The sequence below is a fragment of the Phoca vitulina genome, unplaced genomic scaffold (assembly GCF_004348235.1).
Source record: "Phoca vitulina isolate PV1807 unplaced genomic scaffold, GSC_HSeal_1.0 scaffold75, whole genome shotgun sequence".
Lineage (NCBI taxonomy): Eukaryota > Metazoa > Chordata > Mammalia > Carnivora > Phocidae > Phoca > Phoca vitulina.
Genome location: NW_022589778.1, coordinates 6,445,511 through 6,517,180, shown reverse-complemented (window position 1 = coordinate 6,517,180; position 71,670 = coordinate 6,445,511). Strand labels below are relative to the sequence as shown.

The 71,670-nt window shown below is 44.0% G+C and overlaps 1 protein-coding gene across 2 annotated transcripts; it reads left to right on the top strand.

Annotated features, from left to right (window-relative positions):
- Positions 1-22,865: 22,865 nt before the first annotated feature.
- On the top strand, positions 22,866-67,240 carry MTAP (methylthioadenosine phosphorylase). Of its 2 annotated transcripts, none has more exons than XM_032393670.1 (8): positions 22,866-23,030; positions 34,460-34,546; positions 36,229-36,287; positions 39,960-40,127; positions 54,116-54,218; positions 58,481-58,720; positions 63,217-63,339; positions 65,739-67,240. In XM_032393670.1, the coding sequence occupies exons 1-8, from the start codon at positions 22,998-23,000 to the stop codon at positions 65,775-65,777; spliced, it is 852 nt and encodes a 283-aa protein (XP_032249561.1). In that variant the 5' UTR covers positions 22,866-22,997; the 3' UTR covers positions 65,778-67,240. The 2 variants fall into 2 exon arrangements, with proteins under 2 accessions (XP_032249561.1, XP_032249562.1); XM_032393671.1 differs by lacking the exon at positions 22,866-23,030 and adding an exon at positions 39,651-39,798 and having other exon boundaries at positions 34,462-34,546; positions 65,739-66,146.
- The last annotated feature ends 4,430 nt before the right edge of the window (positions 67,241-71,670 follow it).

The window sequence follows — 71,670 nt, the reverse complement described above, 5'->3', positions numbered from 1 at the left end:
GTCAGTTTTAGTGATGATTTATGCCTTTCATTCATTCATTGAACAAATATTTCTTGAGCATCTCCCAGATCCTAGGCTCTGTTTCTAAGCACTGGGGATGCCACTTTGAATAAGACAGGTAAGATTTTTCCCCTCGGGAGGCTTATATTCTAGCCAGAGAAACAACTAATAAAAAAGTAAACATAAATATTTGAGTTCAGGTAGTGATGAGTAATATGGAGGAAATAAAGGAAAGTAAGGGAAGGGAAGACAAGGAGGCCTGGATATTTCTTCTCACAGAAGGTACTCCTTCTGTGAAATGAGGAAATGAGCGGTATGAAGGTAGAGGGGAGCAGCATTCTCTGCAAAATGAACACGAGTACAAAGACCTGGAAGAGCAAGCTTAGTGCATTCCAGAAAGCAAAGCCAGCCTGCTTGACTTCAGCAGACCAGGCAAGGGGAGGTGGTAACGAGGTCAGGAAGGTGATTCGGGAGCTAGGTCGCAGAGGGCCTGGTAAGACCTGGTAAGGATTTACCATGCTCAGAGTGTAATAGCAAGCACAGGAGAGGTGTAAGTGGACTTATTGAACTATATTTATATTTTGAAAACATAATCTGCAGCTTCGTGGAGAACCAATTGGAAAAAAGCAGGAGCAAAAATAGGAAGACAAGTTAGGAATTTAATTAATGCCACAGCCAGATGTCATACTCACTTGGAGCAAAATTATAGGAGGTGGATGTGGTGAGAATTGTCAGATTCAAGGTATGTTTTGCAGGTGCCGCTGACAAGACTTGGCTGAAGAGAAGGCAAGTTTAAGAAAATAAAGGATGACACCTAGACATTGTTTTTAAAGACTTATTTCTTCATTTCAGAGAGAGAGTGTGTGTGGAGAGGGGCAGAGGAGAGAGAGAGAATCTCAAGCAGACTCCCCACTGAGCGTGGAGCCTGCCGCGGGGCTCGAGCTCACCACCCTGAGATCATGACCCGAGCAGAAACCAGGCGTCGGAACCTCCACCGACTGAACCACCCGGGCGCCCCAGGGTGCCACCTAGACATTTGACTGTGTGCCTCAGGCAATGGTGATGCCATTTACTGAGAAAGAGCATCTGTGTCAAGGGCAGATTGGAGAAGAAAAAATTGAATAATTTTGGTTTTAACAGGTTTTGCTTTTTAAGCATACAAGTGGAACTATCCAGTAGGTAGTGAGATATTCAAGCCTGAAGCTTAGGGGGAAGGAGGGAGAGGGAGTCTCATGAGCAGGACATGCTACTTCAAGCCAGGTGCTTGGATGAGCTCAGCCAGGGAGTGACGACAGCCTGTGAGGAGGGCAAGAGCGGAGCTGGCGGCTGGACCACTCCAACGTTGCCGGCTCTGGAGGCTGGGCAGCAGGAAAAAAGGTGGCACAGGAGGACGGCCGGGAGAATGTTTCCGAGGGGATGATGTGTGTGCCCGATCTGCTGGGAAGTTGCATGACACGAAGATGAAAAATTGCTGATGGTTGCCAGAGGGGAGGGGGTGGGGGGTGGCCGAAGTGGGTGAAGGGGAGAGGGAGCTACAGCCTTCCGGTTATGGAATGAACACATCCCGGGAATAATAGGCACAGCACAGGGAGGAGAGTCAATGGTATCGGAATGGCCTTGTGTGGTGACGGAGGGGAGCGACGCCTTGCGAGCACAGCCTAACTATAGAGACGTTGAATCACTGTGTTGTCCACCTGAAACTGATGTACCATTGTGGGTGACCTATACTCGAATTTAAAAATTTATTCAAAAGAAGAAGAAAAAATTTTTTAAAGATTTTATGTATTTATTTGAGAGAATGAGAGGGAACACAGGCAGGGGGAGTGGGAGAGGGAGAAGCAGGCTTCCAGTGGAGCAGGGACCCCGATCCGGAGCTCGATCCCAGGACCTCGGGATCATGTCCTGAGCTGAAGGCAGACGCTTAACGACTGAGCCACCCGGGCGCCCCAGAAGAAGAAAATTGACCACTGCTTTTGGCAATATGGAGATTGCTGGTGATTTTCGCAGAGCGATTCCAGGGAAGTAGGGAGGATCCTGCCGAGCACGACCCGTGAGGCGTGAGGCCGAGAAGCGGAAGGGCAGGGAATGGGCTCAGAGTGGAGAGACGGTCCTTAGAAGAGCAGAAGCTGCTCCTCCTTTGCACCGACGGGAAGACAGGACATGAGGGCGCGGCGCAAGGAGGCTGGTGGACTTGGTAAAGGGGAAAGGAAGCAGTTCTCCTCCGCTTGCTGTTATTTCCTTAGCGATAAGCTGAGGGCCAGGGCTGGGAGGGAGTGCCGGAGGTTTGAAAAGAGAGAAAGTATACGGCAGTCGTCTGACCACGTGGGCAGGAAACGGAACAGAGGATTCTAGCAGAGTCGTCCTACAGTTCCGAGAACCCACTTGGGCTTTGTGGCAATGCATGCAAGGCAAATGTCTTTTTCTCCCGTCCCATCCATTTGGCTGCTTGGATGCAAATGTGGGGAAGACGGAGTTGCATATCGCTAGGGTTTGCATTTTGTCAGGGAAGTAAGTGGAGGTGGTCTCCAGGCAAAAGAGTTGAGGGTGCATCCAAGGACGTTGTGGTGACAGTCTGTGGCATCTAAGCTGGGTGTGGCAGTAAGTCAAGAGGGGAGAGTTGGACCGGGGAGAGGTCATGGCGTGGATCCCTGAATTACTGGAATGGTGTTATTTTTAGGTGAGGAAGAGATGCTGTGGATATCACAAAGTGGGGTGATGGAAAACCAGATTTTGGAGGCTGCTGATAATAATAAGATCTAGGATATAACTGTGGGAGCAGGTGAGTGTGGGAGGGAGGTGGGTGGAGAGGAGGTATTGGAGGGAGGTTAAGGAACTGGAATTGATCTCCTAAGAAAGGGGTTCTGAATCCTGCCTGCGCATTCAGATCAACCTGAGAATTGAAAAAGAAAAAAAAACCAAAAAAGCAAAACAAAACAAAACAAAACAAAACAAAAAAAACCCTAATGCCTGAATCCTATCTTGACCAATTAAATCCATATTTCTGGGGCTTGGGGAGGACCTGAGCACAGGTAATCTTTAAAAACATCCTCAGGTGATTCAAATATGCAAGTAAATTTGAGGACCAACCATCTATACGGACGCTGAAGTCACCCAAAATGATGTCTGAAGCAGTAATGGACGGAAACGCAGTAAGCCGGTTGCTAAAATCTGCTAGGCATGAAGCAGAATGACTGGGTGGGGAAGAAATGAAAACCATCTAATATCACCTCCAGAGAGCCGGAGTCCCTGAAAGAGAAGCGGTGATGAGAAACAAGGAGAATACCTATTTCCCATTCCCACCTCCAGGACCTGGAAATATGGGGCATGGAAGCAAACACAGCCATGATTTGAAAGGGCTGCAGGTGGGCAAGATGCAGGGGGATGATCCAGGTCTTAGAGCAAGAAGGCAAAGGTATCCAAAGAAGAGTGTGGAAAGAGGATTCACAGAAGGGTTTGAAGGGAAGACAGATTTTATTATTCAAGCCCTGAGCTCCAAAGGCCACATTGGAAAGGACAGCAGTTTGGGAAGGAACGGGAGAGTGACTCAGATAAAGGACTATCCAGAAATGTATGGATGAGAGTCCCTGTGTTGATCTGAGAGGCTTGCACTTGTGGTGACTAAGACCAGTGAGGGTGTGAGACATGATCATTAGTCCCACGGCCTCTTAGGGAAAGGGGGAAATTAATTCTAAGTACAGCTTCCTTCCTGGCCTAGGGTGCTTAGGTAGTAGGTGATGAAGAAGCAGGTGGAGGAACCGGGTGGGTGGGCTAATGGGAGGGGAGTCTGTGTGTCTCTAAAGCCCTTTCCTGTTGGACTGGGGACAGTGTCAAAGAGGGTAGGAGAATAGTCCTGCAAAGAGTAAAGTATGGGCCTCCCTTAAAATCTTGGACACAAACAGTTAATGCTTTGAATCTCAGGACTTGAACTATATTGCCATTATCTGTTTATGTGCCTGTCTACAAGTAGGCTTTCAATTGTCTCAGCAAAATCTTTTTCTTATTTATCTTTTTACCCCCAGCACCCTAGCTTAGTGCCTGGTACAGAGGAGGTGCTTAATAAATGTTTGATGTACTGAAATGAAACACTTAAAAAGCCAAAGACAAGGTCTTTCTGTGTCTACAGTGAAGTAACCAAGTGAGACACAATATTTTGCTAGAATTTCTAGACCGTAACGTTACCAGGCTGGACCTATTGCTAAGTACACTTAGATTTCTAACCACAACCAGCACTTTTATTTTTTACTCATTAAAAGAATTAAATTAAAATAGTTTCTGCCAGGAATTGGTGCCATAATATATGTGTTTAAGTATTACATTAAGAAATCAATATTTCTAGCTTGCACTAAGTACATTAAGCAGCCTTTAATTCAGGAGCATGAACAGTGTGTGCACTTAAGATTAATTTCATGAAAAGAAAAGATAAATTAGATCAGGCAAGCCAAGGAGACAGTGAGACCTCAACATGGTCTTCAGTACTAAACTCTTTGCTCTATTCTGGACATAGATTTCTCCCTTTGTTTGGAGTTTGTTGTTTGGAATCAGGACAATCCAACACAAAATGAAAGCAAAGAGGCTCTCTACTAAAGAATCAGCTATCTGTTTTCAGCCTCTTGTAGAATCCTGCTGTAGTTCTCTCTTATTTATAATACCTTATCTCAAAAACACAAATAACACCTGTTTAATATGGTAGCTTGCTAGAATGTTATTTTTCTAAAAATCTTTCTTATGCTGCATATCAAAATAAACCCCAAAGTCAAGAATATATGTGTGAGGATAAAAAAGAAGAAAAATGAAGAACAAGATAATTCTGGGGTGCCTGGGTGGTTCAGTCAGTTAAGCATCTGACTTTGGCTCAGGTCATGATCTCAGGGTCCTGGGATCGAGCCCTGAGTCGGTCTCCCGGCTCAGCAGGGAGTCTGCTTCTCCCTCTCTCTCTGGCCCTCCCCGCTGCTTTTATTCTCTCTCTCTCACTCTCTCTCTCAAGTGAATAAATAAAATTTTTTTAAAAATAAAGATAATTCTATCTTGATGCAACCCAGATGCAATAAAAAAGATTCAAAGGAAAATATTCAAATATACAAAAATTTATATAAAATCACAAATATGTAAATCACAAAACAATAATTGAAAGGAAAAATATTTTCATCAAATGTGAAGAATGATTAATATCCATATTCAAGTGTATAAGAAAAATAATCCTAATAATTAAGTATTCAGAGGATACAGGCAATGACTTCACACAGAAGGAGATATAAATTATAAAGAAAATTAACAAAAAATAACAATCAAAATATTAGCTTAATCCTATCAAATGAGCCAAACTGGATTAATAGTAATCCATACTCTAGTGAAGATGTGATACAATAGACTAGTCTCTGCTACAACTTGATTCAGGGAGAGTTAATAGAGCTGGTTCTCTGCCCTCTGCTCTCTAGAACAATCAGCTCCACTCTCCATGCTGGGGTAAAGATGATATGCATGTGTTCTCATTTACTTGGTGAACACTGCACTCAATTACAGGTGAGTGCTCCACGCTGGAGAAAGAACAGCAATTAAATCATAGAAAATCATGTTTCCTGTGTGGATAAATGCAGAGAAGCAGGCTAGAAAAAAGGCCTTATAACAATTGGGTATTTTTTTCATTTATCATAAATAAAATCCTGCAGGAAATTCTGCCTTGAACATTCTTGCCAATGTCATAGCATTCTCTCTCTCTCTCTCTTTTTTAAGATTTTATTTATTTATTTGGGAGAGAGTGAGAGAGAGCATGAGCAGGGGGGAAGGGGAGAGGGAGAGGGAAAAGCAGATTCCCCGCCGAGCAGAGAGCCTGATGTAGGGCTCAATCCCAGGACCCTGGGATCATGACCTGAGCCGAAGGCAGATGCTTAACTGACTGAGCCACCCAGGCGCCCATAGCATTCTCTTTTTACTTTCACTCAATAACCAAAGATAAATCTGAGTGCCATCCTGCATAAGTACAGGTTAGATTCCTTCTTAGTGGCGTAATCCACTGATTTCTCTTGCAGGATGTGATGAATTTTCAGCAGACCCAAAAGATGGATTCATCACTCCAAACTAGTCCTGTTCTCTAGCTCATTCCTATGAATCAATATTATTATTATTTTTTACTTTTAATATATTAAGGTTTAAATATTTCAGGGATTTTTCCTACCAGTCCTGAGCAATGATGAAAGAGATCTGAGACAGAAGAAGAAGGAAAAAATGAAGACATAAAGATTAATTTTCAGCTAAAATAAGCCCCATAGGATTACCTTTGGGTTAGAAATTGCTTTTATTCTCTGGGAGTGCTCGCAACTCTTCAGACTTGGCTGATTTTTTTTCCCTGAGATTCTCATCTCGGTGACCTGGATAGTGTACAAAATGTCCAGCACGTTGTTCAGTAAGTGGGAGGAAATCATTGATTTATCCTCCCTGTTTTACCAACTACCAAGCAAATCCATTTAGAGGTGAGACTCCAGAAATGCCTTCTGAATGAGTGACCAGCATTTAGACAGTGTGGCCTCTGGGACAGAATGATGTTGGCAGCCAGAGTCGAAGCTTTGCTGATGTTCTCAACTTTGCATAAGTCATTTCAACTGTCAGTTTTGCTTTCTCTTAGTGGCCAGATGAGGAAGAGAACAGTGATTAAAATCTACTCCTAGACGTATTTATAAACCATTTTAAGATTCTCCTAATGGGATTTTTTTTTTTTTTTTTTTTTTTTGCCTACAAAGGGTGAAACACTTAATTACATTAACTATCTTTAATGCTATACTGAGGGGGAAACTTTTATGTATATGTATTTAAAGAGGCACTGCTATATTGAGGGAGAAAATGTATATATAATATACATGACATATATTATTTGATGCCAGTTGAGACTTCCCTTAAAAAAAATAGTGTCTTAAATTTAGTTTTTAAAAAGTAAGTCTGTTTAGAAAGGGCATAAAGATTCATTGAGGTGGAACATGTTTTGTAAGTAAAGTATGATTTGGTGTAAAATTTGTAACTTAATTTGAACAAAGGTATAGGAAGGATTTCATAGCTCTCAATTTTAACAACCTAAAGTACATTTTCTTTAGTCAGTGTGTTTGGATTTCCTTAAAGTGATCATGAAATGAAATGAATGAGCATCTGCTACCTGGCATAGGAATGAAAATTGACTTCCTTCAAGCTACGGGAGTTTTGCTAGGATTTAATTTCTATGTAAAGTGGGAGGTTAGAATGTATTTGCCTCTAGTTGGTCCTGTTTGGCTGTAAGATCCTTTTAGTATCTCTTTTCTAGGAATTATTCCTAGGGCATTCTCACAGAAAATTTTGGGGGAAAAATACAGTCTCATTTCCTTCTTTCCAAAGACCTGCTTGTTTGAGCCTCCCCCCCAAATCAGAGTTCATTGCTGCTGCTTCTCGGTGGGAAGCTGCTTACTCTGCCCACCCCCCACCCCACCCCCAGTACACTCATGTGCTTCTGCTCTGAATTACAGTTATTTATTTGCAGACTGATTTCTTCCACCAGGTTATAAGCTCCTTGAGGGCCAAAATTGGTGTCTTATTCATTCAAGTGTACCCTTCCTCCAAGTACTTACAATAGCAAGAGACTCCCTAAAAGCAGAGTAGAATTGCCGACAGCTTCCCACAGAGCAGGCTTCCTACATTTGTTCAGCGATATTAGATGTAACTCAGAGGTTGCAACTTGGTTTCAGAGATAAGCATAGCTCCGTAGCACAGTGTGCTTTCTCTCTCCAGCCCCTGATGCCCAGACCAGCCTGCGTCCTGGAGTGATAGTCGGTTTTCCGTCTTATCCATCTGTTTCCTCAGCACCTCAAGCAGTGCCTGGTAGATCATTATCACCTTTAACGCACGTAGTTCTTACTGCATTCCTAGTGCTTTACAAGTGTTAACTTGAACTCTCACCCCAATCCGCTATTATCCTCCTCATTCTACAGATGAGGAAATTGAAGCAGAGAATGTGAGAACATTCAACACCAAAATAGTGTAGGGTCAGAGGCCACACTTCCAGACCATATTTCCTCCCACAGGGAGCAGTGTTATTCTTTGGAAACAAAATGAAATCTAAGGGTCATTTCCTGGTAGTTGACCATTCTTCAGGATTTCTAATCCCTTTCGATGTATCTTTCAGTTACTAACCAAATAGAAGAGCTCAGAGCCTGTTTTGCCAAGAAGGCCAAACTTTATTAAAATCGTGGTGTTCGAAGAATCTAAACCCACCTCGCTTTCTGAATCCATTTTCCCTCGATTCAGCCTTGGTGAAAAACAGAGTGCAGCCTGACCCAGTGATAACCCCATTAGGGAGTTTCTTTCGTGCAAACAGCAATTTAAGCAAATATGCCCTTCTGTTTTTTCTAGTGCCCTTTGTTATTGCAGTAAAATCCAAATTGGGCTCCGTGTGGGAAATCAAAGAGCCGAAGACAAGGGGACTTTTCATTGCATGCAGAAGTGCAACAGAATGCTTTTTATTCCCATCCAAGCAATTATCATTTCTTTGCATGTCTAAGGAATGGAAGATCTAAAAAGCAACCAAGTGCTAGAGCTGTGTCTGCTCCTTCACCGGATGGAAGTCTCCCGTCCTGTGTGCAGAGTCGGGGTAACTGCTGTCCCTCTCCAAGCCAGTTCAAGTACTCCAACTACAGACGTTGTTCCTACTTTCAACCTGATTATTAAAAGCCAACTAAAGTAGTTAAATGTTTAAAAAAAGGTGAAGACCCGATAAAATGTAAAAGCCTCTGAGTACTCTGTTGACACTTAAATAATGTAGCCAGGGACGACGCAGGAAGTCATTTTGTGCTATTAATCAGTAATCTGGAAGCATTGTGTAGGTGTGTAAGTGTCTTTCCCTTGGCTAACATCTGTGAATTGATCATTGAAGAATCTGATAAAGGAACATTCTAAAAGTACACAGTGAAATCCAAATGATTACCATCAATTACAGCTCACCTTTTGTAAGACTCAAACTTGACATTTTAAAACGTTTTTGTTATCGCCTTGCTTCAAAATGAACAATGTCCCTGTGGTTAAAATTCTACCTTTCTTTCATCAAGACATTTGAGACCTAGAAGATTTCATCCTCTACTTCATACTGATTTTACTTCTATAGTTTTTAAAATAAAGAATTCCTGCCCCACTTAGCACAGAGTTGGCTTGAGATTCTTTCTCCCTCCCCCTCTGCTCCTCTCCCTGCTCTCTCTCTCTCTCTGTCAAATACATACATACATACATACATACACACACACATACATACATAAAGTCTTAAAAAAATTTCATGCCCTCTAAAAGCTTTATTTTTTCCTCAAAATCTTGTTCTGTAATCCTGACCGTGAGAAGTACTGCCATCTTCTGGCCATTGGTATATAACACAGTATGAACGGTTTGGGGTCCTTGAAGAAAAGACTGTGAAAAAGCACGTGCATTGTTAGAAGCAACCCAAGTAGAGTCCACTTGTCACTTTAGAATTGACCTTTAAATTATAGCACCTCTGTGTGTATGTGTGTCTTTCTCATAGAAAATCAATATGACAAACGTTAGACAATATTGACTGGCAAAGTTAAAAAAAAAAAAACTGTTTTGCTGCCCCCTGCTGTCCAGAGCCAGCATTTCTGAGCTTTCATTCTTGCTAAAACTAAAAGCGTAATTAATGTGTGTGTTCTTCTATTTATTTATTCATACGGTCGTTCACTCGGTTATTCGTTCAGTGAATGACTAGAAGCCGTACTCTGCACCTATGCACCATGCTGTGGGCAAGACGACTGGGACACAAACCTGACCAATGAAACAATGAAAGAAAAGCGAAGAATTTCAAGGCAAATGACATGAAAATCTGTTTTAAAGTGTCCCTAGATCTAATCCATAAATTCAATGGTATCAAATCTGTGATGCCTGTCTTAATAATAGTCTGAGGAAGAGAGGGAAAGGGAAGGGTAGGGGGTGGGAGAGGGAGGGGGCGAAGAGAGCGGGCAGGCACGGTGCCCTGAGCATGGTATGACCCAGTCAGGGCAACACCCAGGGAACAACCAGTTGCTCCTTTTTTTACTTTAAGTCCATTAAAACCATAAAAGTTTTCAATAAAAAGCTGGATGAGGGACGCCTGGGTGGCTCAGTCAGTTAAGCCTCTGCCTTCTGCTCGGGTCATGGTCCCAGGGTCCTGGGATAGAGCCCCGCATCGGGCTCCCTGCTCAGTGGGGAGCCTGCTGCTCCCTCTCCCACTCCCCCTGCTTGTGTTCCCTCTCTTCGCTGTGTCTCTCTCTGTCAAATAAATAAATAAAATCCTTTAAAAAATAAAAATAATTTTTTTAAAAAGCTAGACGAATTTACCAAGAGCCTGTTCCTTTTGGAGCAAGATTTGTGTCTAATGTTTTAATTTAATTTTGGCTGTTACAGTCAGATAGTCTAGAATAAAATATTGCATCTCGTATAAGATCTGTGGGGAGGCCTATGGAATTCTCAGCAACACCACGTTTCCTTTCACTTACCTGCACTCCATTTGGCCAAAAAGAGATATTTTCAGTTTGATCGGGAGCTACGTCAGTGATGGCCAATAAACCATAACCTACTCTTCAATTCGGCCACTCGGAACATATGGTGATACCATAGAGGTGCCATATCTCTGTGAAATACTATCCTTTGGCTTGAAACTTGGCGCCTACCTCCCCCTTACCTCCTCCTTCCCCACTTTGCCTAGCTACCTCGGGGTTGTCTTTCAGGATCCCCCCATCACCTCCTCTGGATAGTTTGTCCTGATTCTTCCTGAGCTACCAGTCTGATTAAGAACCCCTGTCTTCCACTTTCCCTCAGCACTTTATAAATACATTTTCCACTGCACTCTGTGAAATGATTGTTTAATCATTACTAAGCTCCTCTAGAGCCTCACCCTCCTTCTGGATGGCCCTTTCCGACTCTTTGCCTTTATTGAAACCTAGTCAACCATTTCCCTCCACGACTCTCTCCAGGGGAAGCCAAATGTTCTAGTGTTCCCCATATATCATGGGACTGCTGGTTCCTCACAGCCAACTCCAGATTGGCTTGCTTCCTGATGTCTATAAAACTAGTACTATTGTGAGGTCTCTGACCAGCTTTGGGGCTTTCCCTTGCCAGCTCTTCCCAGCAACTGGATCCTGGCTCCCCGCCTTCCCCTTTCCCCAAGTTCTGCCACAGTCCCGGTAGATGCAGAATGGTCTCAGACAATGCACACAAAAAGCGCCTTCTGTCCTATCTGATGACTTGATTCAGTTGTTCAATTTTTGGATCTTGCCATAACCTAGGGCTACAATTCTAAAACCTTGAGCTTCAATATCTCCCTTCAGGACCTGCCCTCCTTCCATCTCTCACACCCCTTCATTCTACCACCACTGAGCTGAGCCTCCAGTTCCTCTACCATCACCCAGCTCCTTCTTGGCCTCTGCTCTGTGTAAGGCTGGACTCCCATGGTTGATAATATAAACTCACCCCCCAATACCCTCCATTCCTTGAGACCCCATCAAGTCAGACAATAGGGGCCTACCAGGGGAAATTATATGCCCCTGTAGATTGGTACCATTTCATATTTATGGTCCCTAATCTGACATGGTCCCACAACCATGCCAAAAGTATGCCATCTCTCTTCAAAGCCATTTTGTAACCCTATCTCTTACTTTGTTGAGAATATTAGGATATCAGGAGGGATCTCCTGTAGGCTCACAACACCTTCTCTTAAATTTATCTAGAGCCCCCTGTCTTACCTCCTTTTTCCAGACCCATATCTCCTTCTTCTGATACAGGGCCATGCTCCCCATCAGTACTTCTGATCCCATCCCTCTGGGATACTCCGGGACCCTGCCTCATTAGGCATCCCTCTCATTCCTATCTTCCATTTTTCCTTCTTTTCCTTCTGTGTGAACTTCTTCCCCTCTGCTTACAAACATATTCAAAACTCTCTCATCATGAAAGGAAAGGGGAAGAAAACCAACATTGACTTCTTATCCTCTTATGTTTCAATGTTTCTCCTTTTTCATCCAAACTTCATGAAGGGAGGTATCTGTTGTCTCCTTTCCTCACTTCCAGACCATTCCTTATTCTCTTCAATATGGTCAGTTTCTGCTCTTGGTGGAATAATCAATGGGAGGCTTTTGTCTTTATGTTTAATATTTTGGAGTCAGATGGTCGAGAGCTTTGTATGTATAAAGAAGTGTTTATTTGGTTTTAAAGTTAATATTCAATTTATTAGGGCCACACAATCAAAAACAAGTCTTAAGTATTTCTTAAACATTTATGTTCTATTTACAAATTTTTATTCTACTTCTATATCGGGTACAGTGAGAAATATCATCTTTGCTTTTTCACTGATGATTGTATTAACTATTATTGGTTAACATTTCCATAATGAACAGAATAATTTTCCTCATTTCTCTTTTACAATTATATTCAATTGAATATTTTAAACATTTTTCAAAAATTTTACATCTTTCATTTCATGTTGAAGCATTTCACATTCCTGACAGGACACATTTATAACACCTATAAGCAAAGCATTTCCAAAAACTCAAATATTTTTTAATGGAATTATTTATATACTTATAGAATTACCTATATTACTCAGAAATATAGCAAATCAATTTTTTTGTTTGGGGGGGTTACCCACAGCTTACTGTCGTCAGGCCAGAAGGGAATGCAAAGATTTCAATAGCAGCAGCTGCTTTTACATTCAGATATTTCCCAACTTTGTCTGTGCATCCCATCAGAGAAATTATTACTTTTGCACCATGAGTAGTTGCAAGGACCATTGAGCTCTCTCTAATTTATAACCAGCAATCACAAGGGCTCATAACGGCATTTTGTAAGTTTGTCCAAGGAAGAAAGTTGATCATGGCTAATTCTACTTGAGATTGTTTCTTGGGAAATTCGGTTATCTGATAAATGTTGTCAAAAATAGTATAGTCACGGGGCGCCTGGGTGGCTCCGTCAGTTAAGCCTCTGACTTTGGCTCAGGTCATGATCTCAGGGTCCTCATCGAGCCCTGTGTCAGGCTCTGCACTCAGCACAGGGGTCTGCTTGAAATTTTCTCTCTCCCTCTCTCTCTGCCCCTCCCTGTGCTTGTGCTATGTATGTATGTCACTTTATAGAAAAATTAAGAAACATCAGAGAACTTTCAGGTTTTTCAAGTAGGTACGAAATAAAATTTCACCATTTTAAGAAGACACGCTAAGGAATTTGTTCAAAGTTGAAAATCCTAGCCCCATCATCATATACATATTACATATATATACATATATAGGTATATGCATCACATACATATATGTATATACATCACACATATACATGTATGCACATATATATCATCATATATAAATATATGTACATCTTATCATGTCCCAATGTCTCATCCTTGTGGAAAATGGAAAATAACCTGACATTCCTTAATCCTGAGTTTTCTTCTTTATAAAATGGAAACAATAATTTCTACCGTATAGATTTTTTTTAGGAGATTAAACTGGTAAATGTAATTGACATGTAACTAATATAATTGACATGGTAGATGTTATTTCAGTAATGTCTTTTTAGATAGTTTTCTTGCTAGTTCAAGTTAGAAAGTATAGCTGATTATTTCCGTGGAATTAGAATGTAAAATTGGGGTTTAGAAGGAAAGTATTTATTTTTATTTTTTTTATTTTTTTTTTTTTTTTTTTTTAGATTTTTTTATTTTTTATTTTTTGAGAGAGAGAGAATGAGAGTGGGGAGGGTCAGAGGGAGAAGCAGACTCCCTGCCGAGCAGGGAGCCCGATGCGGGACTCGATCCAGGGACTCCAGGATCATGACCTGAGCCGAAGGCAGTTGCTTAACCAACTGAGCCACCCAGGCGCCCGAGAAGGAAAGTATTTATATATGTATCTATCTGTTTAATGTGTTTTAAGTTCAGAATATGGATCAAGTCAAAATGCTGAAATATGAAATATGAATGGCTCAAACTTACGAGGAGTTAAATAAATACAAATTAACCACAAAATGGATTTTATATTTATAAGTATATAATGCTTATTATTGGTGAATGTGTAGGAAACAATTTCACTTTCTTCCCAGCTGTGTAAGGTGGCAGTAGCTTTCTGTAAGATAATTTGATTCTATGAAGTGCTTGCAAAAATGCCCACTCCTTTTGATTCCCCAGCCCCACTTCTAGAAATTCATCCTCAGGAAAAAAATTATATTTAAACAAATATTTATATAAAATAGAAATAACATGAACATCCAACTAAAGGAAATATTGATTGATTAAATGGCTACACAAAATATCTTACACAATCTGATATTGTGTAAAAATTTATAGTGAAGTTAACTTTGTCTGTAAGCTTAAAAATCAATTGTACATTAAATTAGAATTATAAGGATAATCTGTGAAAGTCTATGCATTTGGTACTTTATAAAGTTTAAATAAAAAACAGAGATTACCCTAAACTTAACATGAAGGTATTAATACTATGTTTACTTTATTTCATCCAAAACATTACCCAGGTTGCAAGGCACTTACTTAGGGAAATCATAAAATTTATTTTCTAAACTGGGACACTTTCGAGAGGGAAAATGGTAATAATAACAAGAATTAAAATGTACTGAATGGGAGAAGATATTTGCAAATGACAATACAGATAAAGGGCTGGTATCCAAGAGCTATAAAAACTTCTTAAACTCAACACCCAAAAAACAATCAAGTCAAAAAGTGGGCAGAAGATATGAAAAGACACTTCTCTGAAGAAGACATACAAATGGCTAACAGACACATGAAAAAATGTTCATCATCATTAGCCATCAGGGAAATTCAAATCAAAACCACATTGAGATACCACCTTACACCAGTTAGAAGGGCAAAATTGACAGGGCAAGAAACAACAAATGTTGGAGAGGTTGTGGACAAAGGAGAACCCTCTTACACTGTTGGTGGGAATGCAAGTTGGTACAGCCACTTTGGAAAACAGCGTGGAGGTTCCTCAAAAAATTAAAAATAGAGCTACCCTATGACTTAGCAATTGCACTCCTGGGTATTTACCCCAAAGACACAGATGTAGTGAAAAGAAGGGCCATATGCACCCCAATGTTCATAGCAGCAATGTCCACAATAGCCAAACTGTGGAAAGAGCCGAGATGCCCTTCAACAGATGAATGGATAAAGAAGATGTGGTCCATATATACAATGGAATATTACTCAGCCATCAGAAAGGATGAATACCCAACTTTTACATCAACATGGATGGGACTGGAGGAGATTATGCTAAGTGAAATAAGTCAAGCAGAGAAAGTCAATTATCATATGGTTTCACTTATTTGTGGAACATAAGGAATAGCATGGAGGACATTAAGAGAAGGAAGGCAAAAATGAGGGGGGGTGGAATTGGAGGGAGAGATGAACCATGAGAGACTATGGACTCTGAGAAACAAACAGGGTTTTAGAGGGGAGGGGGGTGGGGGGATGGGTTAGCCCGGTGATGGGTATTAAGGAAGGCATATACTGCATGGAGCACTGGGTGTTATACGAAAACAATGGATCGTGGATCACCACATCAAAAACTAATGATGTATTGTATGGTGACTAACATAACATAATAAAATTTTTAAAAAAAGAATTAAAAGGTATTAATTGATTTATATCGAGATAAACTAGGATTGTCCCAAGCAAATCAGGTCACCCCGTACTTCTCCAAGTATAGAGAGTAGTTTACAATTTGGTGAGCAGAACTTGCTGCATCATGTGTTCATGACCACATACGGCTATACAGGTCAGAGAGTTCAGACCAGGTCATAGGACCTGAATGTTACCTGCTTTCTAAATGGTTCTAGCAGTGCTACAGGTAGACCTCCAAGGTCTTTTTACAATTGCTGCATCAATCAGGGCCTTCAAGTTTATATGCTTCGTAGTGATTTTGCAATTTATACCTCTCAGGTTTTGGGGGTTTTTTAATATATATATTTTGTTATTTGACAGAGAGGGACACAGCGAGAGAGGGAGCACAAGCAGGGGGAGTGGGAGAGGGAGAAGCAGGCTCCCCGCGGAGCAGGGAGTCCGATGCGGGGCTCCATCCCAGGACCCTGGGATCATGACCTGAGCCGAAGGCAGACGCTTAACGACTGAGCCACCCAGGCGCCCCATGCTCTGTGCTTCCATGGGACCAAGCAGGCAGTCTCAAACCTCATCCGTACCACACTGTCTCAAAAGCTCTGACACCTCTCACCAGACTGGAGTTCCTTAAGGGCTGAGAGTGTCTAAGTCACATATCTTTCTATCTTCAAAACTTAGCTAAAAACTAGCACATGGTGGGAATGTAATGTAGTAATCAACAGTTCAGACTTTGCTGTTATGACAGATTTAGGACTGAATCCCAGTTACCCCAGTTATATAAATTTGAGAAGACTTCACGACTGTAGGGATAATAACTCCCAACCCTGTGCTCTCTCAAGCATCACATTCCATCCAGAGTTTAATTATCTTAGTTTGCTTTAATCTCGTACAATCCGCAGGCCCCCAGGAGAGGTGACATTTTAAACTGCTATTGGACATTTACAACTTAACAGGAATAATAGATTTGATTGACTTTTTGATGGGGCAGGGAAGACCTGAAAGCCCGAAACAATCAAGGAAGCTTTTGATAGAGGCAGATCAGCAAAGGACACCTGGGTGACTCAGTCTGTTAAGCGGCTGCCTTCGCCTGGGTCATGATCGCAGGCTCCTGGGATCGAGTCCCACATCGGGCTCCTTGCTCAGCAGGGAGCCTGCGTCTCCCTCTCTCTCCCTCTGCTTGTGCTCTGTCAAATAAATAAAATCTTAAAAAAAAAAAAAGAGGGGGGGCGCCTGGGTGGCTCAGTCGTTAAGTGTCTGCCTTCGGCTCAGGTCATGATCCCAGGGTCCTGGGATCGAGTCCCACATCAGGTTCCCTGCCCGGCAGGGGGCCTGTTTCTCTCTCTCCCACTGCCCTTGCTTGTGTTCCTGCTCTCGCTATCTCTGTCTCTGTCAAATAAATAAATAAAATCTTTAAAAAAAAAAAAAAAAAGAGGGGTCAGGGTAAGCCAATGTCTCTTAATCTCCTCATCTGTGAAATGGAGATTAGAACAGCATGTGAGGATTAAATGAAGAACAGATAGTTTTCAATAAATATTAACCATTTTATTGTTGCTGTTGAAGACACTCAGAAGACAAAAATGACCCCACTCCCAATTTATTTTTAAGACTTTACTTTTTAAAAAAAGACTTTATTAAAACAATGGATCGTGGATCACCACATCAAAAACCAATGATGTATTGTATGGTGACTAACATAACATAATAAAACAAAGAAAAAAAAAAGACTTTATTTCCAGACAATACATGGATTTAGCAGTGAAAGGAAGAAATGCTATTAGAGTTATTTCCTATAATTTAATTTTTCTCTGCTGCCCATAGGTGCGCTTTAAGTTCTAAAAGCAGAATGAAGAGCAGAAACCACTCCAACCTATGAGTCTCTCATTGCCTTAGTTTGGGCTGCTATAACAAAAATACTACAGACTGGGTGGCTTAAGCAAACATTTCTCGCAGTTACGGAGGCTGGGAGGTCCAAGGCAAAGGTACTGACAAATTCCGTGCCTGTTGAGGGCTTGCTTCCTGGTTTATAGATGGCTGTCCTCCCATTGTGTCCTCACACACAGAAGGGGTTGGGGAGATCTCTGGGGACTCTTCTATAAAAGCACTAGTCCCTTGGGCAGCCTTGGTGGCTCAGTCTGTTAAGCTTCCAACGCAGGTCATGATCTCATGGGTTGTGAGATGGAGCCCCAAGTCGTGAGGCTCCATGCTCAGCAGGGTGTCTGCTTGAAGAGTCTCTCCCTCTGCCCCTCCCCCCCCAGTCGCACACTCTTTCTCTCTAAAATAAATAAATAAATCTTTAAAAAAATTAAAAATTAAAAAAAAAAGCACTAATCCCATTCATGAGGGCTTCACCCTCATGACCTAATCACTTCCCAAAGACCTCACCTCCTAAAACCATCAGCACTGGGGGTTAGGATTTCAACATACAAATTTTGGAAGGACGCAAACATTCACTGCATAATACTTGTCATAGTTCCAATTGTGACATACCGAACAGAACAGATTATGGTGCAACTGTAATATTAAAATATATCTGAGCACTTACAACTTCCTGCTCCTTTTCTATACACAGCACAGAAAGGCCCACATCTCTTTAGAACAAGATCGAACATCCTCTCCCCCACCAAGGGAGGTGTGCCGGGTTTAGCGCTTCATCTTGTAGTCTGCTTATCCTATTACAGAAATAATAATATCTGCCTCACAGGATGTGAGATTCCCAGGATTCTGGGATTCCAGGATAGACGGTCATTCTGTTAACCAGAATATGTTCTTGATGACCATTATCCTAAGGAGAGTGGAAAACCAGACACGATTTTTCTTCCATAAATCCAAATTATATGCAACTTGAGTCATCTTCCGTAGGGTCTCCAGAAATGAAGGGAGAGATACAATTTGAAGTGAACACTGAAGAAGAGATAAGATGACTTGGAATGGAAGCTATTTCTAGCCATTTCTGGGGTCAAATGGACTTGGAATAGCAGGGAGAGATGGAGAGAACTGGATGAGTAGAACTTGACTGGATTGCAACAAGACAGTTCAATAGCGGGGAATCGCCAGCTATCTGGAGCCCACCGAATTAAAAATAGACCGTTGGAATTGACCTTGCTTGTCTCATTTCAAAGCATGTGGTTCTTCCTTCAGCCAGAAATACAGACGCCAAGTTCTATTTATTGTTGGATGCTCTACTTTTTTTTTTTTTTTAAAGATTTTATTTATTTGAGAGAGAGAGAGAGAGAAAGCACATGAGAGGGGGGAGGGTCAGAGGGAGAAGCAGACTCCCTGCCAAGCAGGGAGCCCGATGTGGGACTCGATCCCCGGACTCCGGGATCATGACCTGAGCCGAAGGCAGTCGCTTAACCAACTGAGCCACCCAGGTGCCCCTGGACGCTCTACTTTTATTAAAGGTCATTATTAAGGATCGCCACCTACAATATGTTACAAATATTTTTTAAGGAGTTTAACTTCTAATTCCTTCTACAAAGTTCCCTGCAATAAATGCATTACAAATGTTAGCTTTAAATAATATTTTCTTCTCTTGTGACGTATTACTATGCTTCTTTACTCTGACAACAGGAGCATGAAGCACTTTTATTTTTTCTTAAAATTTTAGTCTAAGTAATAATTACTGACCTATAAGTATAAGGAATTTAGAAAGGTCAAATTAATTAAGCTTTCTGTGACAAAATAAACCCCAGTCTCTAGTACTAAAATGTTCATGTTTAAAGGGTATTATTGCCTACACTATATGGTGTCAGAGAGACTATACATAACTGTATTTTTAAAAAACTAATAAAATAATTTAATTCATCCAGTTATTTCCCACAACCAGGAGTGTTAAAGAACTTGAATTACAGATAAATATTTTATTTACATACCAAATATTAATTTTTTTTTTTTTTTTACACAAAACATTACCTGAAGGCTGGCTTGGTACATACTTGCCTATCTTTTACTTCTTATCCTAATAAACACCAGCCACTATTCCCCATGGCAGGAGAAAGAGAAGTTAATTATTTTGAATACTGCCTATGGAAAAATTTCTCTGAACACAGTTTTGTTAATGTTTGTTGTGTCTATTTGGGATTAATTTTTTTTCAGTGGCCACACTGTGTACAATGATGACATTAAGGTTTCTGAATCTGAATCTACCAATTCAGACATCTCTGGGAGTCTCTGTGTCTTCATCATGGGCTTGCCTCGCTAGAAATCTGAAGGGGCAACAATTGTTAAAAATGTATTATTACTACTATTAATTTTCTTACTGTCCTCTGAAGATATTTTGTTGACAATGTTCTGCTACCTCCAGAGTGGTTTCCCTAGCTTCCAATGCCAGCCTGGAATCCACTGATAAAAGTAGTGGCCAAAATATCCCTACCCATAGTATCTATGATACAGGAATACTGTAAAAAGATCTAAGGCACAAGAAATTGGGGCTCTGCAAGGACACTCTCAGGTTATTTAGAATTGTTATGTTGGCCCAAATTTCTAAAAGGTGGTGGGGAATTATGTGAGTTCCTTCAGCCATCACAATTTGACAGCTTTCACATGCCCACCTGAGGAGTCTCCATCCAGCACCGACACACTGGGCAGAAGCAAAGGGATGTGACCATTCACTGGGGAAGCCGATACGGTTGACTGAGATGATACACTTCACGCATTTGTGTGAAATTTCCTCTTGGATATTTGATGAACCCGGAATGCTTTGAAGTCTTAAATAATAGCATGTCGTATAGTCATATTTAAAGACACAAATTATTGGAGGTTCTCCCCCTACAAAGGGACCCGGGACAGTGAAGAACCATTGCTCAAGACTTGGTATGGACGGCTATGGGCAACACTATCTCAGTACATTGTTGGCTAGGAGCTGGAAGCTGGGGAGGTGTGTATGAGGGATTACCTGGAAAAGGAAGAAGCGATTGAAGTATCTGTATAGTGTCATAATCAGAATTGTTGTAAGGTGGCCTGGGTACTCCTTTAGAATTATCTTAGAAAAACAAGGATACAGGTGAACAGAGGGAATTTATGGGGCAAGAACATTAGGGCAGAGCAAGATGTTACTTTCATAGATAGACTCTTGAGATACCTGTTGTCCTGTTGAGAATTCCCCATACCGATCAAAAAGAGAGACCACTAGTACAAATTTTGTCTTCCATTGATTCTAGGGCTCGTTAAGAAAAAATTATCTAAAACTTGGAAATAAGCCAAAGACACATTAAGGCATTATCCAACAAGTCTCCCCTAGGGTCCTCTGCTTCTTGGGTGAGTGGAATCCCCTTGGGAGGTGGGTGAATTTGTCTTGAACTACATGTCACACACACACACACACACACACACACATGCAAATAGTGCCTGACAACCAGCTGGGGGGTGGGTGCCTGTTTTCTTATAAGAGGTTAGAAAATTGCTTAAATTTTGTCTAGAATTGGGATGCCTGGGTGGCTCAGTTGGTTGAGCGACTGCCTTCGGCTCAGGTCATGATCCTGGAGTCCCTGGATCGAGTCCCGCATCGGGCTCCCTACTCGGCGGGGAGTCTGCTTCTCCCTCTGACCCTCCCCCCTCTCATGTGCTCTCTCTCTCATTCTCTCTCTCTCAAATAAATAAAATCTTTAAAAAAAATTTTTTTTTGTCTAGAATTGCTAATTTCCTCCTATTAATGGCTTGTGAATTACATCCCTCAAAAAAACAGACCAGATTTGGGACAATTTTCCCTTCACAGACATCACATGTTCAAGAGCAAATGATTCAGCCCAGACCTGCAAGTTACAGTAGAAAAGTCCAGAAGTCCAGTTTAACCCCTTCCAAATTTCAAATACCTCCTTCTCTGAGGGTCTTCTAACGCTTCCAGGATCTAACCTGTTTATAGGGTCTAACTTTTGGCAGAGACCCAATACTGAGTAGAAACTGGACTTGCTGGTCACATCAAAGCACCTAAATTGGTCAAGGTCTCCTAATTACCAAGCAGCCATAAATCCCAGGGTGTCAGGGTCCCCCTCCAATAGTTACCTTCTGATCAGTGGGCTTCCTGCTCCTCCGTAGAGCAATCAGCAGACAGGCTCCTGAAAAACCACATTTGAGGGACTCCCAGCCTTCTGCCCTTTCAAAAGAACACCCCAATCTTCTACTTTCTATTCGTTAGCCATTTCATTTTATAACTTAAAAGAAACAGAACAAACTTTACATTCTAAGAAAAGTTAGGACCTAGAGCAAAAAAATAAGAGGGTGAGTCTTTACTAGTTCAGTAAACAGGTTATATGGGCGCCCCCCCCCCCACAGTGGTATTTTAAATGAAATTGTATTTATGTCTTCAGTGTTTTGCTGCTGTAGGTAAAGAGTACACTCTTCCTCCCATCCCCGGGGTAATGTGCAGTATTTTTGTGTCTCAGAACATGACTGCCACCCAGCATTTAGTTTTGGAGAGCTTAATCCATCAAGGGAGGTTAAACTGGATTATCCTAGCAGGGGAGGGATGGGGACTTTGAGAAGAAGGGATTATCCAAGTGGAGAGCTGGTGCTATGCTTGGGGGTCGGGGGGTGAGAATGACCAGTGTTGAACGATGAACCCATGGGTCTGGATTCTGAATCTAGGTGTACTGGACATTGGCCGGGGTGGGAGAGGTTGAAGATGGCCTTGGCCGCTTCAAGCCCAACTGGGGGCTGGCCGTGTCTCATCCCCTTAAAAGCCTCCTCACAAATTTAAGATGAATAAGCTATAGCTTGCACATCAGAAAGGTTATCCCGTAGCAGGTTACTCTGTTTATTTCCTTTTTGTCATCCCCGAGTCTGGGGTAACCCAATCCCTGCTCCGTCCCCCAGGAATTAGGGACTGGAGCAAACCCCTGGTCGCGGCGGTAGGAAGAGCAAGGCGCGGCCGCGGGGCGTGAGCAGCTGGAAGGAATGTCGGCGAACAGCCAGTTCCCTCCGGAGGAGGAGTCTCCCTCCCGCGAGAACTTCTGCGACGCGGACCGACCCGATTTTACCGAGGAGGCCGAGAATGCTGCTACTAGTGGGCGGAGCACGGGGTGGCGCTCTTCCTCGTAGGGATCTTGCAAAAGTTAACGGAGCTGGTGAAAGTAAAAAGCACAGAGTGTGGACCAATACAAGGGCTCAACCAACGGTCTCCGTTATTAGCCCAGTCGTGAACCCGTTACTTAGCACTGGGGTGGAAAGAGAAACCACGGAGAACCGGAAAGGTCTGCAAAAGGGGCGGGACGCGGGAACCTCGAATTGAGGAAGGGGGTGGCGGGGGCGATCCCACGCTAGCAGCCAATCCAGCTGTCCCGGGGAGGAAGAGGAGGAGCCAGGCCGCCCCCGGGACTCCGCACTGCTTAGTCCCGCGCTGCCGTTCCAGCCGCCTCGGCTGCTGGGCCCCTGGAAGCCGCCACCGCAGCCGCCACTCCGCGCAGACATGGCCTCAGGTGCCACCCCCACGGCAGTGAAGGTGAGAGGAGCCGTCCCGGCGGCTGCAGTCCGCCCTGCTGTGTGCGCTCGCTCCCGCCCTGGGGGACCGCGCCCCAGGGCCACGCGCCCGGCCTGTGCGCCCCCGCCTCGGCGGGCAGGGTCTGGGGTCCGGCCCCGAGCTCGCTCGCCCAGGGGCGGGGGTTGGGGGAGAGGGAACGCTTGCAATCTCGCCTCCCCCACCGCCACCACCTTGGGCTCAGCCGTACCCGCGCCGCGCCGGGAATGGGCAAGCCCCTTTGGAGAAGAGCAGGGGGCGGAGGCTGCACCCCCCCCCACCCCAGCCTTCTCCGGCACCATTCCTTTCCGGGGGCCAGCGGGGGGGCCGGCAGGGTGGGCGCCTGCAGCTGCTGAGACCAACTCCTCGTGCCCGCCGGACTCGGGCTTCCGCTCCGACTCGGCTCGCTGAGCCCACGTGAACTGGGTGCTCGCTTTTTTTAGGGCTTTTCTGGCCTGAAGTTTTCCCTGCAGCGCAATGCTTGGGGAATTCTGAGACTTTTTGACCTCACGGAAAGGGAGCGCAGGGCCGCTCCCGGTTGGGAGGCCTCTGGGTTTAAACTGCTTTTGTTTGCAACCTTGAAAGTTAGAGATCCGTTTCCTTGTGCCCTCAGACCTCACAGGTCTCCGTACAAGGGATCATTGTTCGGTGGGAGCTTTGGCCAGAGGAGGGCACGAGTTCTGAAGGGTGCAGCGAGCTCCCCTGGGGCTGTTAAACCCTTATATCCTGGTTGGTGTCTTGGGAGAGAGAGTGGGTAGAATTACAGTGCAGTGGAAAAATTGATGCTAGAACTCAGGATCTCTTCTAGGTTGTTCATGATTGGCTAAGAACTCGGTTAATTTGTTTGCTTTAGAAATTCTTGGTCGATGGAATAGGAAGGTCTGGGATCTTTCTTCGGGTATCTCCTGATGCCCGCCTTTGTGTTCAGTTCTTCTGGGAGAAGGCAGAAATCTGCGCTGTGTATTCAGCCAGAAAGATTAGTTTATCAGGCTCTTGTAGCTCTTAATGAGACACTTAGAAGGAGAAGGGGTAGGGTGGAGAGAGTTGAATTCATATTTGGGGACATGAAATTCGTTTTTCCGTTTTGAAAAGAATCTTGGATTTAACAAATACTTGTAGAACGCCTCTCCCTTATCAGTAGTAGAGAACAAGGCAGAACACTTTCATGAAGCTTATGTGCAGAGTAGGTGAGGCTTAGGTGTCCATCTCTAAGGGGGGATGTTCCTGCAGGGTTTGCTGGGATGGTTACAATTATCTGTCTGGCACACTTGAAACTTATTAAATGTTAGTGCTTACAGGGGAGGGGGAGCTGAATTAATTTTGCATGTCTTTTCTCCAGCAGTTATTGTCATAGGTCTTACTAGGCTGCGGCTTTCAGTGGGTAAGCAGGAAGTGATCACCTCTCCCTTGCAGGAATACCCTTCAATTAAAAGCAGAGAGGGATGATTTAAAAAAAAAAAAATTTAAATTCAGTTTAATTAACACATACTGTGTTATTAGTTTCAGAGGTAGAATTCAGTGAGTCACCATTTGCATACAACACCCGGTGCTGGTCATATCACGTGCCCTCCATAATGCCCGTCACCCAGTTACCCCATCCCGCATCCGCCTCCCCTCCAGCCACCCTCCGTTTGTTCCCTAGAGTTACGAGTCTCTTACAGAGAGGGATGATGTTGAACACATCGCCGCAGTCTTGTTTGGCCCACTCCAGCCACACAGCTTCCCGGCAGATCAGCGCAGTGCATTTAACTGCAGAATGGGCGCTGATTAGGGCCCTGATGTAAATATTGAATGACGTTTATTTTTGGGCTTGGCGAGTTGCTGCATGTAAAATTAAGAGGGACAAATAGTGCTAGGCCTGCCTGCTGATGGCTTAGAAAGCAGCTTAGAAAGGTGACAGCTTTGCTCTGAGCATGCACGACGGCAACACCGAATCCCCCAGCCTGCTGACGCAACATCCTGCATAGGGGACAGCAGGTGCTAATGTGCAGAGCGAACCAGGCTCATAAAACCATGCCCTTTCCCCAGATCATAGCCTGGAGCGCTGGAATGTTCTGAAGACCATATAGCCACACAGACCCCCTTTTGTGGACATAAAGCTGAGGCCCAGAGAGGTCGACTAAGGTGTCCAGAACTACACAGCTGGACCTAGATAGTGATAGCATTGGGCGTAGAGCCTGGCCTTCCACCAGCTAGATGCTGTGAGGCAGTTCTGAAATCTGACGTGTGGTCTTTGGGCCCCGTTTTATTGTGTGAGTGGAGAGATCATGCAGCCTGTGCCCCATGCCCATTGGACGCTCTCCCATGGTATTAATGACAGCTGTTTTCTGGGAGGACCTTAGGGAGACAGCGTCCTCCACCATCAGCCGTGGGCAGGTGGTATGCGTGACCATGCGGAGGGCTGAACAGGTGTTTGGCACCCCAACAGAACATTCTAAAGGGCTCTTTCAATGGGCTGTGGCTCCCCCAGGCAGCTGCCCAGCCATTGCTCTGGGGGATTAAAAATAAGCCGTATCAATCATGGTTGTTATGACAAGGAGGGCATATGGTCTCATCATAAGTGGGTAGTGGGCTATCAACAAAATGGTATTAGGAGAGACAGACAAGTCATAGAGTCTAGACTGGGATGACTGGGCCTTCTAAACCCTCCTTTTGGCGCCTGAGTGTGGCTTGCAAAGGCCTTCAGACTGAGAGTCCTTGAGTGACCCTCAGAAACCAGGGGACAACCGACCCTATTGGAAGCCAGAGGACCACAAGCCTTCATTTTTTTGCTTAGGGCCCGGTGGCATTTTGGGCCGGACAGTTCCTCCTTTTGTAGGATTGTCCTGAGCATCGCAGGACCTATAGTGCATCCTGGACCCCTCCCCACAAAATGCCAGTAGCCCTCCCCCGAGTCATCGTGGAGCCAGAAATGTCCCCATGGGTTTCCAGACACTCCCAGGAGAGCCGGTACACACCCGGATGAGGGACCTGGGCCAAGTCCCTGAGACAGAGACTGCCTGATGAGATATAAGAGCAGCCTGGTTTGTGTCCTGACCGGCAGAGAAAGTATCTGTCACTGTTTCTATCCTCCCACCTGCAGGAAAAACAAAATAAAAATAAATCTCCTCTCCAGGCAATGACAGAAGGCCCCTTACCTCCTGGTCTAATGCGTTATTTCACCTGATTCTCATAATTCTACAGAGTAAGGAAGAATCTTACCTTTTTGGTACAGATGAGCAAACGGGATAATAAATTTTTGTGTGCAGTGGACCCTCATCCTTCACTGTGACTATGATCACCGTATTCTAGTCTGTGCCTCAGAAGCATCTAAGGCCGTAGTTCTCAAACTGGGATGCATCCGCACCCACCTGGGGATTTGTTAGAAATGCACATTATCAGGCCCCATCCCAGTCCTGCTGAATCAGAAGCATGGGAGAGGGCGGGGGGAAACCCTGCAGTCTGGGTTTTGAAGAGCCTCAGTATATTCAGATGCCCACGAACGTGTGACAACTGCTAACCCAGAGGGCTTTGAAGAGGCCCAGGCATCTGCGTTTTTAACAAGCCCTTCAGGTAATCCTTGGTGTAAGAGTTTCCTGTGGTTACTCTAACAGTCACCACAGACCAGACGGCTTAAAACTGTGCCCAGTTCTAGAGGTTATAAGTACAGAATGGGTTCTGGTGGACTGAAACCTGGGTGTTAGGGCAGCTTCTCTTGGAGGATCCAAGGGAGAGTCTGTTTCCTTGCTTTTCCAGCTTCTACAAGTCACCAGCATTCTTTGGCATCATGTCGCCTTCTTCCTCTTGTAAGGTGACCGTCTTATAAGGAAGCTTATGGTTACATTTTAGGGCCTACCCAGATAATCCAGGATGATCTCCCTATCTCAAGGTCTTTGACTTAGGTAAGGTAACACGTACAGGTTCCGGGAAGTAGGACGCAGACAGGACCTCTTTCGGGAGCATTATTTAGCCTGTGACACTCAGCTGGCCCAGACTGTGGAAGTTCATGGTCTAGGCCCTAGAGTGAAGGTCTCAATGCTGGCGGCACGTTTGAACTACCTGAGGAGCTTTAAGAAAACAAACCTTGCCCTGCCCACTTAATCGAGTCTCTAGAATCTCGGACCTGAGCTTTGGTATGGAAAGCTCCCCGAGGGACTCTGCTATCCAGGGGGAGAGGAAGAGTCCTGCTGTCCCACATGTGGAGAGCTCTACAGAATACAATAAGTGTTGAGGAAAAGCCTTCTCAAAAAAACTGGCAATTTCAGGAGGCGAACTAGGTCTTCAAGAAGGGTGTCTGCCCATTAGAATAACATCCTGACTTTGCGCGGGGAGGCCGGTTAAGTAAAAACGGTGGCTGTCCCGAGCCCTAAGGTTATCTCTGACCAAAATGTCACATTCCTGTATTAGTGTGCTAGGGCCACCCTAACGAAGTACCACACACTGGGTGGCTTAAGCAACAGAAGTGTATTTCTTCAGAGCCTGGAGGCGGGAAGGCCAAGATCAAGGGGTCAGCAGGGTTGGTTGCTTTTGAGGCCTCTCTCCTTGGCTCATGGACGGCCAGCTTCTTCCTGCGCTTCACACGGTCTTCCCTCTGTGTGTGTTTGTGTTCCTAATCTTGCTTTGTGGGGTCACCAGTCGTGGTGGATTAGGGCCCTCCCTGTGACTTCATTTCACCTTAATTATCTCATCAAAGATCCTCTTTCCAAAAATTGTTACATTCAGAGGTATTGGGTGTTGGGGCTTCAACATAGGATTTGGGCGGGGAGGGGTGACTGATGCAGCCCATAACCGTCACCTGCAAGGGCGGCTTCCAGAGAGGAGCGTCTTGTCCGAGATGGGGCCACCAGCGATCTCTGTGGACCGTATTGCAGGTTTTGAACGGGCCACCCAGACTGAGACATTTGGCCACTCTCTCCCCACACAGCTGGGTTTCTGGGATTTTACAAGGCCCCGGGAGGCTCGAAGCCAGGTTGGCTCAATAAAAGGAGAACTTTTGTCTGTTGCGCTTGCCAAATATGTCCGTGGCAACCAGAGCTGAAGGCCTGAAGTGCTCAGATCAGGGGTCGCCGCCAGCCTGAGCTCCGGTCCTCTCCCCTCATCGGGAGTCTGAAGCACTCAGAGGTGGCCCACCTCCCTGGCATGAGCTAGCCTCACCTGCTTGGGCTTCTGTGTTCTGAGAGTGCCAACATGGAGTGCTAGGTCCTTTGAGCTAGTGTATCCAGGCCTCAAAGTGATGGTGAGTGGTTCTTGAAACCAAGTGGGATATGGGGAATCTCCTGCGTCCAGGTACTAGGGGAAATAGACACAGGGTAGGGGTTCATAGGAGCCCTTTCAGCATTGCTGGAAACAACCAGTCTGGCCAGGTTAAGCTAACATTTAGATAAAGTGCTTGTGCACTCTCAAGAAGTCAAACCCTCTTCTCTTTTTAAGGAAATTGACTCAGTGGTCTGTCAGTGGGAACGTGTGGGATGAACCAGTAGCTGTTAAAAGTCGGCAATGACCATGATTGACCAGGGGTTCTCTGTTTCAGAACTTTATCTCCTGTAAGGAAGTCCTAGCTGGGCAGGATTGGCCCAGAAATTCCATCCCAGTCCTCAAATATATTTCTGTGCAATCTAGGCTTACCTGATGCTTCTGGCCCAGGAGGCCTGGTAAGGTCTTGTCGTTATGTCCCGAGTGTAGAGGAGGTCACTGATGGAGAAGCCCCTTCCTCTTGAGGTGTTTGCTTAGACCCCCAAAATCATTGTTTCTATGCTTGCTCTGTGACCTTGACTTCTCTGAGCATCAGTTTCCTCAGTACATGGAGAGAGGAAGACTTCCCTGGTGGGGTGTGACGTAACAAAGGACTCCATGGGATATTGGGAGACAGTTCATCGTAGCCGCTGAGTGTGAAAGACCTGGGTTCCTATTGCGGCTTTCCTTCTTATGATTTGTTCTTGGATGAGTTTCTTAATTTGATGCTTTTCTTTTGTCTTTGGGAAAATGTTATTAAGAGAGAGACAAGTCACGTAGGGCGTATCTTATGGGGTGGTTGTGAAGATCAAATGGGGGAAGGTGGCTGGAGCACTTAGCACAGTGCCTGGGACATCTGAGTACTCAGACACAGTGATTTTATTACCAAGGCAGGTACTGAATTTAAATTCAGCTGTTGACTTTAGAGGCTCCCGGTGACGCAGAATTAGGCCCTGGTGCTTGGAGTTCCATCCTAGTTGTACTTTGCTGCGGAGCCAGCAGGTGGCGACATTGCTCCATCCTGGCATTGATGCTGGAAAATGGTTAGAGGTCCATTTCCCAGTGTGGCGGTGTGCAGTTGCTACACTCATCCTGGACACCGTGCAAGATATGACTTTCTATAGTCATATCTGTAGGAGCCGGTTGGGTGAGTGGACATGCTCGCCTACAGATAATTCCAGTGCCAGAGACCCCGTCCCAGCCTTTCTGGGGAGCAGTAGAAGCTCTTGCTCTCATGCCCAGTACATGTTCCTCTCGGAGGGCTGAGTTACCAGCTACCTAATGCAGTCATGCAGCCGGGGTGCTGTGGACTGAAGCTTGAGGCTGCTGACCATGGGCTCAAGGGCACTGAACTTCGGCAGGACCCCTGGTCGGCATTTCTTAATCACTGCCACGATGCTGGGCTAGCTTGCCCCAAACTGAGGTGGTTTCACAACAAAGACAGTTTTGTTGTGTATGTGCAAGTATGAGAGTCGAGTGCTGAATCCAGAATATGAGATGCGATGGCCCAGGGGACATCCAGAAACCGCCAAGTCAAAGTGGTAATAAGCCTTGAAAACTTCTGCTCCCCCCCCCTTTTTTTAAAAGAGCAACCGAATCCCCCAAGATTAGTCGGCATTCGGTTTTGTGACCTGGGGTGATGACGCAGGCTGGGCAGTTTATTAGCGCCTCCCCCTGTCCCCGCCCCATGGTCTGGGGTGCCTCAGAGATGTATGAAATGAAGGATAAAATGGAGAAGCCAGCTGGAGGAAGGGTTAAGATTGTATAAAACTTATTTACAATTTTTTTCTAGTGGGTGGGCATGATTTGAGTGTACTGACTTAAACGAACACTTCTGTTGATTTAAAAACTGTAATACTGGTTAGTCTTACGATGATCTATGGTGGCAAGGTAGGAGCGAGAGGTGGGGTGGGCCCAGAATGTAGCCTGCTGTGGTTTCAACAACGTACCACAAGGTGGCACCAACTTCAAAAACTGGTTTAGCCACTTCAGGAAGTTGTGGGGACACTGAAAGTTCTGCATCGCGTAACTAGCAGTTCTTCAGTAAAACCTCACTAAATTGCCCCTCCTGCTTTGTTTTTTTTGTCTCCAGAAAACTGAGGGCTGGAGAGATGGCCCATTCATAATAATATAAAATCAACTTGTGTAAACGGATCTGAAAATTATTCAGGTGTTCAGTGACTTCTTAACCTGGAATTTTTTCTCAAGGAGCTGAGTAGAAATTTTACTCAAGTGACAGTAGACTTAAAGCTTTTCATGGAGAAAAAAATGCTCAGGTCACTTTCCATTTGGTTTCTAATAAAGCGTCCTCTCTCTAACCTGTCACTGATAATTTAAATACTATTTTTCCTTTAGGAACTATCAGCCCAGAGAAGCCTTAATGATTTCCGTCATTTAATTTTTAGTTAACAGTTCAGTTAATATTTAGCTGTCTTTGTAACTGTTCTTGTTTGTGTTTCTTAGTCATCAAATTAGATTAACTCTGGAGTTGCAGGACCAGGTTCCTGTAACTCCGATTAGCCCCTGAAGACAAGGGCTGGTAAGTTCATCTCTGGAAAATGCAATACAATACTTGAACTTAGAAAAAAATTTAGAGCTGCCTCTGCATTACCTATTTATATTTACATATATAGGAGGGATCGTTTGATTTTATAAATATACATCAGACTAACTTTCCATGCTTTTCCAGACTCCTCTATCCATGGTCTCTTACAACTGTGATTTTAGTGGCATAGAAAAGAAAATCTTTCTCGTTTCTTTACCAAATGGTATAATGAGGAGGAAACATTACGAGCTGGGTGTACAGAGTATTTTCTGTCCTAGAGGTCTTTTGACCATTCCTTATTCCATAACCCATGTAGTAGAGAAAATAAAATTGGTTAGAAAGTACTGTCTACAACCACATACCTATATTTTAGGTTTGGTTTTCTAACTTAAGCTAGCTAAAGTATCTTTCTGTGCTAATTTATTATTCGCATAGTCAGCAATAAATGTCATACAGTAAAAAACATGACCCCTTCTCTGGTTATTTCTGCAATATGGAAGGCCCTCAAATATTTATTGAATGGGTGATTGCTTTTCAGTAATGTGCAGTTTTTAAAAACGACTGGGCCTGGGAGGAGTAGGGGACCCCAAGGTCGTCTGGTCCCAGGAGTTCAGCTAGATAGCTATCAAATCATCCTGAACACCTGCAAACTCAACCGGAGATTGAAGAAAAGAACAGCTGCAACTCTGCAAATAGAAAAGCGACCACTTTCTGGAAGGTAGGAGGTGCGGAGAAGTGAATCCAAGGCAATATATGGGAAGATAAACCATGGGAGGAGGGAGCCTCCATAAGCCGGCTACTGGCAAGTGATATAACAGTGGAGTGCAAAATCAGAACTTTTTGAAGTCTGTTCTGGTGGGGGACATCCCTGCCTGAAAGGTGCCCAGGTGGTGAAGAGGGGCGGAATCCTAGGTGGGACAGTGTGGTCTCAGGATACCCGGGGTCACAGGAAGACCGGGGGTTCCTGAGTGCAGCAGAGCTCCCAGGCATCAGAGCGGGGAAGCCGGCTGCGATGAGCGAGGCCAGGAGTGGGCTCTCCACTTAGGGTTGCCATATATGGAACCCCGGAGCAGTCGGGCCACCGCTCTGCAAGCAGCAGAACCGGCGAGACCCCCCTCCCTGCGGTGTAGGGACAGAGGGAACATACCTCAATATCACCAAAGCCATATATGAAAAACCTACAGCGAACATCATCCTCAATGGGGAAAAACTGAGAGCTTTCCCCTAAGGTCAGGAACACGGCAGGGATGCCCACTGTCACCACTGTTGTTCAACATAGCACTGGAAGTCCTAGTCTCGGCAGTCAGACAACAAAAAGAAATAAAGGGCATCCGAACTGGCAAAGAAGAAGCCAAACTCTCACTCTTTGCAGACAATATGATACTCTATGTAGAAAGCCCAAAAGACTCTACCCCAAAACTGCTAGAACTCATACAGATTCAGCAAAGTGGCAGGATATAAAATCAGTGCACTGAAGTCAGTTCCATTTCTGCATACTAACAATGAGGCCGAAGAAAGAGACATTAAGGAGTCGATCCCATTTACAATTGCACCCAAAACCATAAGATACCTAGGAATAAACCTAAGAGGTAATGGATCTGTATTCTGAAAACCATAGAACACTTATGAAAGAAACTGAGGAAGACACAAAGAAATGGAAAAACGTTCCATGCCCATGGAATGGAAGAACAAATATTGTTAAAATGTTTAGGCTACCCAAACCAGTCTACATAGTCAATGCAATCCCTATCAAATACTGTCAGCATTTTTCACAGAGCTAGAACAAATAATCCTCAAATTTGTTTGGAACCAGAAAAGACCCCGCATAGCCAGAGGAATGTTGAAAAAGAAAAGCAAAGCTGGGCGCCTGGGTGGCTCAGATGGTTAAGCGTCTGCCTTCGGCTCAGGTCATGATCCCACGGTCCTGGGATCGAGTCCCGCATCGGGCTCCCTGCTAGGCGGGGAGCCTGCTTCTCCCTCTGCCTCTGCCTCTCTCTCTCTCTCTCTGACTCTCATGAATAAATAAATAAAACATTTAAAAAAAAAAAAAAAAAAGAAAAGCAAAGCTGGCGGCATCACAATTCCGGACTTCCAGCTCTACTACAAAGCTGTCATCATCAAGACAGTATGGTACTGGCACAAAAACAGACACATAGATCAATGGAACAGAATAGAGAGCCCAGAAATGGACCCTCAACTCTATGGTCAACTAATCTTTGACAAAGCAGGAAAGAATGTCCAATGGAAAAAAGACAGTCTCTTCAACAAATGGTGCTGAGAAAATTGGACAGCCACATGCAGAGGAATGAAACTGGACCATTTCCTTACACCACACACAAAAATAGACTCAAAATGGATGAAAGACCTAAATGTGAGACAGGAATCCATCAAAATCCTAAAGGAGAACACAGGCAGCAACCTTTTCGACCTCAGCTGCAGCAACTTCTTGCTAGACACGTCACCGGAGGCAAGGGAAACAAAAGCAAAAATGAACTATTGGGACTTCATCAAGGTAAAAAGCTTTTGCACAGTGAAGGAAACAGTCAACAAAACCAAAAGACAACCGACAGAATGGGGAAGATATTTGCAAATGACATATCAGATAAAGGGCTAGTAGCCAAAATCTATAAAGATCTTGCCAAACTCAACACCCAGAGAACAAATAATCTAATCAAGAAATGGGCAGAAGACATGAACAGACATTTCTGCAGAGAAGACATCCAAATAGCCAAGAGACGCATGAAAAAGTGCTCAACATCGCTTGGCATCAAAGAAATAAAACCACGATGAGATACCACCTCACACCAGTCAGAATGGCTAAAATTAATTAACTTAGGAAACAGCAGATGTTGGCGAGGATGCGGAGAAAGGGGAACCCTCTTACCCTGTTGGTGGGAATGCAAGCTGGTGCAGCCACTCTGGAAAACAGTATGGAGTTCCTCAAAAAGTTAAAAATAGAACTACCCTACAACCCAGCAATTGCACTACTAAGTATTTATCCAGAGGATACAAATATAGGGATCCGAAGAGGTACGTGCACCCCAATGTTTATAGCAACAATGTCCACAATAGCCAAACTGTAGAAAGAGCCCAGATGTCCACTGACAGATGAATGGATAAAGATGTGGTATATATATACAATGGAATATTACTCCGCCATCAAAAAAAACCCCACGAAATCTTGCCATTTACGATGATGTGAATGGACCTAGAGGGTATGATGCTAAGTGAGATAAGTCAGTCAGAGAAAGACAAATACCATATGATTTCACTCATGTGTGGAATTTAAGAAACAAAACAGATGAACATAGGGGAAGGGAAGGCAAAAATAATATAAGATGAAAATAGAGAGGGAGACAAACCATAAGAGACTCTGAATTCTAGGAAACAACCTGAGGGCTGCTGGAGGGGGGGGGGAGGGGTAACTGGGGGATGGGCATTAAGGAGGGCACGTGATGTGATGAACACTGGGTGTTATATGCAACTGATGAATCACTAAATTCTACCTCTGAAACTAATTTTAAAAAAAAAAAGTGACCAGGGCTTAGCAGAAATGGAGAAGAGCATATGTATATGAATAAATGAATTTGCTTGAAATAATGATTTTATTTCTAATGAAAAATGACCAAATATGTTGTCTTTTTATTGTCTCCTTTAGATTGGAATAATTGGTGGAACAGGCCTGGATGATCCAGAAATCTTAGAAGGAAGAACTGAAAAATATGTGGATACTCCATTTGGCAAGGTTAATATCCATCCATTTCGTGGAGATATACCAGCTTTTTCCTTTCTTCTTGCTGGTTTGGTTTTTATGTTAAAATATATATATATATGTATGTATATATGTATATATTTTGGGCGGGTGGGGGGAACGCCTGGGTGGCTCAGTCAGTTGAGCATCTGCCTTCGGCTCAGGTCATGATCCCAGGGTCCTGGGATCGAGTCCCACATCACTTCTCCCCCTGCCTGCCGTTCCCCCTCCTTGTGCGTGCACGCATGCGTGCTCTATCGCTCTCTCTCTCAAAAATAAATAAGTTCTTATATATATATATACACACACATATATACACATATATATGTGTATATATATATTTTTTTCTTTTTTTTATTGCTTTTGTCCTGGCAGCACAGGGCTGTTTGCCCTGGGCTGAGAGGGCCCAGTAGTTCTGTCATTGGGTTCTACCAGCTGAGACAGTGTCCCTAAGAATGCCTTGGACCTCACAGGATTGAGAACATACTCGCATAACTTCTCAGCTTTTATCTCTAGAAGCCAGATACTAATTTCAGAGATAGCAGTGGTATATCTTCAGACCACTGCATTCAAATTAGCTTCTAATTTGGGGCCTATAGGTCTTCCACATTAATTATGCAGACAGGTGGCAAACAAGAACATGTAATGCAAAGTGGCCTTTTCTTAGTAAGCCCTGGCCCAAGGTTGGGGTGGATTTCCTGAGGATCCAGAAAGCAAAGCATAACTGAACTAGAAATAAAACACTCCTCCTTTTCTATTAAAAGGGCACTACCGGGACACCCAGGTGGCTCAGTCGTTAAGCGTCTGCCTTCAGCTCAGGTCATGATCCCGGGGTCCTGGGATCGAGCCCCGTGTCGGGCTCCCTGCTCTGCAGGAAGCCTGCTTCTCCCTCTCCCTCTGCCGCTGCTTGTGTTCCCTCTCTCGCTGTCTCTCTCTGTTGAAAAATAAACAAAATCTTTTTTAAAAAAAGGCGGGGGGGGCTACTTCTCCCAGCTCCTGTTATCCAGCTAGGATGAGATGTCTACCTTCTCCCAATCCCATAGTGCTACTTCCAAACACAACGGTTCTTCTGGTCCTCCTCGGAGGGATCCATCCGGCAGTTCCTGCCCAACCCTCCTGTCCAGCCAAGTCCTTAGACTGACCTCATGTTCTCTAAGTCCTGCTCTCAGCTTGGCTCATCTCATGGCCTCATGTTTTCTGAGCCCTCTACAGCTCTGAGGATCTTCCCCTCTGTTTACCTCAGGTCCTCCCATGGCCGTCTTAGACTTGGTGAACATGGCAAGCGGTTCCGGGGCTGATTTCTTAAATTCTGTGACAGTTTCCTCCTTACCGCGTTTCACTCTCACACCTCTCGGACCTGCCAAATTCTTGACACGTCTGTATTTGACCATCGTGACGTGAGAGTCCCCTGGGGTGCTTGCTACAAATAGATCTTACTAAGCGGTACCTGCCCACGCTCCTGAGGCAGGCCTCCCGCTGCCATGAACCCCGTCCTGCGGAGGGCTCAGTGTTTACTGAGGGATTACGTTGGTCAAATCTGGACCCTCTTCAAGTGCATCTTCCGAGTTTTCCATGAATCCTGTTGTGGTCAAAAAATTGAAATGGCGGTTTTTGAATTGTTTGTATGTTGAATGTTTTCAAGTCATTGCGTTGTGACCATTTTTCATTACATTCAGCCTTCTGATGCCTTAATTTTGGGGAAGATCAAGAATGTCGATTGCGTCCTCCTCGCAAGGTAAGGTATTTTAAGCTTTTTGAATGTTGCCACTGAAGGAGGGTTTAGACTTAAGTCCTGGAGAGAGTACTGGTGTGGGCGTGAGTTTTTAGTTGGGAGAGCCAGAGCATCTCAGTCACCTTTATTTACCACTTACAGTTTTGGGCTAAATTATAGTGACTTTGGAGGTCAGAGAGCTCACCCCACTCCCCTTAGGCTGGGAAAGCAGTTAGAATAATCAGTAGGCAATAGAATGAGTCTGACTAAAATTGAAGCTTCTGGTTTCAGTTCAAACTGCGAGAGGAGAGGTGCTTTCCTTTATTTATTGTTTTTCTTCTAATTAATAAGGTGAACGGCTTCATCCACGACCCCTGTGTGGTGATAGTTATAGGTTTGCAGGGAGTGAGTTCCCTTTGGTATCCACACTCTGTCTCTTGACAAAACTGGTGCCATCCCACTGTTAAAGAGGGGGCAAACCGGGGCGCCTGGGTGGCTCAGTCGTTAAGCGTCTGCCTTCGGCTCAGGTCATGATCCCAGGGTCCTGGGATCGAGCCCCGCATCAGGCACCCTGCTCCGCGGGAAGCCTGCTTCTCCCTCTCCCACTCCCCCTGCTTGTGTTCCCTCTCTGGCTGGCTTTCTCTCTGTCAAATAAATAAAATCTTTAAAAAAAAAAAAAAAAAAGAGGGGGCAAACCATTGTTACCACACAGTTGGAAATTAGTCAGACCACATGTGTTAGTTTTCTCATGCTGTGAACAAATTACCACAGGTTGAGCCGCTTCAAACACAGTGTCCCACAGTTTCTCAGCATCGGGAGTGTGGGCACAGCTTAGCTGGCTCGTCTGTTCAGGGTTACGCAAGGTCACGCAAGGTCACACAAGGTTTACTCAGGGATTTGCTCTCATCTGGCTCCCCAGGTTCTCATTCAGGCTTACCTGCATGTTGGCAAAATTCGGTTCCTCACAGTTGTAGACCTGAGGCCTTCAGCTCCTGTAGGCTTGTCCACGGTCCCTGTCACGTGGTACCCTCTGAGGGCAGAGTTTCCATGATGGGGGCTTGCTTCCTCGAGACCAGCAGGAGGGGCTCTCTGGGGCGGGCTGGTGAGGTGGCACATGATCGTGGGAGTGACCCCCAGCCCCTTTGGTGGAGCCCATTGGCCGGAAGCAAATCTCAGGTCCGCCTGCAGTGGAGGGAGGAGGGAGTTACACTGAGCATGAAAGTGGGGGACCAGCCTAGAGTCTGTCTGCCACATTACATTTTTGAAACAGAAGTGACTTTGCTGAATCCAGTAAAACTAAGTTTGAGTTGTCGATGGACACATGGGGTCGATTTCAGGCAACCCTCTTTGTTGGTCCGTGGTCATTGCTGGAGGATTGATTCATTTTTTTTCCAGGCTCTAAGAGAAAGCAGCTGGTGGTGTGGCCCTCCGGTGAGGCTTTTATTATACTCCTCCTGCCCATTGAACTGAATTGTGTTGGACTATGGTTTGTCCCTCGAATGCAAGTGTTTCTTAGTGACTTTGGGTTTTTGAATTTCTTTTGAAAATTTTTATTAGTGTTTTGGAGACCAGCCTTAGGAAAATGCACATACTGTCTGTGCATTCATGGACCTCCACCTTCTGAGAGGTCATCTGGGCACTCAGGGTAAAAACCCTGATAGGCTATGCCTGTCTGAAATTATGTGCAAGGCATTTTGATGTTTTTCACAGTTCTGATGGTGAACAGAAAAGACACTACGTTTTTCTTCTAATAGTAACACGGGATGATACAAGGGATATTTAATAACAACCCTGTGGTGCAGGTAATATTATTCACCATTTTCCAGGTGGAAAAAATTGGCCTGAGAGCGCTGAGTGGCTATGAGGAGGTCACATCACTAGGAAATGGCAAAAGCTAGGATTTGAACCCAGCACTTCCACTCCAAAGCCCAAACTTAATCGTCAATGTAGAAAGTGAGATTTTTGTGTGTTTACCCACTTCCTTGAAAGCCTGTTTCTGCATTATCACACGTAAAGGACACTTGACTTGACACTTGGCCTTTCCGTGGTAGATCATTACACCATTATACTGGTAGTTTTTCAAGCAGAATGATTTTAACTCATTATGAAATACCACTTATATAGGTCTATCATCTAACATGTGAATTTTTCGAAGTAATTTTATTTATTTATTTTTTTTTAAAGATTTTATTTATTTATTTGGCAGAGAGAGACACAGCGAAAGAGGGAACACAAGCAGGGGGAGTGGGAGAGGGAGAAGCAGGCTTCCCGCCGAGCAGGGAGCCTGATGCGGGGCTCGATCCCAGGACCCTGGGATCATGGCCTGAGCCGAAGGCAGACGCCCAACGACTGAGCCACCCAGGCGCCCCTCGAAGTAATTTTAGAAATTGGGTTGCCTTGACTGGCCGTTTACTGGCTGGTGCTCCTAGTCGTGTTCTGCATCCCAGCGCGGAGCACACACGAGGGCCTCACACCCTCGGGGCTGATTCCAGTGGGAAAGAGAGACACGGGAAAGGAACTGTAGTTTGAGTTACCAACAGAGGTTAGAAAGAAAAGGGGATAGCGACGTGACTGTGACTCAGTGGCTGTGGAAGGCACTTCTCTGCGGAGGTGACATTGGAGTGGAGAGCTCAGCGGGCTGGAGACCTGAGCAGGAATGAGCAGAGATGGGCAGCGAGAAGGCCAGTGAGGCTGACTTGGGATAAGAGCTGAGGTTGCATTAGGACCCTGGTGCCCGAGTGACATGAGGGCCGTGGTTAGGTGTTTGGATTTTATTTGAAGCGTGGTAGGAAGTCGGTGGTGGTTGTATTAGTTTGCGGGAACTGGCACAGACTGGGTGGACCCAGAAATTTGTTTGCTCACAGCTCTGGAGGCTAGAATTCCAAGATCAGGGTGTCAGCGGGATTGGTTCCTTCTGAGGGCTTGTGGGGGAAGGGCCTATTCCGGGCCTCTTTTTTTTTTGGCTCGTGGATGGCCATCTTCCCCTGTGTCTTCACACGTTCTTCCCAGTGTGCAAGTCTGTGTCCAGATTTCCTCCTCTTGAAGGACATTGGATTAGGGTCCACCCTAATGACCTCGTTTTAACTCCATTACCATATTAAAGACCCTCTGCAAATATGATTGCATTCTGGTGTACTGGGGATTAGGACTTCAAAATATGAACTCTGGGGCGGTGGAGGGAGGGCACAATTCAGCCACTAACAGTGGTCATGCGTGAGGTGACTGGTTCTTGCACAAAACCTGCTAGTGTCAGAACAGCTGGGAACTCTTAATTATTTTGAAAGTTTCACTAACTTATTTGGGTGATCAGACAAAGGAATGGACAGAGTCGACTGGAAACTTGAGTTTCTCTTTCTATTTTGTATCTCTCTTCACTGGCACCTCTAGTTTTCCGTGTTGTGGCTCGTGTGAAATCATCTGCCTCAGATTCTGATGTGTCCGTGCGCCAGAGGATAGACACAGCACATCTTCCTTACCAGCTCTTGATAGAAAAATACATACCATGTAAAGGTGGCCTGCACTTTAAGACCCAGTGGTTTGTATTTACAGTAGGCTAGTTATCCTCTGGCCTCTGCCTGTTAAAGTGCTCTGATGGAAAGGGCTGGAAGGCACTGCTGTATGTAAGTTTTCTCTTCTCACAGAGTCCGAGCACCCTGCTCACCCTCCCCCCGCCCCCGTATCCACTCCTTCCCACAGGCATGGGAGACAACATACCATCATGCCTTCAAAAGTCAACTACCAGGCGAACATCTGGGCTCTGAAGGAGGAGGGCTGTACACACGTCGTCGTGACCACAGCTTGTGGCTCCTTGAGGGAAGAGATTCAGCCCGGCGATATCGTCATTATCGATCAGTTCATCGACAGGTGAGCAGGGCCTCTGAGATGCTTTAGGCTCGGGTGAGATCGTTCCCAGCTCACCTGGAGGCTGTGTGGGGGCCTGGGAGAGGAGTGGAGGGCAGGCCCACAGATGTGCTCGAAGCTGCGTTGTGGGCAGTTTTTAAACAGGTGCCAACCAGAGTAAGCATCCACTGTCCACTGACCAGTTCCCAGCTCTGCCATCTCGCAGTTCCCTGTGGTCTGTAATGTGAATAGATAACTCTCGTAGACACAAGCGAGTCGCTTCAGGTTTCCTTAACGTTCTAGACACTGCTCCCTTTTTCCCTAGTGCCTCACGGGCTTTTTTGAAGTTGGTTTTTTCAAAGAAGATTCCAGAGGGCGTCCACTCAGGACACGTATGAGCTAATAATGTTTGGTCCACCTCCTTTTTTCCCTTTTTCTTGTTGTCCTGCAGTGTCCCCGGTCCGGATTTTACTGACTCCCTCTTTAAGTGTTGGTGCCTTCCCCTGTCCCCTGTGTTTGCTGTAAACCAGTCGGTAGCTCTGGAGGCCTGACGAGAACCAGGTTCACATTCTTGGCAGGAACCCTCCCTTCTTGCATCATATTGGCAGGCATGTAATGTCCAGTCTTTACATGGTGTTAAGATCGACCAGTTGGTTCAGGAGCTGGGGACTTTTTTGTTATTTAATTGTACAAGTAATATATAACGTTCCTTTGCCAAAAAAAAAAAAATTCAGCAGTAATAGACTGCCAAGATCCTGGACTTTTTCTGAATTTAGAAATAGTTGAAGAGGGGCACCTGGATGGGTCGCATTGGTTAAGCGTCCGACTCTTGATTTTAGCTCAGGTCATGATCTCAGGATGGTGAGAGTGAGCCCTGTATCAGGCTCCACCCTCAGCGTGGAGTCTGAGATTCTCTCTCTCCCTCTCCCTCTGCCCTTTCTCCCACTCTCTCTTTCTAAAATAAACAAATAAGATCTTTAAAAAAAAAAACCCAAAGAAATAGTTGAAGAAATCACAAGGGAAAGTGGTCGGTCTCCTAGGGATCCCTTTCCACTGCCCCCTGTCCCCCTACAATTCCTGGTGAAAGGAACCACCTCCCAGGGTATTCCAGGTAGAGACAGGTGGCCACACTCTGTGCCTTGAATCAGTGGTGGGGAGAAGTAGCACAGAGTTTAAGCCATTTGGTGGCTCCTGTTGAAGTCCCCAGACTGTTGCCTCTGTCCATCCCACCCTCCCCATCTGCTGTCACTGAGTTTACTCCACCCAAGCACCCTCTCACCTCTTCCATGGGAGGAAAGTTTATTCAGTCCAGTTCTCTGTGTTTTCTGTCTGTCAGGGATCTGTTCTAATTTAGAGTCCATCAGAAGCATTCTTGATTGTTTCCCGATGGAGTGAAACTGTTAGGTGGGGCTGTGTGAAACTGACCGTTTTCTAGGTCAGAAGTGGTTGAATATCAGCAGTTTCATGTGACTCAGCCTAATAAATAATGGGGGTAGACTAAAATCATTACATGCCCTTCATCTATCATTTTTGCTATTATTTTTTCAGCACCTGACACTATGTATGTATTGTTCGTCTTTCTCTCTAGAATATATGCCGTGTGAGGGCAAAGACCCTATTTGCCACTTTATCTCTAACACACACAACAGTGCATGGCCTATAGTTGCTCAGTCTTTTTAGAGCTATTGAATGAGCATGATCGTTCGAAGGAAGAGGGAGGCTGGCATTCTTGATCAAGATCTCTGTGGTTGTCAAAGTCCATGTGTTTGGAGGTAATGACTTAAGAAAATGGTTGTAATATGCTTGTTCAATAGAGCAGAGTGCGTGGGGCGCCCGGCTGGCTCAGTCAGTAGAGCATGGGACTCTTGATCTCAGGGTTGTGAGTTCAAGCCCCACATTGGACATGGGGCCTACTTAAAAAAATAAAGCAGAGTACAAAACTCCCTATTCCAACTGATCCAGATTTATAAAGTATCATAGATGATCCTGGAAAGAAAAGTCTGACTTGGGTATTAAGCCTCGGATTAAGTTGTTACTTCAATGGTGTAACTGTACACTCATATTTGCCAAATCTTTTCCTCATCTATAGTAAATGTAGATGTTTTACATACTGGCTCTTTCAAGAAAGCAGTTGGGGCAGAAAGATGGAGAATAGAAAGGAGAGCAGGTGTTACATCATATCTAGTTTCATTCTCTTAGCAGTCCTTAGACATGTAACCTTAAGATCTTCTGGTATCTGTGCTTTTTTATGTGCTGTGTGGATAACCTGACTCCTTACTCTTTTTTTTTTTTAAGATTTTATTTATTTATTTGACAGAGATACAGCGAGAGAGGGAACACAAGCAGAGGGAGTAGGAGAGGGAGAAGCAGGCTTCCTGCGGAGCAGGGAGCCCGATGCGGGGCTCAGTCCCTGGACCCTGGGATCATGACCTGAGCCGAAGGCAGATGCTTAACTCACTGAGCAACCCAGGCGCCCCCTGACTCCTTAACTCTTGCCTTGGAAGTTCAAAGTCTCTATCAAATACCTTTTATGGGATCTAGCACCTGCTACCTGCCTAGTACATGGGTGCCATTATTGTGAATGTGGCCTGTTGGCTGGAGGGGTCTGCAGTTAACGCTGTGTGGTAACAACAGAAGAAAAGGTCTCTGAAGAGGAGGATCCCAAAGGGAATATCATTTAGAAGCAATCTCAAATTTTATATTGATGTGATATATTCCAATGGCAACATTTTGGATTTATTGGGCTAGATAAGATATTAAAGCTAATTTTACCTCTTTTCCTTTTTTAATGTAACTGTTAGAAAATTTAAAATGACATTAGGTGGCTTGTGTTCTCTTGCTTTTGGTCACTGTTTCTGAATGACACTGCCTCTGGCTCAGTCAGTTCACCAAGCTTGGGTGCATGCATGATTTACTGTATGTTTGTCTCAGAAGAGAAGAGAATCAGCACTTTTTGCCTTATGAGTAATGGCCTTCATGTGTTGTAGTAGTAACACATTCTTGGAAGTGAATCTTGGTGTGTTCAGGGAGGCACCTGCTGCGTCCTCTCGCTGCCGACCTCAGGCCCAGAATGCCGAGCTGGGGGCTGTGCTGCCCATAGCCTGAGCTTCCCGCAGCCAAACACCCAGCCTCAGCTTGGGGAACGAAAGTGCAGCGTTCTGCAAAGCCACCCAGTGGATTATAGCCACGGGAACAGGAGCCCTGGATCGGGAGGTTTTGTTTTGGCTCTCTTTAGCCTCAGGCACATCTGTGGCCCATGGCCCTCTCTCTTCAAAGTCCAAGTTTGAGCTCCACCATCGCTGAGGCTTCTTCTCCCTGCCCAGTCCCCTCTCCAGCACTGATCTGGAAACACACATTTGCTTATTGCTGCCACTTTGCTGGTACATTATCTTAGGAAAAAATATCCTCGTCCTCAAGGGGTCTTCAGAGGTCGAGAGGGATCTTTTTAATCTCCCTAACATAAATTTGTGATAAAGAATCAGGATGGAGGGACGCCTCAGTGGCTCAGTCGGTTAAGCTCCTGCCTTCGGCTCAGGTCATGATCCCGGGGACCTGGGATCAAGTCCTGCGTCGGGCTCCCTGCTCCGCGGGGAGTCTGCTTCTCCCTCTCCCTCTGCAGCTCCCCTTGCTTGTGCTCTCTCGCTCTCTCTCAGATAAATAACATCTTCAAAAAAAAAGAATTGGGATGGAGTAGTGTGGCTGTTCTTACTTAATAGACGACGGAACTAAAGCATGTTACTTTCTCTGCCCTCGGTGCCCAGCATAGGGAAAAACACCACCAACCTGGTCCATCGGCCTTGCCGTGCATACCATAGAGACCATTTAGGTTGAAGAGTGACAGGTGGCTTTGACGTTAGGGTTGTTTTTAAAAACATTAGATTTCTACTCTAAAAATGGAAGACACCTTTAAAGGAGTCTGGTGTTGGGTTGGAAGCTCTTTTAAGAAAATAAGCTCATTGTCTTCTGAAAATAATTTTTTTTCTCTCTGCTATGTTCCTGCCTGTGAAAAGTTGAAGGCCTGGGCCTGAGAGAAGGGGAGTCTTGGGTGCGGCTGACCTGGAGAGAGCAGGACAACAGACAGGTGGGGAAGGGAGTGGCTCCAGGTATTTTTGGGGTGTGGGCAGTCGGGCATCTCTTCCTCAGACATGCAAGGAGATGCCTTAGCTAATATTTAAAGTGAAAGTAACCCTCTTGTGTTTGTTCTTAGGGCAGCTGTGGAAAGCAAAATGGATCTTGGTCTAGAATTTAAATACCAGAAATGTGTTGTTGGTTTTGTCATTTTCCCATTCTCACTGTAGAGGGATAGGTTACTTGACTCTGCCCTTGCCCTGGGTCCGGGGCTCCATGGGCGATGTTCCTCACGAACCAAAGTTAAAAACAGCAGCTGATAACCAAGAGCTTGGAGGAGGCTCGTCCACAGTCAGTGTCTTCGGTGCCTCATGCCTCCTGACGAATGGGGTTTGACGAATCCATTTCTTTTACCTCAACGGAGGTCCTTGTTGTCAGATCCACAAGTCATTTGACAGTCCAGGATCAAACCTGGTTAAGAATGGGACTTGTTTCACTTCTGGATGGCCATTCCACAGTCCATCGGAACTCAGGAAAGAATCTGACCTTCCGTCTGTCCCAAGAGACCATTGTGAGGCTATTTATACTTCAAAAGGATCTCACAAGGGAGATGCTCCAAGATTCATAATTTGGGGGTTCTTCTGTGGTACAGACCTTTGTATGTGTAGCGTACACCTGTCACCCCAAACTACTCTCCACGCCGTACAAGGTACACGTGGGTAGAGAATTCCAGCAGTTCCACACATGACCTCTCCTCTTCACCATCAATCCCGATTGTTACCGTGGAAAGGAATTGAATTCACCATATATCTATAAGCTGTTGGGAAAGATGCCCACATTCTATTAAATTGTTTTTTTAAAAGATGCAGATTAGGGGCACCTGGGTGGCTTAGTCGTTAAGTGTCTGCCTTCGGCTCAGGTCATGATCCCAGGGTCCTGGGATCGAGCCCCACATCGGGCTCCCTGCTCAGTGGGGAGTCTGCTTCTCCCTCTCCCGCTCCCCCTGCTTGTGTTCCCTCTCTCGCTGCCTCTCTCTCAATGTCAAATAAATAAATAAAATCTTTAAAAAGATGCAGATTAGTAGGACCCGTTCAACTGCTAGGGCTATCAGAACTATCTCAAGCTGTGCCCAGCAAACATATCCCTTAAAGACAAGGATGGGATTCTTACTTCCTAACAGAGGTCTTTATCAGGAATGTTTTACAGATAAGGACTTTGGTTTTGTTTTTTTTGTTTTTTTTTTTAGTTTGTTTTTTTGACCATGAGAAAAATACAACCAAAAAATTAAGATGAAAAACAGCAGGGTGTGATTCCTAGTGGCAGATGTTTTCTGCGAAATGCTGTTACCACGTTGGCCTGGTATGCCTGAGGCCCCTGGTTAGGTTCTGCTTGAAGAATGCCGTGGGAGAAGCCCCAGCTTGGAAGTGCGAACCTCCAGAATTGTTTCCTGGCTCTGCCCCCAAATTTTTCTGTCACTTAGTGTCCTCATTGCAAGATGAGGGTGCTGTGTTGTGATGTCCTCCCTCCTCGAGGAGTCCTGCGTTCACTACATTAGGGAAAGTTTCGACTGAGCGTGGCTGCAATTCTTGCTGGCTTATTCATCAGGAAAGTCCCACAGTACACACAGTGGTAAGGGATTATGTCAGTTTATTTCCCCTCCCAAAGCCCTGGGCTTCCCCTCTCCACCTCAATCATGAGGTAAGATTGTTGGTCCCTGCCCCTGCCGAGGACCGGCCTGGAGGTTGAGGTGTGCTCTGATGCCCATTAATCACTAGTCTTTGAACCTCTGGGGCAGGGCATGGATTTTTATCCACACTCACGGGGGTTATGGTAAACAGTTGCACAGGAAGCCCTCCTTTGGCTCTTTTCCCATTCCTCTGAGCAGCTCTTTGAAACCCTTACTGTCCTCACGGCTTCCTGCCTGTCTTCTTCACTGTGGTTGAGAATGTCTCCTCTTTGTGAGAAAACAGAAGCTATTTGGCATAAACTGACCATGTTCTTTCCCCCTCCCTCTCACCTGTTACTTGCATGCCTGCCCTCTGTCATCTTCCTGCGTACACCTGTGCTGAGAGCCGGGGTAGCTACTGCCATGGTCCCAGCAGTTCCCGAGTTCTGCTCAGCAACCTAGCTCTCTTATTACTGCCTTGCCTTCTGTCCCTTCTCTTAATAAAATTGCCGATAAGCTCCCAATTATTGAGGTACTACTAAGTGCCACAAATCACTTAATCCTATTCACCTCGTTTAAGGGTAGTTTTCTCAGGTTATAGTTGAGGAAACTTAAAACTCAAAAATATTGGTCATTTGCCAGTAAGTGGGACCTGTGGAGTTTGAATTCCGTTAGCGTCCAGTGTCTGTGACCTCACCTGCCCTTCCTCACACGCACACTTCCAGCTCTGCCCTCTCCCTTCACATTCACTCTCGCCACTAGATCCAGGACAGGATCCCAAAGATACCTCACGCTTTATAATTCAAGATTAAATTATCCTCCATGGGCAGGGGGTTGGGGGAGCGCCTGGGTGGCTCAGTGGGTTAAGCGTCTGCCTTCAGCTCAGGTCATGATCCCAGAGTCCTGGGATCGAGCCCCGCATCGGGCTCCCTGCTCAGCGGGAAGCCTGCTTCTCCCTCTCCCACTCCCCCTGCTTGTGTTCCCTCTCGGGCTGTCTCTGTCAAATAAATAAATAAAATCTTTAAAAAATAAATAAACAAAAATATAATAGAAACAAAGACATGATCAGAAAAGTGCTGGAGGGACACCTGGGTGGCTCAGTCTGTTGAGCGTCCAGACTCTTGATCTCAGCTCAGGTCTTGATCTCAGGGTTGTGAGTTCAAGCCCTGCGTTGAGCTCCATGCCCATTGTGGAGCCTACTTAAAAAAAAAAAAAGTGCTGGAAACGGAGCTTCTACTCCTTTCTGGGCAGGCTTGCCCCAGAACCTTTGTTGGTTGGGGTTTTTAGTGAGCAGTGATTAGTACCAGCTCAGAGTTCACAGCACAGTCCAGGGGGGAGGAATTTCCTAACAAGCTCTGTGTGTAGAAGACGTCAGCTCTTCCAGTAATATGATGTCATTTTTTCCTAGTTCCTTTTGTCATCGATGCTAATGATCTTTGACATGTACCTAAAAATATCTTGTCACCTCTGTGGTGGTTTCTTCCATTGCCTTTGTACTTAGTATCCCTGCCCATTTCCCTCTCAGTGAAATATTAGTGTTTATCATCTGGTAACATCTATTCTTCTGAACATGAAGTTGTTATTTCTGGTTAATTTTGAAGTGAAAGAAAATATGAAGCTCTTCCCACATGTCAGATGCTATTAGGTCCTGAATAATTCACATTCACATACCTATTGCTGGTAGAGATAGTTAACAACTCTTTATTTTTTATTTTTATTTTCTTTTAAAGATGTATTTAGTTTTAGAGAGAGAGAGCACGCGAGTGAGAAGAGGGGCAGAGGGAGCGAATCTTCAAGCAGAGTTTGTGCTAAGCTGTGGGGCTCGATCTCACCACCCATGAGATCATGACCTGAGCCAAAATCAAGAGTCAGACGCTTAACTGACTAAGCCACCCAGGTGCCCCTAGAACTCTTTTTAAAAGGCAGTCTGACTCAGTAAGTTTTAAAATATGCATGCCTCTCCAACAAGCCTTCCCTTTTGTGGTTTGTAGTCCTAAGAATAAAAGCACCAAATGGTGTATTTTTCTAGACACATGGAACAAGGATGTGTGTATATTCTTTCTTAAGAGCAGCCTAAGGCGGTGGTTGAACAGCTATCCTGTGGAATGTGGTGAAGTTGTAAACAGGATTTGTTAAAGTTACATACATTGACCTGGAGCCATGTCCATGATACTTTATGGTGAAACAAAGCTGCTTCTGTGGTCCTAACTGTGTTCCTGGTGCTGCTAATTATCACAGCACTAGGAAACATGTACATACCTTTTACATCCCCCTTGTACAGATGAGAAAACTGAGGTCCATCGAGATTGTTACTCAGCCCCTATGTCAGAGCCAGGATTTTGTTATCGTGCTGTTGCTTTGCATGCTCTGTTTAGCAAGACCTCATGAAGAGTAGAAAATAAGAGAAAACTGTACATGTTTATTAAACAGTGTTGCCTCCTTGTTGGGATATAAACACGTACATTTTTCTCCTTTTCTGTGGCACCATAAGCACTCATGAGATCAGAGTGATGGAGGGATCTTAATCACGGGTGTCCAAATTTAGAAGCTCTCAGTTCCTTCTGGTTAAGAGAACAGATTCATTCCATGTCATAATGGGTTGCCATTCATGTCATTCATGTCAAAATTTTTTTTGACTTTTCCTGACTGTACTACTTTTTCTGACTGTAGTTTTAATTTTTAGAAAGTACAAGTGGGGCAGGGCGGGGCGAGGGGTGGGTGGAAAGGGATGGAGAGAATCTTAAACAGACTCTGCTCTCACCTCAAAACCCAGACATGGGGCTCAGATCTGAGGACCCTGAGATCATGCCCTGAGCTGAAATCAAAGAGTCAGAAGCTTAACCGACTGAGCCACCCAGGTGCCCCTCCCCACTGCAGTTTTAAATTCTCTTCCTCCCCCTCAGCGCCCTACTTTTCTCCTCCAGATGAGAACCCTTTGTACCCTAACTCCATGACCCACATCTTCTAGGATTTGACCCTTCACTTATTCACATGCTCGCAACAGGGGCGCCTGGGTGGTGTAGTTCGCTGAGCGTCTGACTCTTGGTTTTGGCTCGGGTCATGATCTCAGGGTTGTGAGATCGAGCCCGGTGTCGAGCTCTGCGCTCAGTACGGAGTCTACTTGAGATTCTGTCTTTCCCTCTCCCTCTGCCCCTTCCACTCGTGCTCTCTCTCTCTCTCTCAAATAAATCTTTAAATAAATAAATAAGCATGCTCACATCAGTGCTGTCCATAAATATGTGTGTGCATACCCGCATATGTATATACACCTAGACATTTAGAAGGCTCATTCTTAATCCTATTGATCTTAAAATTATGCTTATTTCCTAGAATATAAATATCCTTTTGATCTAACCAGTTGGTGACCTGGCCTTTTTTGTTTTGTTTTGTTTTGTTTTGTTCTGTTTTTTGCCATCTTCTATTTGTATACTTTTTAAATTTTTAACTTAAATTGTCTTTGGTGTTCTAGTGTGTGCTAAAACTAAAATGCTGTTTAACATAACCTGTGTTTTAGAGCATTTAAAGAGTAATACATATTTGTAATGAGATGAAGTGGAAATAGTAGAGGAGCGTATATGGTAAAAAGTGAAACCCTCCTAAGTTTCTGGTTACTTGAAGGGAAATTTGGTGAAATCTGTCCATTAAACTTGAAAATGTGAGACCTTTGCAACAGTTCCTTTTCTTGGTTTTTTGAGGAACATGTACAAGGTAGCTCATGCAGAGACACTGGCGGTTGTACCATTTTTAATTACCCATTTTTTGTATAATAACTTAAATATACTGATATATCCATGGCCTTCTATTCAGAGCTTGAAACAAGTAAATTTCTATGTGCTGATACAGAAAAGTCTTCAAGATCTATCATCATTAACTAAATCAAGCATATTGTGAGACAGTCCATATTACATACCATTTATATATTTTTTAACACACCCAAAAAATATGTTTGTGTGAAGGAATTCTAGAAAAAGAGGAGTTTGTCTTTTTCTTCTCTCCTAGCTCACATGAGCTAACCATCTCTCTTAGCTTTCCACACGTGTAGTCAGATCCTGACGGACATAACCCTCTGCCATTGCCGGCAGTGTGGCTTATTTAAGCTGCCTGCTAGTGGGAAATTGGTTGTTTTCAGCTCCCTGTTTGTATTAACTGTGGTTCGGTTAACATTGGTGTGCCCAGTTATCTGCATATTTGTGAATACGAATTTGTGGTGGCCGTGATGACTTGCTACAGAGAACACTTCCACTTGCCCTCAGAGCCCGGGCTTTAATGAAAAGAGGGATTGGGGGCACCTGGGTGGCTGAGTCAGATGGGGGTCTGACTCTTGATTTTGGCTCAGGTCATGATCTCAGGGTCGTGGGATCGAGCCCTGCATCAGACTCTGAGTTCAGTGGGGAGCCTGCTTGAGGATTCTCTCTTTCCCTCTCCCTGCTCACATTCTCTCTCTCTCTCTCTCTCTGTCCCTCCCCCCCCTTCTCTTTGGGGTAAATAAATAAATCTTTAAAAAAAGAAGAAAGAAAAGAGAGATTGGGAGGATTTTTTGTTTTACTTAGGTTTCTTAGAGACTGAGTTTGAGTTTGTCCATGCGCATTACTATTCAGGTATCTTTTAAGTGACGTGGGTAGAATCATTTCCCCAAAACCATGCTAATTATGAGCAGCCGTCGGCCCTGCTTTGCCAGTAGGTTAATTGACTCATGTGCCTGCATGCTGAGGCTTGTTGGGGACATGTGCTTCCTCAGAGATGTGCAGTTGCATTTGTTTCTGCTGTACGACAAGTGTTCTCCTTGTTGCTTGCAACTCCGCTTTTCCTCAGAGGGAAATTATTAACAAATGGCTGTCTGAGAGCCGATTCAAGAGTCTACCAGTCAGTCTACCAGCCGATTCAACAACCAACCCATCAGCCTTTTTCTGGTCTTTTCTTTGTTCTGTGTGTGAAAGTGCCCAGTGTTCTCTCCTTAGCAGTCTTGAACATACTTCACTCTTGCCGGTACACAACACAATTTTGCCTCCTTCACTCTTCCATGGGCAGTTTTTGGTTCGGACGCACACTTCACTTCTCTTAGTATGTGTCCCAGTTTGATAGCTTCAAGCGGTTTTTTGTGTACCTTCGACCTGAGGGTCCATACATGTGTCAGGCTCTGAGGTGGGCGCATGAGAAGTACAGGAGCAGATTTTCCATAAATAGTAGTTGCTCGTGCTGAGCACTTGCTTCCCATGTCTCATTCAGTCTTCACATCGACCTTAGAAGGTAGGTGGTATTATTTATTCCCCATTTTAAATATGAGGAAACGGATACAAACTGAGGTGCAGAGAGATCAGATTGACTTTTCTCTGAGGCACAGTTACGGAGTGAGCGGTAAAGCCAGCCAAGTCAGTCAGTCCCAGAGTCTGTTTTCCACTGGGGTCCCAAGCTAATGGGGAAGTGAAATTCGCAGTCCCCTTGCCTAGCTGGGAGGGTTTGCTAATGAAGCAAGAGTTGGGGCTGACCTTCAGCACCATTTCTTTATTACTGTGGAAGCCATAACTGGGTTGACTATATCTTAACCCCCATAAGCACGTGTATTAGTGTCCTCTAGGTGCTGTAACAAATTACAGTTGACCCTTATACGACATGGGTCATGTTGGGCATGTTGTATAAGGTGCTGACCCCTGTTCAGTTGAAAACCCATGTATAACTTTTGACCTCCCCAAAACTTAACTAATAGCCTACTGTTGACCAGAAGCCTTACTGATAACATAGTCGATTAACACACATTTTATCTTGTTATATGCATTATGTCCTATATTCTTATGATAAAGTATGCTACAGAAAAGAAGGTGTTATTAAGAAAATCATAAGCGGGGCGCCTGGGTGGCTCCGTCGTTAACCATCTGCCTTCGGCTCAGGTCATGATCCCAGGGTCCTGGGATTGAGCCCTGCATCGGGCTCCCTGCTCCGCAGGAAGCCTGCTTCTCCCTCTCCCACTCCCCCTGCTTGTGTTCCCTCTCTCGCTGTCTCTCTCCGTCAAATAAATAAATCTAAAAAAAAAAAAATCATAAGGAAGAGAAAATACATTTACATACTATACTGTATTTACGGGAAAAAATGTGCTCCATCCCCTCCCATTGTAAATCCTGTGGCTCTTGGTCAGAATTTCATTCAGCATTAATCATGCCTTATCATTTTATGCTGGACAGGAGTATTGCTGTGTAGTGGTTTTAGCCCTGAAACCGTTAGAAATGTTGCTATTAGAGTCTTCTTTTCTTCCTTAGGGCTCCACCCTTCCCTTGCCCCTACAGGGCTGAGTGCACCGAGGCCCCGCCTCAGCCGTAGCTTCTCCTTGGTGCCGGCTCCGTGTTTGTCGCTAGCCCCTGACCTTGCTTCTGAGCTGCCGGCAGCCGTCTGGACATCTTGGTTGGCTTCATCCTCACGATGCCTGTACAAATGGGTGGATGAACTACATTTTATGATTGGAAATAGAGAATCGAACAGATATGGCAGTTTGCTCTAAGCCCTGTAGTTAGTAGTTAAAGAACTTTGCTTAAAGAGAAAAATGTAAAATGTTCCACTTGACAGAGGGGATGAACTGTAGTAATAAGTATCAAGTGTATGTGACATAACATAAAGCATAATACATGTTTTGTCTTAAGGTAGACGTTCAGAACAAAGAGGAGGGATTAGGCAAAGAAGGGGTAGAAAGAGAAGAGAGAAGGACGGAGATAGGTAAGGTGCATAGACATTTATGGGGGTATTGCTTCTGGAGGTTTTTGTGGCCCTGTTTTCGTATACTTCATCATGGTTGTAAATGGGGATATTGCTAATATTTGACTCATGGAAGGCTGATACCAAGCCAGAGCTGGAGTATGTGGCCCCATTTTATTGGTTAGTTTTACAAAAAGAGGAAAGCCTCTGTTTACGTGGGCTAGGACGGCCATTTGACCTGTTTGTTCTTCAACCCCATCTGGAATTGCTTGGGGGTTAACTTGGCCTTCCCCCAAGACACATATGACAGAGGGCTGGGAGGAGTCCAGGCTAGGTTTTCATCCCTGCAGGGCACTGAGACCTCATTCTGGAGCCAGGTGGCTTTGGTGCCAGCTAAGGTCACTGTCTAGTATGTGACAGGATGGAAGGAGCAGGTGAATTTTGGTAGGTGGACACGCCAGCTGTATAAATCCAACCAGTGTATTTCTCCATGGTGTTCCCTTCCCTCCCGCTCCTGAAAGCAGACATGAAGTGGCCCACCTTCCCCTGCTTTCCCTTGGGCTGTCCCTCGCCGGCCCTCCCCGCCATAGGAAAGATGAAGACTCTCTCTCCTGTATTACTCATGAGTTCAAGTTGAGAACAATATAAAGGACACAGAAAGTACTTTATTCTGAAAACTTTGGGTGAAAAATTGCAGGGTGACTTGGCTCTGGGTTAATTTTAGCCTTTCTTTTGTGGATTCAAAAACGTTCTACCAGAAATTGAACTAAGGTTTCAGAACTAATTACGGTGGGTAGAGGAACAAGCTAGATGAGGTGGCAACGAGAGTCCCGCAAGTGGGGCAGGACAAAGGGCTGCTTTCTTCAGTGGGCCAAAGGCATGAAAAAATACGGTCGGGGGTGGAGGGCGGGAATTAGCCTCATTAGAGACAGGCCAATCAAATGCAAGGTTAGGACCTTGTTTGGAGCTTGAAACTAAAAAAGCATTAGTTAAAAAATAAAAGATAAGTAAAAAAAAAAAATAGGGCATTTTTGAGGACATCAGGGAAATTTGCATCTGGTCTGTGTATTAGTTGGTATGGAGGAATTGATATTTATCAAGTGTGATCATGACATTACAGTGAAAAATCCACATATTTTGGTCCATCTGAAGTCGGGGTGAAACGATGAAGTCTGAGATTTGCAACCATGGAAAAACGAACAGATGAAGCAAGTTTGACGAAGTTTGAATTGTTGAATCTAGATAATGGACATATATGGGGTTCACTGTACGTCTACGTCTACAATGATTGAGAATTCTGTAGTGACTTCTTAGGGGTTTTACCCAGCGTCCTGAGCCCAGAGTTGAGTTGTACCTACAATCCGCTGTGGTTGTTCTGTCAGTCACCAGGCCACACACACCAACCCAGAGCCAGAAAAGCCACATACTGTCCTGAAGCAGCTTTTCCAACAGTTGCCTTCAGCTTATCCAGAGCTATCGGTTCTGGAGTGAGAACCAAGGTATTGACCTAGGTACTATGGATTCACCAGCCCCCAGAGGATGGAGTGAGGGCTTTTTAAAAAAAAACAAAAAAAAAACTTTTCCCTTTATTTTGTAGGACCACCAAAAGGCCTCAGACCTTCTATGATGGAAGTCATTCCAGTACCAGAGGAGTATGCCATATTCCCGTGGCTGAGCCGTTCTGCCCCAAAACGAGAGAGGTTTGTAGTCTTTCTGGAAGGTGCGCCAAAATAAGTCGTAAGGGCTTGGGGTGGCATCTAGAGTTCGATTAATTGGCTAAGCAGGTAGTCCCTCTTCCCCTCTCCAGTGTGCTTCTTCTGCAAGGTTTCTAGAAGACTTTCCCTTTGTTAGTACTGCCTCCGCTGCTCTCGGTCATCGATAAAGCTGAGTCACTCAGACATGCAACCTGCCTTTTTTATAGGTTTTGATTTTGCTGTCAGAATACCTTTTAAGTCATTTAGCGTATTAGTCCAGAGTGTACAGTCTGGAAAAAGATTACTTGGGATCAAATCTCTGCTCTTTTGCTTAATAGTTGTGTCTTGTTGAACAAGTTACTTAATGCCCTTGGGCCTCAGTTTCCTCATTTGGAAAATGAAGGAAATGGTACAGGAACCTCACAGCACTGTGGGAAGGATAAACGAGTGAGCCGTTATTTATAAGTGCTCTGAGCTATGCTTGTCACTTATGAGCCATCCAACAACTGCTTTTATGAATTCAGTTTTTGATCATCTGTAAATTGTCAGATTGGCATCATTGGCCTTTGAGGCGAGGTTGGCTGTTACTGTCCAGCCTCCTCTCCAGGATTACAGTGAAATCTTAGACCTAAGTGGCTAGCCCTTCAGTGGAAGTATGGAAGCATTTTACTCATTCAGATAATTTTAACACCTACATATGGAAAGTAGATTTATTGCAGCTTTTATGTTCAGCCCTGTGTAATTGTATAAAAGTAGTTTCCTTACAGTTTACAGCAAGGGCTCCTTAACCTCACGGTGGTCTTAAACAAAAATCTAGAATCTGAAGCCAGGAGTCAGGGGGAGCCATTTCAGATATACCACTGCTTGTTATTCTCTCTGATTTGTATGAAAATACACTTTTTATTTGTTTAAAAAAAATGGCAGGTTAAGTGTGTATTTGGGTTTTTGGGATGTGTATGTTTCCAAGTAGTTATCAGCAGAATATATCAAAACGTTGCTGCTAGTCTTCTCTCTGAAACGCAGATCTGTCCACATAATAAATTTGCTTTCCAGGGGTAATAAGATATATATAAGATTCTTGTCCATTTCAAAATGGGGAGAGCTTGGGAAGAAATAGACCAGGGAGAGAATAGGCCTGAGGTCGTGTCCCACAGAAAACACTGAATTCAGGTACTAGCAGTAGAGGTAGGGTAGAAATAAATACTAATGAACTAATGATGTATACAGAATACATGCTCATGTGGTGGCTTGGCGATCAGCAGTTGGAGACCGTTTCCAGTAACAGAGTTTAGCCTCTCTTGAGCCAACATTAACTCAGCTATTCTTGGTCTAGCCAAGCCAGGGGACCCCTCCCTGCCCCATGTAAGACTAAAGGAATGCTAGGAAAGGCAGTTTAAGAAAATGGGAAATGGGGCGCCTGGGTGGCTCAGTCATTAAGCGTCTGCCTTTGGCTCGGGTCATGATCTCAGGGTCCTGGGATCGAGCCCCGCATCGGGCTCCCTGCTCAGCGGGGAGTCTGCTTCTCCCTCTCCCTCTGCCTCTCCTGCTCCCCCTGCTTGTGCTTGTGCTCCCTCTCTCTCTGTGTCAACTAAATAAATAATTTAAAAAAAAAAAAGGAAAGTGGGAAAAATAAGCCTTGGAATATAACTTTATTCCTACATACTCTGAAAGAGATTTGTAAATATTGTCCAGAAATGTAGAGTAGATGGTGCTGCCCCTTGGCAATTATCACTTTAACTTAAAACATTCACATGACCTTTCATGTACGGATGAGGAAGGATTGTCAAGGTGAATTGTCAAGTGGTAAACAAGATTTCCGCCACTTGTGTTACATATAAAGAGGTAAATACGACAATATTAACCTGCAGATAGAGTGTTTTTAGAAAATTGACCCAAAGAGGGGCGCCTGGGTGGCTGAGTCGGTTAAGCATCTGCCTTTGGCTCAGGTCGTGATCCCAGGATCCTGCGATCGAGCCCTGCATCGGGCTCCCTGCTCAGTCAGTGGAGAGCCTTCTTCTCCCTCTCCCTCTGCCTGCCGCTCTCCCTGCTTGTGCTCTCTCTCTCACTATGTGTCAAATAAATAAAAATAAATAAAATCTTTAGAAAATTGACCCAAAGAAACTGGTGGTTTCCCTTGGGGAGGTGAACTGGTTCGCTAGAACATGGGTAGAAAAAACATTTGTCACATATGTGGGGTTAATATTTTGTCCCATGTCACTTCTACCCCCAAAATATTTTCACCTCTAGTCATTTTAGGAGGTAATCGGAAGCACAGTCTTTCAAAGTCTGGACACATAAAATATATTTAGCTTGGTGATCTAATATTGCTAATACATTTGAAGGATGGTGGTAGATTCAGGAGTTCCATTATCATTGCTCAGAACATGCAAATGAAAGCATCTTTGCCTCAGACCCAGAGATCTCTCAGCCTGTGGTTTGTATTGCTGGTTGCTGGTACATGATGTTGGAGTTGTCCGTTCTTGTGGTTGTGGGGGTGCAAAGTGCTGGTTCAAGTGACTGAGACCCCAGGGTCTGTCTCTGTGGCTGGTCCACATCCATAATCCTTCACTTCCTCCTCCTCACCATCATGGCACCCCCTTCCCAGGGTGATGTGAGAACTTAACATGCCGCAGTCCAGTGTACAAGGTAGTTATGATATTCCTCCAGTCATTTCTGGAAATACTGAAGTTTGGCCAAGATATACAGCTTGGTTATTCAGGATTTTAAAAGACATTTAATGAAGATGGGACTGGGCTGGCTATATTTTAATTTGGGGGTGGGGGAGGTAGAGGTGAAGGAAGAGTGATTTAGGCCCTCGAATGTATAACCTGTACTCGAGGGGAAAGTTTTTATTAAGCGTAATCTTATTTTCAGCATATATAGTATAAACAAACATGATACAATATCAGCTATTCATTGTGACTTGTCACGCTTCTAAATTTGGTGTTGCCAAGGCTGTTATTAAAATTCTTTCTCCCATTGCTATAGCATAATGAAAATTATTTTTAGAGAAACAGGTTAATTTGCTTATGTGGTTCCAGCATGTGCAGGCTAGACTTTGGCCTGAATTGGAGCCTTTATTGACACTGAGTCACACCATTTTATATATAAAGCACCCCAGGAGTCTGTGCCAGTTATTTGGCAAACAAGGGTAGAAGGTGCCAGTGTTAGTAATTGTTAGAAGACTGATTTAGCTTGTATCCAGTGTTTAAAATGTGCCCAACACAATTCTGTGCTGTATTATTCCTTAGCTCATTTAATCCTCACAGTACTTCTGTAATACAATCTCATTATTCCCATTTTACAGATGAGAAAATGAAAACATACAAAGATTAAGTGAAGTTTTGGCAGTGCTTAAGTGGGTTAACAGTTAATTTTTTTTTTTAATTAAAAAGGAATGTTGAAACACAGGCTAGAAATTAATAACTTGAGGATTAGATGTGTGTTATTAATTAGTCGCTGGAAAAAGTGATCAAACTTTTAAATAATGTTTTTAAAACCCATGCGTGGCCTTGCCGTTAAAGTAAGATGCCATGATAAGTTTATCCCTAGAGAGAAAAAACCAGCACATCCCCATTCTGGTTTTGTTTTTGGGAGAGACAACAGGCAAAAGAGATTATGAAGAAATCACTTTCCCTTTTTTTGGAGGTGGGGAGAGGGAGAGAGAATCTTAAGCAGGCTCCACACCCAGTTCGGAGCCAGCCACAGGGCTCGATCTCATAACCCTGAGATCATGACCTGAGCTGAGATTACGAGTTAGCCGCTTAACCAGCTGAGCCACCCAGGTACCCCAGAAATCATTTTCTAACCAAAAAAAGCTTCTCTAAAAGTCTTCAGATTTTGTGTGAAAGAGCTTGGAAACCGTTCTCAGCATGTCTTTGAGGAGATGTGAATAGGATCGGCACCTTAGCTCACCCTGGGAGGTGAAGGGCTCAGACTCAAGTCCATGTTCACAACCCAGCTTAGTCTTCTTTGAGCTGTTAAGAAATAAGTGAAATTAATATAAACAAATGCCTGGTGTAGAGAAGAAGCTCACTGTTCGCTCTGGTAGCCGGAAGCTGTGTGTGCAAGGGGCCGGGGGAACAGGGTTATGTGAGGGGGTTCGGATCTAGATCTTCCAGGCTCTGTCTGAGGGCCTGCAGGTACTAGCCATTTGTAGTAAAAATCTTGAAGTCATTAACTTGGCAACCATCAGGGGAAAAAAAACAAAATAGTAAGCTGTTAACTCATGTTTGTATTTTCTGAGTGTGTGGTTCTTTGTTTTCTAGGTCCTCATAGAGACTGCTAAAAAGTTAGGACTCCGGTGCCACTCAAAAGGCACAGTGGTCACAATCGAGGGACCTCGTTTTAGCTCCCGGGCAGAAAGCTTTATGTTCCGCACCTGGGGGGCGGATGTTATCAACATGACCACAGTTCCAGAGGTGGTTCTCGCTAAGGAGGCTGGGATTTGCTATGCGAGTATCGCCATGGCAACAGATTATGACTGCTGGAAGGAGCATGAGGAAGCGGTAGGTGGAATTCTCTTCCCAACATGTAAAGCCCCATGGGAGCCTTTGAGAGAGTGTCTTCACCATTTGTTCTGTATTCCTTCCAGAAAGTGCCTTTCTGCCAGGTTTTAAAGTCAGCTCTGTATGTGGTCAGGTATTTTCTTTATAGTTCTCGTTGGAAGATACAAACAAAGATCTCCACAGAGAAGAAAAAGACACTTTTATCCACGGATAAACAGTACATTGTGGACATGTAGGTGTGGTGCGAATCATATTGAGACTTGGCCTTATTTTAAGGATGAAAGTGTGTTTTGGTTCTAATTTCCTTATCCTGTGCTACTGGTCATTATGTGTGTTTTCAAAGGGAAAGACCTATTACCTCTGCCTGGTAAGAGGCCTCTATATTCATACCTGTCTGTTGAGCCTACCATGACTGCATGCTGTTGGTGTAGGAATATGACAGCCGACAGACAAGCCTGTGAGGAGCAAATATTCTGAGGCCTTTGGGGGGGTAAGGGGGTGCAGAGATTAAGCCAACCAGTGTAAGAAAGCTCAGGGTTATAAAGAGATAGTGTGGTGAGAACCACATACCCAGTTGGCCCAACCTAACATTTGAAGTCTGGGAGGCCTTTCCGGTGGAAGGGTGGTGGGAAAGACAGGCCCGCTTGGCGGGGAGTGGAGGGAGGGAGGGAGGCAGCACCGTGTAGACTATGTATGTATTTCAGAGGGATGGTCAGTGAGGGGTTCTGGGCAGGAAAGATAGCGAGGTCCAGCTGGTATGTGAAGACACTGACCACTTCAGTCAGGCTTCCAGAATAAATATGCTCACTGTGGAAAACTTCCAACATCGGCAAAAGGAGAGAGGCTAGTATAATGAACCCCCAGTTACCCATCATGTAGCTTTACCATCCACAGCCGGCCTTGTGTCCTGTGTATGCTCCTACTCACTTCCCTCTTGAAGTAAATATTTTTCCAGAAGGCCTTTTTTTTAAAAAATATAAAATAATAGGTGCCTGGGTGGCTCAGTCGTTAAGCGTCTGCCTTCGGCTCAGGTCATGATCCCAGGGTCCTGGGATCGAGCGCCGCATTGGGCTCCCTGCTCTGCAGGGAGCCTGCTTCTCCTTCTCCTTCTGCCCCTGCTTGTGTTCCCTCTCTCGCTGTGTCTCTGTCAAATAAATAAAATCTTTAAAAAAAAATAAAATAGGGCGCCTGGGTGGCTCAGTTGGTTAAGCGACTGCCTTCAGCTCAGGTCATGATCCTGGAGTCCCTGGATCGAGTCCCGCATTGGGCTCCCTGCTCGGCGGGGAGTCTGCTTCTTCCTCTGACCCTCCCCCCTCTCATGTGCTCTCTCTCATTCTCTCTCTCTCAAATAAATAAATAAAATCTTTAATAAATAAATAAATAAAATAAAATAACAAAATAACTACAATACCACTATTGTACCAAAAAATATTAATTCCTTAGCGTAACCAAATATCCAGACTGTTTACATTTTCCTTGTCTCATATAACCGTTCAAATCAGGGTCCCTTATAATCCACATATTGCATTTAAATGATCTGCCTCTTAAATCTCTTTTAATCTAATATTCCCCTGTCTTTTCACTCCTGGCATTTCACTTGAAGAAACTGGATCATTATGTCTCATTTTAAAATAGAGAAAGGGTAGGGGGGCGCCTGGGTGACTCGGTTGAGCGTCTGACTCTTAATTTCAGCTCAGGTCATGATCTCAGGATCGTGGGATCGAGCCCCACGTCAGGCTCGCCGCTCAGCATGTAGTCTGCTAGAGATTCTCTCTCTCCCTCGCCCTCTGCCCCGCCCTCTGCTCGTGTGCACGCTCTCTCTCTTTCTCTCTCTCAAATAAATAAAAATATTTAAAATGGAGAAAGGGACAAAATTACAGTCAAGGGGTTTTAAAGTGAACAAGTGCAGGGGTGGCTGTTGGGAGCACATTTATGGGACGTGACCTCTTCTCCAAGATGGCCCTTCCCACCATCTCAGAGCTGCTTGTTGTGCTGTCCATTGTCATGGAAAACAGTAAGGTACCCTTGCTGTCAGTCCATCTGTGTATATGGAGTTTGGGTTGTACTTGAACACAGGTTCTTTGTTTTGTGTGAGTACCTTGTCCCGACTCCTCAGTGTAATAAACCATTGCTAACTACTAGGATATTTTGTGTGCAAGAAACTTCCAGATCCTGACACAGCATAATTTCTGACTTGGCAGCTCTGGTCACCTAAGGGACAGCTCAGCCTCATGGTGGTGAGAAGCAGCCTCCAATTAGCAGGAGGCTCCAGTCTCTGCCGCTCCCCGAGAGCAGGTTGCTTCCTGCCTGTGGCTTTCTGCTCAGTCTAGAAACATCTGTCTCCCCTGCAGAGCACGTGGTGCTTTCCTTTACTACATGAGGTTTGGAAAGCAGGCAGTTAGAGCCCCTTGAGTTGAAAGCAGAGACGCTAAGCTGTGTGTAAGTGGTAAGGCATGAAGGCAGATAATGCTAAATGCCACAAGAAAAGCACAGGCGAAAATCGCATCCTCAGCCAGCCGTGTGTGTCACTGTGCTTTAAACCAGATGTGCAGCATGACATGGTACAAAGATTTTCGAGTTGCCTACACCCACCTTCAGATTCCTGTTACTCCACTTCCTTGTAACACGGGGCAAGTTCGTTGATCCATTTACTCTTCTGTGGGATGGAGCCAGAGGTGAGGGGTGGAGGTTGTTTACTTACAGTTCTGACCTTGCGGGATTTCTGGGAGAGTGAAACCAAATTAGATACGTAGAGCAGCCCCTATAGAGCTGGCTCCTGAGAAGGCGGTCATCACATGCCAGCTATGATGCAGGGGGGTGGCGCAGAAATGTTTGAGAAGAAAACTGGACATTTGAACTGGGCATTCAACAGAGGGTTAGATTTTACTGTGAGGAGGTTAGTAGAACAGGCATTTTGGGTGGAGCCCAACAGCAGGAACAAAGACAAGAAAAGAGCAGTCAGAGTGTGTATAGAAATATCAGTCAAGGGAAGGTTAAGTGTCTGCCTTCAGCTCGGGTCATGATCTCAGGGTCCTGGGATCGAGTCCCACATCGGGCTCCCTGCTCGGTGGGGAGTCTGCTTCTCCCTCTGCTTCTGCCCCTCCCCCCCCACTCATGCTCTCTCTCTTGCTCTCAAATAAATAAAATCTTAAAAAAAAAAAGAAATATCAATCAAAGGAAAAGCATAAGGAAAAAAGTAAATATAAGGTGAATTTCTTGGATGCTTCATGAGCCTGCATCGGAAGACTGCTTAAAAGCGTGCCTCTGGGTGTACTTGCGAGCACCCAGCTGCTCACTGCAGGGTGTTCCCACAGCAGTGGGACTCCCATCTGCTACAGTGCTCGTCAGTTTTTTCTGAACACACTTCAGTGTTTGTGGGACGGATCTCGACTTTATATAAACTCCAGGAAATAGAAAGGTGTAATCTTTGTGCCCCTGAACCTCAGATACTCTCTAAGTATAGTGAGGTGTGACGAGTACTCCACCTCTGATCATTTTACGTTCACAACTTTTTTTTCAACATCCTTATGAAGCAATTTCAGTCATATACAAAAGTCGACGACGGTATGAGCTTTTGTAAATCAACATGCAGCTTCAACTATAAACATATCAGCTTAGGACCAATTATATTTCATCTGGACTCTGATCCATGATTTTATCCATAAACATCTAACATAACCCCATTATCACTGTCACATTCCAACAGTAATTCCTTAATATATCGAAGCACAGTTCACGTTTCTAGCTATCTCAAATATCACAATTTTTTACTTCCAAGTGTTCTGAAAAGAAACTAGGTCATCTGTCCTGTAGAGTTTCCCATAGGAAATTTTCTGGATCACTGAAATCATCTCCTTGGGGGTAGTTTGACAGATTTCTCTGTCTGTATTTTCTGTAAACTGACAGCTGGTTCCAGAGAGTTCATCCAATTCAGATGTCAAAACCAGTGTTTAGTTTTCCTGTCAGGAAGCTCATCAAAGTGGATTGTTTGTTCGGTTTGGGATTTTTTTGCTGTTGTTCTGTGATGTTAGCCGCCCATCCATTAATTCATTGGGAGCTGTAGAAATGATGATACTCTGATTCCAGCATTTCTCTTCATTAGCTCGAAGACTTCTCTAAAGAGCAATGTGCTTATCTTGTGATTGGTGAGCCAGTGTGGAAACAATTTTAAGACTGGAATCCATTTTACTGTGGACGTGAGAATTAGCCACATCTTTCCAGACCATGCTAACACATTATACATCTGAGATAGTTTCTCAAACATTATATTGAAAACAGCAGTGCTTTTCAGAGATGTCATTGGGTTTCTCCAAGGCACAACCCCCCTGCCCCCACCCCGGGAACGAGCCTGCCTTGAAAAATGCAGAGCTGGTGCTCAGGGGATTGGAATTGGAGTAAACTGACTTTACAGATCAGGTAGGAGGTCAGGAAAATGTTCTGTGGAGAGCAGTGGGATTGTAAATTGCTAGTAACATCCTGTGCTGTTGTTTTTCTAGGTTTCGGTGGACCGGGTCTTAAAGACCCTGAAAGAAAATGCCAATAAAGCCAAAAGTTTACTCCTCACTACCATACCTCAGATAGGGTCCATGGAATGGTCAGAAACCCTCCATAACCTGAAGGTGAGTACCCTCAGCCATCTGCAAGCAGATGCTTCCGCAGACCATCGGCTGCCTTTTTCTCTTACTTGCATTTCATCCTTGGTCCAGCTCGTCGTGTGTTTTATACTAGTCTAGAAGTTCTCTACAAGTTTTCATGCTCTTTACTACCATACTAACCATTGTGAAATTGAGTAATTATATATTTTGGCGAGTAATGCAAGACTGTTGAAAGTTCAGGTGGTGAGAGTTTTAGTATCTCGTCTGCCAGGCTCTTAACATTGTCATGCTTTGCAGGGTATCCCTAAGTCATACTTCAGAAGGTTGATAGTGCTTGTTCTGTACGTGGCTTACATTGCTGACAAAGCGGTTTGCTCTTTGGCAGACCCAGGCAAAGGGTTGGCAGCCTTTAAAGCCAAAATACTAATAGCAATACCAAAACAGTGCCAGGGAATGTCTACTTAGTGTTGATGTTGTATCAGACTAAGACAATGATTAATGATAAACATGGGATGGGTTGTAGACTGGTAGCTTTTCAACTCTAGTAGTAATTCTCAGAATATAATTTAAACTGAGTGCTAAGCTCAGAGACGCATGATTTTTATTTGGACATTTTGTGACTCTCTTGACTAACCACACTGGATAAGGAGTTGCCTCAAATCGATTGGATATTACATTCCCCTAGCATCCAGAGGACGTGGCTAGCATGTCCTAAGGTCTAGCTCATACCTATACTCTTGGGTCTTATGACAAGTAGTTGAGAGAGGATTTGAAAAGTTGATAAAAGCCCTCCCTACCTGACCTGCTACCACTAAGGAGCTCTGGAATGAGAGCCACAATTTTAGTGTGGTGAAGACACTGTGTGGTGGTCAGTGACTGAGAGCTGCTGGGCATTGAGGAGCCATGATTTTAGTGGATACCGCGTGCGTGGTGGAAGTGCTCCAACCCAGCCAGTTTCCAGCTATCAATACAAAACCCCTGAGAGATACACAGGGCCTGTTCTTGCAAGCAGATACGGCAGGCTGCAGTACTCACCCCTGTAACAGGTTGTCTCTCCGCCCTACACACTGGCAAAGTCAGGAATATTGGAACTTGGATTCCATTTTTTTCCCACCAGACTTTAAGCCCATAAGGGACAGGAAACACATGTGTTGGTTTCAACCTCTATACCTAGGAGCTAAATGTTCTTTAATGAGTAAATGATCGCCCCTCTTTCCCCCATGAAGTGTTGCATTGTAATTGAAATACAGGCAAGCCTTTATTACAAATGTGAAACTAATTTCTAAGAATTGAGGAAAGTCAGTTTAAAGTGGAAACCGTTACATTTCCCTGAATGCAGGGCAACGGGAACGGCAGGATGTTAGCTTGTCTAAATAAGCACACTATTGATTATGGCAAATATGACTCATGCTTCTGCTGCTGCGGAGGCTAATGTCACCTGCAACATGTGATGGGTTGTTCTTTTGTTTGGGGGTTGGTTTTGTTTTGTTTTGTTTTAGGTTTTCCAACTGACCCCATTTGACCGTAGTCTTTTGAATTTGAAGATAATTTCTCAAGCAATAAATGTATTATTTCAGCTTCATTTTTAAGTAGAAAAATGCTAGGATGGTAGAAATCCACGTTCTCCTTTCCTTCTGTGAAGTTTCTGGAAGTATGTAAAAATAGTGTGCTTCTGTATGTATGCATTTTTGAAGAGAGTTAATATGTGTAGCTTTCCTCAGATTCTCAAAGAGATACATGATCTAAAGAAAGAAAATGAAGAATTGCTCTAGATGATACTGAGAATCATGGCCTCCGTTCTGTCACATTAAGGAACACCCTACTAATTACCGCTTATTCTGGGGTAGCGTGTTCAGTCCCCTCTACACTGAAATGCGTATCGTCCATTCACTCATTCATTTCGGAAACACTCAGCACCCACTGTGTGACCAGCTGTGGTTTATAAAGATAGGTAAGGCTTGCAGTGATGAAGAAGGTCCTATTAGGTTTAGAGATACTAACGTACTAAGATTTCAAGGATTTTTTTTCCAGCGGGATAAGGTGAATGACAGAGGTTGATTTACATTAATCCAGGCTGGAGGTTGGTGTATAAAGTGTATCCTAGTGGATGTGCAAGGGGCCGGAGGTCCAGGAGAATCTGAACAGCCTTCTTGAGATAAGCACAACTCACTTTACAAGAAAGGAGAGGGAGGAACTAAGAGTTAGGGGCTATGTCGCAAGTCCCACACCTGGTTGGTTGGTTTTAAGGTTTGGTGAACAGGAGAATTCCCTGGGGAGTTTATTGAAAGTGTGTATACCATGAGTCCTTAGTCTCTGAAATCAAAATCTGGTTTTTTATAAGTACTCTTGGTGATTATCCTGATCTTCAGAATCACTACCTATAGCAAATGCTTGGTTAACTGTGCCTGTTTTCTTCCTTTTAGAATATGGCCCAGTTTTCTGTTTTATTACCAAGACATTAAACGAGCACTGCTGCCTAGGAAACAAGAAGACTTTCTAATTTCAGCCATTTGAGAAATTTCAGCTTAACTTGGAAAAAACATGGAAAAGACATGCAGCTCTCATGCCCTCGCCTGTTAAGGAGAAGAACATGATAAGACAAGAAGACATGCACTTATCAGAGATGCCTTCTAGAAAGCTTAGGCTGCTTCAGAAAATGACCAATGAACATGTGGAAAAATTCTGACACTTTAGAAAAAAAGATTAGACCCCATTTATCCTTCCCCCAGTAAATTTGTAATAATAAAGGGTGGGAGGTAACATCCAGTTCCCTATGTTACCAAGGAAATATGAAGAAGAAATGGGAATTCTTAGGCTGTTTATTGGTGTGACTGTAAATTTGTACAGTCTTTTTGGAGGGCAGTTTGCTAAAATGTATCAAAGGCTTAAAAATACTTAGACCCTTTGTGCTGGTTACGCTACTCCTAGGAATTTATCTTTAAAAAATTATCAGAGATACAAAGAATTATGTATAAAGAAGGATGTCTAATATACCATTAGTTATAATAGTAAATATTCAGAACAATCTGAATATCCAACAGTTGGAGGTAAATTATGGCCTACCTCTAATTGGATTGTGGAGCAGCCAACTGAGGATCGTGTTTTCACATAATATTTAATGTCCTAAAGAAATGGCTGCTCTATAATATGAAAGGAAAAAAGGATATGTGCACACATTTTCCATTGCTAATTTTGTTTTAAAGTTCTACATTAATGTACAAAAAGACCAGAAATGGATATATAATCTTTTGTTACTGTATTTGGGGTTGGGTCACTGAATCATTTTAATTTTCTATTTTTCTGTGTCTTCACATTTTTCTACAATGAATATAATCAAATAATAAAGTTGTCTTAAAAATAAAAAGATCCAGTTCTTGAAAACAACTGATGTGAAGCAAAGTTTAAGATGGTAATTCTAAGAGGAGTTCTGTTTGGGTTCCGTCTTCATTGTATTAAAAAAGAGGATCATTAATAACTGTACAGTGAGAACAATACTTGGGCCTGCAACAACTTGAGAATAACTGGGTGTTTAATCCTCAGAGAGTCTGAAACTCTGTAAGAGACTACAGACACACATGCTCGTGTGTCAGGTATTTTTAAAATTAATATTTGACCTTTGTTTCTACTTTTTATGAGTTGATGAATTATTTTACATAAGTTAATGGTTTGGATTTTTCATAAAACAGAAGCTTGCTTCTTTCTCTGCTTTTTGTTGTTCATTTTATAGGAGTGTGTTTTGTTTTCTCTCGCAGGGAGGGCCTTTTTTTCCCTCAGAGATACTACCATTCACTGTGGCCTGTTACTGGGTCCTTTAGTCATGTAGCTTGTCTGTTTAAAGAATCTGTAAAGTCTGTGTTTGTGTCTAGGAGACTGTCTTCAAGATAATAAGCTGCTAATTGTAAACAACAAAATAAAGTGGTTACCCCCCCCCAGCATTAATATTGAGCTGTTTGGGTTATGTGGGATTATGATTCTCGAATTCCCCAGTGCAGGGATCCAACCCCGGCTGCACATTAGAGATACACAGATGATATAACGGACCTGAACCCAGAACTCCCTGTCTCTGTAAGCCCTGATCCACTACTCTGTAATACTATATATACCTTCTTTGCTTCGTTCTTAGTACATGTCTGAGGGTGTCAAGGCAAAAACATGTGGGCATTTTTCTTGCTGCCTTCAGAAAGTACAGTTCTGCCCCAGCAGCTTTCAGGGGTGTCTCCTGATTCAGTAGCCTTTTCTAGCAACCTCATTTTCAGACTTCTCATATGGAGTATACTTCTCTTCTGTTGTTGTTACCCATCAGCCACTCCTTATACAAAGCCAATGTATTCTTCCGGACACCTCATTCTTGAGGACTTTGCTGACCATTTCTTCCTGGATTGCTTTTTACTTACATCATCTTTCACTTTTTTTTTTTTTAAGCTATAAAATTAAGTAAACGGTGATCAGTTTGAGTATTTCAGAGTTAACCCAGTGGATTATGGGCATAATGGAAAGTTGTACCTTAGTGACTTAGCCCTTTGGAAGAGTGCCAAGTTACTGATAAGTGCATTTGCATCTACTTAGAAAATGTTATTGGTAATGCATTGTTTTTCATAATTTTGTGGATGAACCAGAATAGTTCATATGTAGAGTGTTAACCAAAAAAAGATGGAGAAGGCTGGAATACCAGGGTTATATTTGAGACCTGAAATGTTTTGCACATTAGCCCCAGTGCATCCTGGAGTTGTTTATAATAGGCAAAAGCTTAGGAATGGCTAAAATTCTCAATGGTGGCATCTAAATAAGGTGCATCAATACAAATAAATGATGCATTATCTTTATGCACCAGTATGGAATTAAGTGGAAATCAGAAAAATTATGAAGTAAAGTAAGAACGCAGTTCAGGTGTGTGGATAGCATATTTATGCTTTCTGTTCATAAGAAGTTTCTGGTAAGAAGCTTAGTAATAGGGGCGCCCGAGTGGCTCAGTTGGTTAAGCATCTGCCTTCGGCTCAGGTCATGATCCCAGGGTGCTGGGATCAAGCCCAGTGTTGGGCTCCCTGCTCAGCGGGGACTCTGCTTTTCCCTCTTCCTCTGCCCCTCCCCCTCACTCGTTTTCTCTCTCTCTCTCAAATAAATCTTAAAAAAAAAAAAAAAAATGATAATCTCTGAGGTATGACTCAAGAGACCTACTGTCTACTTCATGCCTTTCTGCACTGTTTGAGCTTTTTACCATAATCATCTACTCTCTTTAAGGAGTGGACACTAGAGGAGACCTGGCTTTGTAGCAGTTCATGTAAAATAAGAAACTAATCTCTCTTAATTTGATACTGAATTTGTTAAATCATGTCTGGAACACTATCCTGTTCTGGGCACAACACTTTGAGGAGAACATTGACCATCTAAAGAGCACCAGTTTAGAAGGGTGTGAGCACTGGGAAGACCATGCCACATAAGTAATGGTTAAAGAAATTGAGTATCTTTAACCACTGAAGGAAAAACAGAACTTTAAATATTTAAAGGGCTGTCATTCAGTTAAGGACTTCCCCATCTCCCTCATTATTTGATAAACCTCCATAAAAGCATGAACTTTGTCTTTTTCACTTGGGATCCTCAGTTCCTTGTACTTAGCACAAGTTCAACGAATATTTGTGTAAATGAAAATCTAATTCTGTCTTTCCTGTGTGACTCTCACCTGTCAAAGACCTCACATTAGTGGTTGCCCATCTCTCCATGCTCAAATTTTCCCTCATTGGATCATTTCTCCCAGCACACAAATATGCTGGTACTTCTCCCATTAAAAAAAAAATTCTTGGCCGCAATTAGTGTGCTGTTTGTCTTACTGCTTTGTCTTTTATTGGGATATAGCCCCCGAAGATCTCTTCTGTCTCCCAATTCCTCCTCCTTGTTTCTTCAGCTCACTCCAGTCCAGATTTTGCCAGCACCCCACTTCTAACACCACCACCACTATTCTCAAGGTCACCACCTTACTAAATCTACTGGTCAGTTCTGAGCTTAATCTTTCTTTTCCTATCAGCAGCATATGATACATTTAATCCCTCCCTCTTCCTTGATAAATATTCTTCACTTGGCTTCCAAGGACACCACACTCAGTTTTCTTTCTACCTCAATGGTTGCTACTCAGTCTCTTCTGGTTCCTGCTGTTCTCTCAAATCTTTTAATGTTACCTGCTCCAGGGGTCAACTCTTGGACTTCTCTATCTCCACTCATTCCTCAGTGACTGGTTCCAGTCCCCACCCCCACCCCCAAATCTCTCCCAGTACTTTCCCATCTCGGGCGTTGGAAGTTTCACCCTTCCAGTTCCTCAGACCGAAAACATGGAGTTATCCTTGACTCTTCAAAACCCACACACCAGGAAGATATTTATTCTACCATCCAAAATATATCCAGGAACTGGGGTACCTGGGTGGCTCAGTCAGTTAAATGTCTGCCTTCAGCTCAGGTCATGATACCAGCATCCTGGGATCCAGCCCCACATCAGGCTACCTGTTCAGTGGGGAAGCCTGCTTCTCCCTCTCCTGCTCCCCCTGCTTATGCTCTCTCTGTCAAATTAAAAAAAAAAAAAAAAAAGTTGTTTCTGCTCTGGACTTAATAAAATCTATTTTAAAAAAGAAAGAGGGGCGCCTGGGTGGCTCAGTTGGTTAAGTGACTGCCTTCGGCTCCGGTCATGATCCCAGGGTCCTGGGCTCAAGCCCCGCATTGGGCTCCCTGCTCAGCGGGGAGTCTGCTTCTCCTTCTACCTCTCCCCCTGCTCGTGTTCTCTCTGCCTCTCTCTCAAATGAATAAAAAAAATCTTAAAAAAAAAATGAGCAATCAACAAAAAGTTGTTGGTTTTACCTCACTCAGTAAACTGAACACACACAGAAATTGAATAGCTGGTCATATCAATAGGATCTTGAGGAAAAGATTTTTGAAAAAGTACAAACACCAAAATACCTAAGTGTTGTAGAATTCAGCATATAATTGAAAAAGATGTGTGCTTGAATTCATAGGTATTTTGTTGCAGAGCACATTTTTTTCCATAATAAAAACAAAAGCATTTGATGATTTCATTTAGGGAAAATTAACAGGAAATTGTCAGTGTTTTCAAACGATGCCCTCAGCTTTATAGATGATTCAGGTTTAAAAAGTCTACACATCGGAATGTGATGATGCGTTCGTTAACTGCTCTTTGTGACCTCACTTTAGTTTACAAATTCTCTGTAAAAATCAAGATTACAAGGTTAAAGCAGTAAGGAATAGAAAAGTCAATTCCAAATGTATACAAAAATACAAAGAATAGTAATGAACTTTATTACCCGGCTTCAAGAATTACCATCTCATAGCCAATGGGTTTCTTCTATACTCCCACCCACTACACTCCTCCCATGTTATTTGAAGCATTTCACATACATCATATAATTTCATCCATGAGTATTTCCATGTTACTTCTAAAGGATAAGTATTTTTAAGGGAGCCACGATACCATTCGCACACATTTGAAAATTAAAATTTCCTTCAAGGCATCAAATATGCAGTGAATATTCAAAAGTTCAAATATCTTGGGGCACAAGGGTGGCTCAGTCAGTTAAGTGTCTGACTCTTGATTTCAGCTCAGGTCATGATCTCAGGGTCATGAGATTGAGCCCTCGACAGGCTCTGCACTGAGTGTGGAGCCTGCTTGAGATTCTCTCTCTCCGTCTCCCTCTGCCCCATCCCCCTTTCAAATAAATAAATTTTAAAAATACATGTCTTAATATATACACAGAAAGAGTATTTCATAAAATTTAAGTCATTCATGGCAAATAAGTTTAGTAAACAAGAAATAGAAATTCCTTAGAATTTAGGAACAGATCAGATATATACTATGAAATACATATTGGATAAATGGTTAGAAACAAAGCCATAGGAAGAGAAAATATAAGAAAACAATGAGACTCTATCTTAAATACCAGGCAGATTAAAAAAAAAAAAAAACTAGTACTGAAGAAAATTTAAAATACAGTCAATACAACTAAAAACTCAAAAGAGTAATTCAGAACATTAGACAGAGTTGGAGAGAAAATTGGTTAGCTGGATTATGAACTAAAACTCAGAATGTACAGAGAAATCAAGATGGAAAACATGGCAGACAGCTTGAAATGTAAAACGCAGCAGAAGTCCCAACATAAATCTTACTGGAGAGAATACATGTTCCAGAAAGAGGAAATAAAGAAGATGAGTGGCATTTCTCTGACTCTCAGCATAACAGCATAAGGAACTCTGTGGACAAGCTCACCAGCAAAACCAGTGAAAATTATTTTAAAACAACCAGCTAAAATCTCTGGGTATGGTTGAAGAACACTTAGTAACAAAATAAACACACATTCAAGA

What these genes read in the sequence shown, in the direction of transcription:
- MTAP (XM_032393670.1), top strand. Translation starts at nt 22,998, where the DNA reads ATGGCCTCAGGTGCCACCCCCACGGCAGTGAAG. An exon ending in CCACCCCCACGGCAGTGAAG is followed by an intron (nt 23,031 to 34,459) that starts GTGAGAGGAGCC and finishes TGTCTCCTTTAG; the next exon opens with ATTGGAATAATTGGTGGAAC. An exon ending in GGAAGGAGCATGAGGAAGCG is followed by an intron (nt 58,721 to 63,216) that starts GTAGGTGGAATT and finishes TTGTTTTTCTAG; the next exon opens with GTTTCGGTGGACCGGGTCTT.